This window comes from Manacus candei, unplaced genomic scaffold (genome assembly GCF_025592945.1).
Source record: "Manacus candei isolate 608988 ecotype Guabito, Panama unplaced genomic scaffold, ASM2559294v1 h1tg000019l, whole genome shotgun sequence".
In the NCBI taxonomy this organism is placed as follows: domain Eukaryota; kingdom Metazoa; phylum Chordata; class Aves; order Passeriformes; family Pipridae; genus Manacus; species Manacus candei.
In genome coordinates, this window is record NW_026138067.1 from 8,338,516 (window position 1) to 8,410,604 (window position 72,089).

Below are 72,089 nucleotides of genomic sequence, written 5' to 3' on the forward strand. Positions count from 1 at the left end.
TTGAGGATAAATCAAAATTTTCCTCTTGGTTTTTAAATTCACATTTATTATGTTGCAACACTTAAGCAAATAAAAACCAAAGAAAGGTCATAGGAGCTCAGGCTAAGCATAGGACTGTCCCCCTGCCACTGAGCAGCACTGTATGCATGCAAAAGGATAGAAGGACAGGGTTATGCATACAGTGCTATGCTTGCAAAATATTTTCTCAGTCTGTGGCAATTTATAGGTCAAGGGCTTTCTACAGCAGGGATAAAATTTCTGTATTTTATAGGTCTAGCTGGATTTTAATCCATTAATTCACCCAGTTGTTTCCTCTAGCAATCTCTACAGTTTTAAAGTCCACCACCTTCTGCAGAGCAGCATTCTGTAGCTTAGTTAGATGTGGGGTCACATTACCATTTTTTGTCTGTATTTCCTCTCTGGTCACTGCTTTTCCCTATGACCAGTTGCTCATTCCTCAATTGAACAAGTTGGTCTAGGATGGAAGAGAATTTTCTCCCACCCTTAATCCCTCCCTTCCCTTACCTACTGCTTCTCCCAATATCTCCAGCACAGAAAAGATGGGACATGCATTGGTTGTTGCTGACACATTCCCTGAATGCTCCCTGGAAACAAGTTGCAGTACTGCCAGCCAAGACACTCTGGGGGATGGATTGCATGTCCTATAGACTCAGGCCTACCGGTGGAAAAGTTACCTTGGGAAGTTGTAGCTATTATTCCATTCCCAGAGCCATACACCAAAAAGGTGACTTTGCTGCCTCTTGTTCTGTCCTCAGATGATTCGAGTGATGATTTATATGCGTTGCCTGCAGTTAGAAGTTTGCTCTGCCAATGTGACACAGACCAGGTGAGCTGAGATCCTCTGTTTGAAAACTCACACACATTTAAAAATAATTAATGATAATTTCAAAAGCAAAACAAGACAAAACAAAAAAAAAATCAGGTGAACTTAGGAAAAAAGTTTTCCATATGTGATAAATTATTTGTTTCACAAAAAGTCATTATGAAGTTAATTTTAACAATATGTCAAAGAGCTCTCTTGTTTGCTTTGATGGATCACATAAAGGTGTTTCTGCTATTAAGACAGGAGACATTTACAGGTGACTGTAAATGTGGAAGCTTCTGCAAATAATTACAGCATGGGAGAAGGGAGCTCATAAACACTCTGTGTTTGTCATAAATAGTTATTAGCCTGGATCTTTCATCTGCCTGAATGCAAAGCCATCTTTCTTGGGTTTGTTCTTTAATTGTTACTGATGTTTATCACTTTAGGAGGTTAAGGGATCAGAGTAACATTTATAAAAGTAGGAACACTGTACTAGTTTACATGTATCTAAAAATATCAGAACATTTCTAATTTAAAAGGTGAGATAGTGTACTTTATCTAAATACTTCCCATTTCAGAAGACTTCTGTTTCCTAATTCTAGGCTACAGGCTAAGAAAATGAATAAATTAATAAAATTAATAAATTTGCTTTTTGGAACTTGGACAGACTATTTGATGGATAGGGAATTTGCTGGATGACCTCAGTTTTGAACTACAAGAGAGTAGGTTTAGATTGGGAGAAATTGTTTACTGTGAGGGTGGTGAGGCCCTGGAACAGGTTGCACAGAGAAGCTGTGGATGACTCATTCCTGGAAGTGTTCAAGGCCAGGCTGGATGCAGCTTTGAGCAACCTGGTCTAGGGAACAGTGTCCCTGCCAATGGAAGGAGTGCTAGATTATTCTATGATTTTATACATGACCTTTAAACAGGTACATGGGTGAGACATGAATTTGTATTTAACACTAGAAGATGTTAAATCTTTTTGAAAAAGCAGGCGAATCTATCTCAACAAAAATTCCAGATCCTAAGTCATCTGGGTATATTATTTCTCTGCACTTGTAATTCACTGTTTGAAAAGGATGCAGTAGGTAGCAAGAAGCTTGAATTAGCAAGGCAAAAAATTAAAGAGATAAGATAACAGAAAAGCATAATAACTGGAATGGACTTTTGTTTGTGTTTTTAGGAGTGAAATTACCCAGGGAACTCTTTGGTAGACTGTGTTCTCCTGCACCCTCTCCTGGCTGGCTCGAGTGGCACTACAGCTTGGAAAGTGTCAGGTCTTTCAGACGATGGCAGACGGCACCTACATTTTTAATGGAAATTCAAAGTGGAAATGAAGTGGATGAGAGAAACAAAATTATTTTCCTCTTTCCTGTAAGTACCATGAGCCTATCTACAGGATTGAAGAGGGGTTACATTTATCATAAATTATTATTCATAGTCACTTGATAAGGTTGTGAAGGAAACGAAATCATACAATTACATCTTCACATGCTCAGAAACAGACCCAGAAAAGGCACAGAGCTGGCACTGCAGAGAATTCAATCCAACGATGTTCACTTCCCTTCTGCCTTCCTCAGCAGTGCAGCCGTGGCTTTTAGTCATTAACCACAGTGTACTCCAGGGAACACAGCAGAGGGCTTTTAGCTGTAGTTCTGTAAGGAGGGGAGCAATAAAACAAAATCCATGTACCACAAAATTTGTTTTCCTGCCTAACATGAATAATTTCAACAAAGTAAGCACAACAGAAAGAACACTTTCTAATCAGGCAACAACTTACTTGCAGATATAGTCATAAAATGCAGTAATTGCATTAGTCTTTAATTTCATTTGGTGCATATGAATGCATTCATGTCATGAAATGAAAAGCAGGACTCTTAAGATCAGGCTGCTTTATGAAAATGTTGACAAATTCTATATTGTAAAAATGTATCAGATAAATGAAAATTATATGTTTTTCGTGACTTTGAGAGATTTTGTAAGGATGTTTATACTTAAGGTGTATGAAACACGAGTCAATGAATCATATATATGTAAATACATACACATAGAAAACTTTGCATCTAAAAGAAAGAAAATATGTGTTTAAATTACTTTGAAGATGTGAGTGATTTTCAAGGCTTTTGGCAGCCATTTTCTCATACCAGCATGAATAAGCTAAATGCAAGGCTGTAGTTCACCAGAGATTTGCTATCTTTGATCCACGGGTATGTCACAAAGGTACACAAAAACAACTTTACTCTGATAACTAACTTAGCCGCATTTTAATTCACAATCAAAGCCAAAGGCCAAAAGTAGCACACGAGGGTAACCACAATGACACTGCAGTGAGAATTTGCAGGCTATAGGATTGGTGTGCCAGTTACCAGTCAGGATGTTAGAATCATAGATTCATGGAATCCCTAAGCTTGGCAAAAGACCTCTAAGATCACCAAGTCCGTTCATCAGCCTTGCACTACCATAATTTTCAACATTAAACCATGTCCTCAAGTGAAACATGTCCACATTTTGTGAATGTTCCAGGTATGGTGACTCCATCACTTCCCCAGGCAGCCTGTTTCAATGCCTGGCAACCCTTTTCACAAAGAAATTTTTCCTGATATCTAATCTAAACCTCTCCTGGTGCAATTTGAGGCCATTTCCTTTCATCTTGTTACTGGGGAAAAGAGACTGACACTCACCTCATTCCAACAACTTTTTTTATAATCATTAAATCAGTCTTTCTCTCAGAGTAATGATAGTCACACACCAATGTCTCCATAGATATGAATTTGACCCAAAATCACACCCCTTGTGCAGTATGAACAATGGGAAAGAAGACATTTTTTTTTCTAATGCATATCTATTTCTACTGTTAGAGAGCTATTACTATATTGAATAAGAACAAAAATTAGTTGGAACTCATTTATCAATATTCTTTTCCTTTGCCAGCTATTTTTACAGTTTTAGAGAAATCACTTTTGTTAATTGTGCAGGGGAAGAGAAAGTCCCTTGAAGATTTACTTAGATGTTGGGGGGACAAATGCAACTGTCAAACCTTTTAACCACAGAGCAGACTCACAGGACTAAACTGGTAGCAACAAACTTCTGCATAAGTGTGACAGAGGCTTTTAAACTGGAAAGCTCAGAGAACAGAAAGAATCTTGCTCTGACCAGAGCTGCCCAACATATCTGCCTTCATGGGCTTCATCACAGATCCTGACCTATCTGAACTAATGATTTTTATTGGGCAAAAGCACTTTTCATTCTCTTAATAGACTCTGAAATTTCCTATGAATTGTGCTAGAAATTTCTACTGATCAAAATAAATGTAATAATTACATCTATATGAAGAATAAAGTATAGATAATTCCAATTAACTTGATAATCTAGGGTGCTGCAAAAATTCCTGTGGTAGTTAACACTCATTTGCCAAAGCCTTCAGCACTGAGAGGGAGGATAACTACTTTCCTCCCATCTGACATTTAAATAAAAATTGAAGTAATATAATTGAATTAATACAAATATAGATATCAGATTCTAAGCTTTTTAAAAAATAGTAATCAGATCTGTTACACTTCCCTATTAAATCCCTCATCTGCATTCAAACCACTTGCACTATCACCTTTCAGAAATACTGCAGAAAAGTAGGTCAGGAAAATATTCAGTGCTACTTTCAGTTTTACAGAATTTAATGGTAGTACAGAAGTTTTCAGACTATCAATTTTTATATCAATTCACTGAATTAGCACTATTTGAGTGACCCAGTCACCACAGCACCACTGTAGCTCATGCAACTTGAATTAACTTATTATTTAGGCTCATAGAAATCTAATGAATAATATTTTCAATTCTATTCTTATTGAGATTTAATGATAGATTATCTTCCAAATCTTAGTACTTAACAAATCTGTAGTAAAACTCAATTGATTTTTATGCCTTATCAGCATGCTAAATTCTTTTAACTTTATAAATAATTTTAAAGAATTTAGAACTAGTTTACTATTCAGCAGCTCTTCCTTTAGGCAAAGAAGAAGGCGACACAAGCCATGCAACCTTTGAAATGCATATAAAGGAATTTACTGTTTTCTGAGGAAAGAATAGCATGCAGTTTTTGGTGAATATGTACTAGGAGTGGTGCTCTGCTAACAATTAGATAGTGGGTTAGATATGGGCATCATTTGCAATTACTAATCAAGCAGTGTTTATTTAAAAATCCAAGGGAGATCCTGATCCAAAATGCTTTAAACTTTTGACTTAGGAAGAAAGAATCTCATAAAAGAAGTAGCATTTCATATCCATGTATCTGAATGAATGCTTCTTCAGTATCTAATGTAAGACACCAGCTGGCCTTAAGACTTGTCTGCATGAATGGGAGAAGGGACAGTGGAAGTATGGAAAATGACTTCTCTTGACTGGCAGATGCACAACCACCTGAGATTTCACAGCGCACAGGTAATCAACGTCTAGGACAGTTTTGCAGCCCGCAGTCTGGGTCACTGGCTCTGAGGACAAACTTACTGAAATACATCCTCCACATGTCCCCACACATATAGCTGATGGCCCAAATGATTGAGTACATTGTCTTGGATCTTGTAGTACTTCCTTTACCTTAGCTTAGGAGTTGTCTCACTGCCAAGGAAAGGACAACACCTGAGGGCTTTGATAATCTCCCAGCCCATTTGCTATAGCCATTCAATCAGTTGCAAAATACTCATGGGAACCAGAAAAAAAGATGCCTGTCTAAACAACCCAACATTAATTTCCAAAATTATTTTCCATGTTATTTTCTTGAAGAACATTAAAAACCAAGTGTCAAATTCTTTCCATGAGGAGAGAACTGAAGAAATTTGCCACACTACCTAACAATTTTTCACAGAGGCACTTAGGGTCTCCTGATGGGCAGTTAGTGCAATCTGAGTCAATTTACCTCTTCTATGCTAATATTTATTGATGTAATTTTGCTGCCTTCATTGTGAATACTCAAAATCTTCAAACGCAGAAAGGAAAGGAAAAAATTTCTTTTGCCATTTTCAAAATCCATGGCATACAAATGACACATGGTATTTATTAATTGCTCAGCTTTACATGTATTCAGCACATACTGGAGAAAGGAAATTATAATTAATTCTTTCACAAAACTGATAACTTTAGTATGGTAATTCTACGAGAAATAGCAGCTCCGAAGCAAATAACCAATATTTATAATCTCAAAGCTCATTATTGTCAGGTGAATTATCTCTTTAACCACCTTTGGTCTAAGAGGATATATTATGTTGCCAGTGATCTTCCTTGTCATTGTACAAAGTAATTTAATTGAGTTCATAATAAATTCCTCTTCTGTTCCCTTACACATTTGATGTGACAAATGCAATTAATTTATTTTTGCAATATATAAATTTTAATAAAGTAAATAATATATGTCTCTCACAGTTCTGCAACTCCTATAATTTGTTTTTATTACAGTTAATGTCTTTGGTATGGGCAGATCAGAAATTAGTGAATTTCTGTAAAACTCCATAAACCTCAAACCCAATGCTATCTTTACTTGTAAAAGCACAAAAAACTAACTCCAGTGAAGTCACCATGGTTGTGTTCTAGGCACATTTCTAAGGCTGTGCCAGGTGCAATGGAAAGTTACAATTTCACAGCCTGACATCTTGTTCTTTTCCATAGTCAGCACGGGCTGCGAAGCAGGGAATGGAATCTTCTTACTGTCAAACCTGTGTGTGCACAGCTGAGAGCTGTACAAAATTACTGTCATATTCCTTCCTCACAGGTGATGAAGCAAATTATCCATATACTAAAATTGGTCCTTAAATGATCCTAATAAAAGAAAGAAGTCAGGCACAAAGCTTCTATAATGTAGCAAGTTATGTTGCATTAATTGAGCTATAGTGGTGAGCTTCATGCTTATTTTTATTATAGATGCAAAGTCACTTGAGTTAATTCAGCTATTTTTCAATGCAGCCTAAAATGTCTTGAATTACATCACCCTTCTGCCAGATCAGGAAAGTTCAACCTCTAATTCAGCTGAAAAATTTGAACACTTGTTTCAGTTGCCCTTTTGTATAGAATATTTTGTTTGTATTTTACTTGAATAAATTAAGATACTTTAGAATCTCTGTATTAAATTTAACCTTTCTGAAGACTAATTTATGCTTATACACTTATGCACACTGCTTTATTTATTTCCTACCTGTAGAGATTTAAAATCTAATCATGATCTTGAGTATATAAAAATAGTACAAAATTCTGAGATATATAAAATTTGATAAGTATGACCAGTGATTCAGAATATCCCATATTATACCACTAATCATAAGTCTCCCCATGCACAAGATGGTTCTAAGCTGAACCAATACATCAACATGCTACTGTACATCAATAGCTTTCCAGCAACTGGCTTTGGAATTGTTTGCTTCTCTAAAATGAATGAGGAGTAGCCTTTCAATCTATAAAGGGTAAGATTTCTTAAATTACCTCATAATTTTTAGGGGATAAGAGGGCACATAGACAATTACTGTGGAAAAAATGTTGTGTAGTTCCTTATTCTGTGCACTCAAACTCCAGTTCCCAGTAGAGCTAAGCAGTACCACAGCCTTCCCTGTGGAGTACTGATGGGGAAAGAGAAAATTACTGTAAATTATTAGGGGACTTTAAAGTAAACAAGCATGGTAGAACAGATGGAGCATCTTTTCCTTCTTAAAACCCTACCTGGTTATTGCTAGAAGCATTTTTTTCTGAACTCATTCTGAGAATCATAAATTTCATCAAATAAGGATTCAATGAACTCATTTTATATAATTTCAGTGTAAGTAAAAAGAATCTAAGGAGAACCTTTTCTTAGGTCTTTTGAACAGCAAAGATTACATGTGCTTTTGTGACAAAACTGGAAACAATAAAGAACTGAGAGGATATTTGATTTCCCAGATGCTAGATATATTAAGATATCCATCCTTTATAGCACCTAGAACCAAAAAATTATTCATAGAGAAAGTCCATATGAACTCCTTATATGATTCAGATAATTCCATTAAATGTCAAATGAGACTACGTGTATCTATATTGGAGTAAAAGCTGGCATTCAAGGTCATGTACTTTATTTATGCTGACTTCAGCAGTGTTAACTGTGGAATGCAGCAGAATTTGAGTGTGGCTCAGTGGAGCACATGGCCGTGGGCATCCTTGGCATGGGGAACTTAAAATATAAATGAGAATTTCAGCTTTCATTTTCCTATGAAGATAGCACAGAAAAGGAAACCCAGCTATTTCTGTGTGCAAGCTTATGGCAGCAAAACTAGGGCACCTGTGTGTAATGGTGTTGCTTACATTTTGTTCAAAGTCATAGGCTCTTCCCATAAAAAGTCACTGCTATTCCTTTCCTCTCTGTAATGTATTTACTACTTAACATCAAGGAAGAAAATAGTATTAAGCTTCAATATATACTCTCAACAGATCAAGTCAGAAAGAACAGCACATACCACATGCTGCTCTTCTGAACTGCACACTAAGCACCATGAAGACCTCATAATTTAATGCAAAATGATATGCCACTGCTTGTGAGCCCACATTTCTAAAGAAGGACATGCTGCCTTGTCAGTTAGGCAATGTTGATCCTAATGAGTTGAGCACAGTTAATGTTCACACTTACACATTTTGACCTTCTAAGGTACTCTGACTTCAACACTTTGATGTTAAATGTCAAGATTTTATAAAAAGAAAAGGATAAAAATTATTTACATCAAATCAAATATCTATGCAGACTAGACCAGATTAGACCAGACTAAACTTTTTTTGAGTTCAAGGGGACCTACAATAATCATCTATCCAACTGCCTGACCACTTCAGAGCTGACCAAAACTTAAAGCATGCTATTAAAGGCATTGTCCAAATGCCTCTTGAACACTGAAAGGTATCACAACCTCTCTAAAAAACCTGTTCCACTGTCTGAATACCCTCTTAGTAAAGAACTGTTTTCTTTATACACTTCCAAACTCAGCAAAATTTAAAAATAATTTTTTCATATATAGGACCTTTCCAATACAGTTTTCACTTCCTGAAAAATTACAAGGCTAAATAATATAAGGCTAAGTAATAAGCCTTAATATATATATATATATATATATAAAATGTATATATATATATATATATATATATAAGGGATTTGCAATCAGATTGATAACTACTGTTTGTCTGTCAGACACTGTAGTTATGCTGGATTGTACAGCAGATCTGGGCTGGTTTTCACACATGTCAAAATGCTGCCTACATTGATAAAGACGATTAAAATCAGCTATTTTAATATATACGAATATGTGTGTATATATATATATATAAAATGCTCTCTAAAAGGCCAAAAAGTATCTAAAATAATATTTTAAGGATTATTATAACAGTCAGAGATTAAGATTTCTTTGTTACTGTCTGAGATGAAACATGCTGATTTCTTGATTGCTGTATTATTTTGAGCTATAAATGTGAAGAATTTCCAAAATTATTTGCCTCCCACAGCATTATTGTCTTAATCTTTTTAGTACTGCTTCCTGGAACAAGTCCTGTTGATTTGATTCAGGGAAGCAAGCAGAGCTTGACCAGCAGTGTCAGTACAATAGGAACGATAAATTTCCTTCACACTTTAAACAAGAAAAGACTTGCCTTTTGAGAAGAAGAGATGAGATAACAGAAACAGCTGTGTTCTTCTTAGAGAACCCTGTCTTGGACACACTGGTAAAAGATATCTTCCTTTTTGATCTGTATCCAAAGAATAAAGCTGTTTAAATACACTTAGCATGCGGCTGCTGTGCTCCTTCCAAAACACAAAATAGAGAGACATGCACTGAGTCCTTATTTGCAGAACTGCACCTTTGTTCTAGGCAGAATGCTAACGGAAAACCTGCTACTTCACACTGCTCCTGCTACTTTGTAGAGCAATGATTTGATCTGACAAAGAGCTTTCAGCCAAATATCCAGTTAATAAAATCAGACCCACTGTGCTGCACCCTTTCAGAGTGAATGTGAGCAGAAACCAGCAACAGTTAAAGGCGTGAATAAATGAAGCTGAATAGTGTTTGTCGCCCTTTCAAGAAATTCTTGTACGAGCATATTCAAGCAATGAAAATAAGATTTGGTTGTTGACTGATTCTTCCCCTTTCTTAACAAGCTCCTATCAACTACAGTAAGCCTATCTCAAAGACACTGTGAATCAGACATGTCAGTACTTTTCTGGAAAGGTGAAGTGAAGGACATGTATTGTTTAAAATGAAAAAAGTTGTATAAACAGCAGTAAAGAGTCGAACTGAAGAAAGGAAAATACAGTGTAAAATTAGGAACAATTTTTTTTTTTTTTTTTAATGAAGTCCATGACAGTGTATGAGTAATTTAGTTCTGTGGCATGAAGCAGTGGATTCTGGTCTGGGCAGTGCCATCTGTCCCATATCAAGTGTCACAGCTGGGACTGGAAAAAAAAAAAAATCTATATTTTTAATGAATGTACTCACATGCTCTGAATACTGTAAGTTGAAAGAAGGCTGGTTACATGAACATTCATCTTTTTTTACTCTTTAGTAAATATTCACAAACTCTTAAGTAAGGAGAAAAAAAGGTATAAAAAGTAACAGTTGATCAAATCATAGGATAGCAATGGCATTAATTGTACTCACTAGAGACATTCTTATCCCAGTTCCCTGGGGATTTTCCATGCCCGCAGCCCCCTTTTTTGAGGATTTCCGTTATGTTTTCTTTGTCTCAGGAGTGCTTTTCTACACTGCTTATGTGCATGACTGCTTTACTACCTTTGTTTATGTGCTTCTCATTCATGTCCTTCTTTTCTGGCCACTTACCAGCCAGGGAACAGCTTCCCATGTCCCATTTATCTTCTTAATGAGTCTCTTTGAGGACTTCTAGGGTCTCCATAGGAATGACTCACAATCCCCCTGTGGAAGTAGCTGTTGTCTTAAGTGCTTCCTTGACACAGGTGTTTGATCTTGTCTTTCTCTGATCTCTTTGAAGTTCTTTATTAATTCCAGAAGGGAAAGAATATCACCTGAAATCCAGGTTTCTTCGTCAGTTCAGCCTAGATGTTCCCTTGTTTTCAAGAAAGAGCGTGGAATCTCTTAATGTGCACTGTCAAAACCAGCTAACTGCTAACAAACACTTGTTCACAAGAACCCTTCCATAACTTAAATATGATTATTTGCTTTAAACCTACAGCAGATTCTGAAAAAATCACTGTGTAAAATCATTGCAGAAGCTAACTGCACTGGAGAAAGCTGGTTTAGTCTAGGGATATCGACATCAAAATGTGTGTCTTTTGGAAAGGGATTAGCGCGCTTTTAATCTCCTTTAATATTCATAGAATCATAGAATGGTTTGATTTGGAAAGGACTTTGAAAGATCTTCTAGTACACCCCACTGCCATATAAGGTGACATCACGTTAGGATGTTTCTATAAGAAGTAAAGTTCTCCAACAGTAATTAATTTGGTTGGTTTTTTTTGTTTGTTTGGTTTTTTGTTTGTTTGTTTTGTTTGTTTGTTTGTTTGTTTTTTGTTGTTTTTTTTTTTTTTTTAAATCAGTGCAGGTATGACCTAAGACTGCCAGAAACTCTTCCCTTCTGCCAAGGCGCCTGCGGGGAAGCCCGGCGGCGGCAGTGACGATGCTCCCACCTCCAGCACCGCGGACAGCGCCGGGCGGAGGGGACCCGACCCCCGCCCGCGGAGGGGACCCGCATCCGACGAGCCTGCGGGGCGGGCAGGGGGGCCTGGCAGCTTGCCCTGCAGCCGGGCAATGCCGGCCTTACGGCCGTAGCTAAATTATCTCTAAAGTGCGTATGATGTGTGCATGCGACGGCCATTAGTTTAATGGGATGCTAACCAGACTCCAGCCTTACCGGAACCGTGCTTATGCAAGGAGCGTGATTGATGATGATGGGAAATGGACTCACACTTGGACATACTGAACAGAAGAGCTGAATTATTTGCCCCTCTCTGAATGTAGTGTCAAAAGGGCTTTGAAACAGCAGAAGACTAGCATAACATAGCAAAGTACATTATATATATGCTGAGGTCCACTCAGTGTTACATTGGATAAATTTTATCTATGTCATAACCTGAGTATTTCACTTAGATGAGTCAGAGAGTGTGCGTGCTTCATAAAACTTATGCTCTAGGGTAGATGGTATGAATTACAGGAATGAAAAAGTATAAACAAAGCATTATTTGCATCTTATGTTGTTTGAAGGGTTGAGTCTACATACCAAATGACAACAGTTGTGATGACAAGTAGCACAATTCAACAGAGTCAACAAAATGATGTGCAAGCAAATCAGATAGTCTTTCTGAAGCTTCCAGTGCTGCCTTGTTGCTTAGTAGGTGGGAAGAAGACTGATATTTACTCAAAAAGCTTTACTTTTATTACTTATGTCCTTCTGGCTGTGGAGCACATCAATGAGAAAATCTCATGATTTTCCTGCTTGCTAGATTTTGGCTCTTGATGAAAGATCTGAACTCATTGCTGTCACATAGCACATACAGAGTAGTTTGAGCCCTTTCATCTGAAAAAAAATATTATTCAGACAAAACTTCAAACAAAAAGGCAATTCTTCAAAATTCATGCAGGCAAGGTAGCTCAGTGGCAAACAAAAAAGTGCTTTCTTTCAGTGGAAAAAACTGAATATGTGGTAGTTCTGATTAAGAATAAATGGTCTTGAGTATGTGGGTTTAAAGTAGCATTTGAGATTATTGTTGAAGAGTTCACACGTACTTTAAATGGGCTTTTTATACATTCAGTTGTAGATGCTTCTCCCATCTTGAAGTAAGAAATGCCATTCAAAAAGCAGACATACTTTTAAACAAGTGCAGCCTGTCAAGTGCTGTTCATAAAAAGGAATCATCATATGACCTGCTTTTCTGTTCAATGTGTTAGCTAAAATGTTTGTGGCACAACAATAAAAGAGATGGCTCCTTGCCATATGCCTCTCTCTCATACCTGGAGCCATCAGCTGCTTAACTCCCCTCCCTTTCTCCCTCACTGCAGCCCTCAAATACAAAATACTTGATAAATGTACATTAATTATAATGTATATTAATTATAATGGTTTTCACATTCTCATATTAAATTGAATGTACATATGAAGTTCTCAAAAATGGGTGGGTAAGATATCCTGTTTGTAGGCTCTTAGATAGAAGAGAGATAATTCACAGTAGTATTTTTAGAGCTGCATGTGTTTAAAGAATAAGGTTCTTTTCCCTTGAGCTTCATATAGTCTTAGGATGAACTGACACAGATATTCGTAAACACAGAACTAACATAGTACTTCAACAAGCTGTGATTTAAGCACAAACTGAAAAATAATCAGTTTCCTCTGTTTCTGAGGGACAGAGAAGGTATGAGGAGCAGTGACATCACATGCACCCTATCCAAACTCCTGTTGCAGCTGTGGAGATAGAGTAAGCTGTGAAGCAGTCATGCCATCTCCATAGTAACAGAAAGGCAAGGATGACGATTCAGTATTGAACATGCACTATATTCCCATTGCTATGCAACCTCTTGCCTCAGGAATTTTATATGCAGTCTCCAAATAGAACCTTGCTTTTGCCCTAAACCATCTGAAAATACAGAGATTGCAGAGCAATCCTGTACTACTGGACAAGTTTGAATAAACAAAGGAAAATTTTATGTCAGAATGGTAAGCCATCACAAATGTAAAAGCCATAAATATATTTGCTGAAGAGACTGTGGAATAAATTTTACACTTACTGAATAAAGAGTTTAGTGACATTACATGCTTTTAGACTCCCTCTGTTTCCTCCCCACTCAGGAAGCTCAGCTGCAAATCTTTCAGTTGCTCAATGAAAGGAGATGGATTAGATGGTATGTTACCCACAACCACTCTGTGAATCACCTGGGCAGATCTGTTGTTTTTCTTCATCAAAGAGGAAAGCAAAAATGAGTTCAAATTAAATTACTTAAACATATCAGAGGGGAAAAGGTATTTTCTATACAATATCTAAAAAGCCTCCAGTGTTTTGGAACCTGGTTATTGGTGGGTACATCTGTGTGGTTCTTTCCCAGCAGACTAGAGCCTGCTATATCCACATACCAGATTTCTCCACTTTCCATCAAGCCAACTGGTACCCAGGTAACTATATTAGTGTGATGTACTATGGTGCACCTCTTATCAATGCTTAATAGCACAGACTTACTGTCCTACTGACCACAACTTCTGGGATTCAGGCAACGTGAGCTCAGTGTCACCACTGACTGTGCTGATATACCACAAAAACTTTCACATATTGTGCTCCTTGGTTAGTGCAGTAAATTTGTATACAGACAGCACATGGCACAAAACGCATTCCTGAGATTTAAATTTGCTCACACAAAGGGCAGAACATAACGCAAAAACCTGCAGCTGGAACCATGACCTTTCTCTTTGCTTATACTTCTGAATATAATGCTTATATTTAGAAAATATGGAAGTGTGGGTAGTTCTTCTCCACATTTCTTTCCAAATTTTGTCCTTCTATTGGTACCTTTCTCATTTCTTTCCCCAGCAAATGGATCTCTTGTCTATCCCTGGTACTGTAAGATTTTCATTATTTTATTACTTTTATTGCTTCTTTCTCTGGGATTTTCTAGTGTATCTATATTAAGAAGGTTGATGTGGTCAACAGGCAGAAGGATTGGAATCCCAAGGCAGGAAAATGTAATCTGATTTGCATAGTATTTTTCTGTAATGGTGAATCTTCCACTGAAGCATCAAAAAGAGGATTTGTACATGGTCAAGGATTTAACTCACGGTTCCTGGATGGGATGGTGCCAAATATATCAGAAATCCACCCTAAAAGACTTTATTGCTAGTGTGCACAGGAAATTAAGTATATATAGCTGCCTATACTCTTTCCTGCTAATGACAAGATTCTGAATATTTTCCTGGCTTTAAAGGGAATGTTTTAATTATATTTCTTTTCAAATCTCTGTATATTTTTTTACTGAATATAGCATTAAGGCAAGAAACCACATGTCTTAAGCAAGTGAAAGAATAAAGAAAATGTTTCTGAGATGCTGTTTTTGATATTAACATTTACTGACAAGTTTGTTACACTCCCCAGCAGTGCTGACCTTATTATGCCAGACTCATCTTCAAGCAGCCTCCATGAAGCACTGGGAAAAGAGATTAGGCTCTTTTTATAAAATACAAAATGTACACCGATCACAGTGCTCACTGAAGCAAACACATCTTATGATGACTTTAAAGCAATAGTAAACAATAATAATAATGGGGTTGCTTTTTCTTTTAAGGGAAAAACTACTACTATTCAAAGCATTGTGATGGACTCTAACCAGGACAGATAGGCAGTAATTTTGCCTGAGAATTCCACAAGTAAGGCATTTGAAAATCAATCTCTAAACCAGATGTTATTAACATTGTTATGTATGTTTATGTGCCAAGGTATTGGGAGCAGGGAAGCTGCAGGGGTGGCTTCTGTGAGAACACATTAGAAGCGTCCCCCATGTCAGGCAGAACCAGTTCCAGCTGGCTCCAAAACAGAGCCACTGGCCAAAGCTGAGTCCTTTAAGCTTTGTTGGTAGTCTCTCTGTGATAACATGTTTGAGAAAGGTTGAATAGTGCTGCACAGCAGCTGTGAGAGACGAGTGAGAAAATGTGAGAGAAGCAGTCCTGGAGACACCAAGGTCAGTGAAAAAGGAGGGGGAGGAGGTGCCCTAGGCACCAGAACACAGATTCTCTTGCAGTCCATGGAAAAGACCATGGTGATGCATGTTGTCTTCCTGCAGCCCATGGAGGACCCTACACCAGAGAAGGGGGATATGCCCATGGAGACCCCTCAGTGGAGCACGCTCCTGACAGGAGCTGTGGCCTATGGAGAGGACCCATGCAGGAGAAGGCTTTCTGGCAGGACCTGTGGAGGACCCACACTGGAGAAGTTTGTTCCCAAAGGACTGTACTCTCTGAGAAGGACCCTTATTGGAGAAGTTTGTGAAGGACTGTATCCTGTGGGAAGCACCACATGCTGGAGCACTGGAGAAGCATGAGGAGAAAGGAGCAGCAGAGACAAAGTTATCAGTTGTAAACTGACTCCAACATGCATGCCCCATCCCTCTGCTCTAGTCAGGGCAGAGAAGGTAGAAGAATCAGGAGTGAAGCAAAGCCTGGGAAGAAGGGATGGTGTAGGAAAAGGTATTTTTAATTTTGTTTCAATTTCTCACTTTCCTACTGTTATTAATTGACAGTAAATAAAAATAATTTCCCTGAAGTCATGTCTGTTTCACCTATGACGGTAGTTGGGAAATGATGTCCCTGTCCATATCTCAACCTATGAGCTTTTTTCTTGTTTCTTCTACCCCTGTCCTGATGAGGAAAGGGAGTGATGGAGTGACTGGTTGAGCATCTGATGACAATCCAAGGTCAACGCATCACAGTGGGCTTCAATTTAAACAAACACCTTTCACACTTGTCTCCATAAAAAGTTCCTTTTACATCTGTTTATCGGGAAACATTTTTAATGAGCTTTAGAAAGGTGCCAGGTATTCATAGGTTACAAAGTCTTTCTATTCTTTAGGATACCTTTGGTCTAGTTCTTACCATTTGAAGGTCTTTTCATGCCCCATTGGAAAGGGGTCCATATTCTTGGGCTGTGTACCACAAATTTTAGTCCTGTCTGAGAAACTCATAAGAGATGGCAGGGGAGTTGGAAATAGATAATCTTTAAGGTACCTTCAAACCCAGGCTATTCTATGATTCTATGATATATTCAGCTGTTGCCCTCTGTCCCTACTTCTGGAACAGGTTCACAGAAAAGCTAACCAAAGGCAAATACAAACCTGTTCACTGGAAGGTAAAGCGCTGGCTTCAGACTCAAACGTGTCATTCAAACTGCATCAGTGGTGCAAAGAGAGGATGGTTTTATCTTAAAAGGCAGAGGAAAGACACCCATTCTCTTCCTCCTTAATCTGTCTGTATTATGTAATAATACAGTCTTGCTTAAGGGAGTTACTAGAAATTCAGGATAATTTGGTAAATTCGTGTGTGCTCCCAGGAGGCAACAATAAAAGGGGCAGTGATTGAAAGTTTTACTTACAGAACAGTAAAAGTATTAGCTGTTTCTTTATAAACCAAGTAAACACCTACTTGCAGATAGATTAGGATGATATGAAATAGTAGGTGATACAGAACTATCTGAGTTTTACCACATGTAGGAACAGGACTGTCAGAAAAACTCACAGTCTTATCCTATGACCTGCCAGTGTATGAAGAACAGGTAGAAACTGAGCAGTTCTGGACAGTCTTGGTACAGTCTTTTTTGTTAGAAGCAGTATACCTGTGACTGTCTAATTCGGTCCCTTAGTGAAGATCTCTGTGGGATTCCTCATTGGCATTGTCTCAGCCATTTCAAACTGACTTCTGTTTTTCACATTTTTCTGCTGGATCTACATCTCTAATGTAGTTCCATGATACATTGCATGGATCTGAATCCCTCAGAACTTGGGAAGATCCAGCTGATACATACCACCACAGAATTAGTGGCAACAGCTGTTACTAACTCATCAAACCAGTTTCAACTCAGTGCTGACTTCCCACACAATATCAGATCAAGTTTAAAACCTTTGTCTCTTGTTTTCAAAGTATAAAAGACTTGGGTTCAAAGAGTCTAAAAATTAATTTAACTTTCTAGGTTGAACACAATGACTGAAGATAAAGAAACAAGCAAATGACACAAGTTAATCACCTATGCTTAGTGCAGCACCAGAAGAACTTGTATTATGACAGAGGGAAAAAGGATAGAACATAGGTGCCCTTGCTGATAATGTCAGTGAAGGGGATACAAACAATTACCTTCTGTCTCCAAAGTGGATCATTTATTTTTGAGAAGTGAACCATGCTTGTAAGAAGTTTCATCAGTCATGTCTTACCCTATATTTCAATTGTAGAGGATTTCATTTTCCAAAGCTGACAGCCTGATACATATTTCAGTGCCTCATATCCACTGAACTGCTGCTTGATGGCAGTAGCCCCACAAAGCTCCCATATTCCAGTTTGATTCAGATCCCAGTGTATGTTACTGACATGGAATGAGATCTTTAGAATATTAACTTCTGCTCTGTGAACTAATTTCATTTGCAATGAGTCATAGAATGAATCACAGAACCATTTAGGTTGGAAAAGACCCTTAAGATCATCGAGTCCAACTATTAACCCACCACTGCCAAGTCCACCATTAAACCACCTCCACTCATTAAACCACAGTGCCCCATCTCTGTGTCTTTTAATTATCACCAGGAATGGTGAATCAACCACTTCCTCAGGCAGCCTGTTTCGATGCTTGACAACCCTTTCAGTGAAGAAATGCTTCCTAATATCCGACCTAAACTTCCCCAGACACAATTTGAGGTCATTTCCTATTGCTTATTACTTCACGGAAAAGACCAACCCCCACTTCACTGCAGCCTCCTTTCAGGTAGATGTAGAGAACGATAAGGTCCCCCCCGAACCTCCTTTTTTCCAGACTAAGCAACCTCAGTTCCCTCAGCTACTCCTGCCACTTTCCAGCTGTCAGTCTCAGCATTGGAGTGTATTCATACTGTTTACACACTAAAGAAAAAGAAAAGAAAACCTGATTTTCCAGAGACTTCGATCACTTGCTGTTAAGAAATGTTGTTGTTATCAAATCTAGAAATTGTGCATTTCTGCGAATCAGTCAAAGTGCACTTTGGTGCTACTGTAACTAGAAATTTTAAATAAGATAAATGAGAGATAAAATGTTCTAAGTGACCATAAAACACAACTGTAAAACAAACATGTGACAACAGTATGAATTTAATAAAGGTGTGTGTATACAAAGAAGGCAAGTATTTACTGTAAAGTTAAGAAGCAAAGTGATGGGGTAAAAAAAAATCCTCCTTTCTTCAAGGAAATATTAAGTTTACTTAAGCTTCTATTTTCCCAGTCCCTTTACTATCAAAGGAATTGTGCTGTATGTTTTCCTCTGATGCCAAATACTTCTGTGAAGTCCTAGTGAGTATTGTCAGGAAATAAATTTCCTCTCCTATTACATTAGAAAAATACAAAAGCTGAAGAAATGTACCTTTTCACAAGGCAAGTAGAAGGGTACACCTCAGACTGAAGTCTGTTTGAAAGAAACTATTCCTCAGTTTATATATAATTTGTCATGACTAATCTGGATTCCCGGGATTTTTAAATGAAATGATGGTGATGGCATGCTAGGAATATTTTACTGAACTTCAAAGAAATCAGACAAAGAGAGAAAAGAGAGTGAGGAAAGTTGAACACTGATCAGACTTTCTCCCTGACAGCAATAGCATTTTAGATCAAAGATGTTATTTATGTGCAGAAACTGTAGTCCATCTCAGTAATCAAAACCATTTCTAACACCACAGTGAAAACAAAGCCCACAGAATTGCCTACTGGCTTTTCAAAGGTTTCCATAAGATTTCATCATCCTTCTTCATTGACAGAAAACAGGAGCCCTTCAAATGTTTTCTTTTAATCTTTTCATTATCCTACAAAATGTCTGTGTTCTGATCTGGAGACATGTTGACCCAAAGAATCTGCTTACTTATACTTCTGAGCTGGTTTTGTCTACAGCCAGTTTGTTTCAGCAGCACTTTTATTTCTAATGTTAAGCATATCAGTTCTGGTTATTATCTTCAGTTTTATTTATTGCAGAATTATATGTCCCAGATATTTTGAATTTAGACTAAATTGTATTTTAAAAAATGTGCTGAGCATTTCTTTTAAATTCTAATGTGGTGGCCATCCTTGATATAACGTTGCTCTGAATTGAATGCTGAGTACTTCTCTTACATTCATAGTTAATAGGGTACAAGTAGAGTAGCGCTTGTAAGACTACAGATATATCTATAAAGTTCCATCTGCTTGTAATCTAAAAAGTCTTAATGGAAGACAGAAGCAGTAGCTGACAGTGAAGTAAGCAAAGATCACAAGCACTAAATCATCTTCCATTTTACAGGCTGCCTGGCTTTCCTTGAGCTTGTCATGGGGGCCGTTTTTCAGCAGACTGTATTTTCATGCACTACACTGCACCAAGGAGCATCAGAACTGATCAAGTAATAATAATAATTCACTTTGATTTGTTCACTGGAAACAAGCACTTTTGCTCCTTTGCTACTGAAGAAAAAGAATAAATTCATGAATACAGGCAGATTGTGAGAGCTGTTCAAAGCAACCTTGACCTTCTAGTCTATCTCTTTGGTTTGGCTCTGAGGTTATTATGGGCTACTTATGCCTTGCTAAAGACATTTCTACAAGTCTCCAACTGTTCTATGATCCATTCAGCCCATCAAACAAAGCCATCAGGCTTGTTGGGTGTGATGACTTGATATATCTGTGCTGGCTGCTCTCAGTAAAATTCTTGTGCTTGCAAATGTCCTTCAGGAAAGTCTGTCTCCTAATTTTCTTGTGGACAGATATTAAGTGAACAAGCCACCCTTTTTCTTTCCTTGCCCTTTGAAGATGGGTGCTACATTTACCTTTTTTTCAGTCAGTGGGGATTTCACCTAATTTCCATGACCTTACAATGATGACTTAGAGTGGCCTTACAATAGCAAATGGCAGGTCTTGTACTGCCCATGAACACATCTCATCTAGTTCTATGGGTTTGTTTTGCACCCACTTTTCTTAATTGATCTCTAATTTGGTTCAAAAAGTCAGAGATGGCTGCATAGCATGAAAGTATCTTCATACTTGATCTTAGCATGGAAGAATTTACACCATTTTCACTGCACTTGGGAGTTGTAAAAGCATCTGTGGATCCAAACCAGCTTAATGAGTGATTGAAAGGGGGGCAAATTGGGCTATAATAGTATTGCTCCACCATTTTTAGATTAAATCAGAGTACATTTAGCATGGCAGGAATTTCCTCTTATATAAATTTCAGTTTGGGGTTTTTTTTGAATTTGAATCTTACTTCTGACAGATGTATTTAGACAAAACAACTATGCCTGAGTTATTTGGTGTCATGCGTTAAATCTGAAAACAAGTGTCTTTCAATACACAAGATAACAGGGGCTTTTGAATGTTCATTCTTTCTAAGGCATTTATTGTCTTAGCTCACATCCCAATGCAATGAATAAAAATAGAGAATTTCATTAATTCCAGCATAAACCTGTATGTCATGCTTCAGGGGGCAACATTCTAGCAATACATTGTGTTTGTCAGATTGAACTTGTTGATGTAGGATGGTATGAATATAAATCCACACGGGACAGGACATTCTGGTTTGCATGCATGAGTTATCACTTATTTCTATTTTGTCAGGAAATTCAATCTTAACTAAATAATTTCCATAGAGAGATTTTGTGGAGTTTTTTTTTTGTTTTACATTGGAGATTATTGGATAATACATTATATTATTGGATTCAAGCACAGCATTGCCACCTGGTCAAGGGACGTGATTGTCCCACTCTGCACCATACTGGTGCGGCCCCAACTCAAGTGCTGTGTGCAGTTTGGGGCACCACAGTATGAGAAGGATATAAAGCTGTTAGAGTGTGCCCAGAGACGGGCGACCAAGATGGTGAAAGTCCTCAAGGGCAAGATGTATGAGCAATGGCTGAAGTTACTTAGTTCAACTTGAAGAAGGGAAGGCTGAGGGTTGACCTCATCACAGTCTGCAACTTCCTAAAGGAGGGTAGCGAAGCGGGAGGTGCTGATCTCTCTCTGGTGACCAGCAGTAGGATACAAGGAAATGGAACAAAGCTGTTTCCAAGGAAGTTCAGATTGCATACTAGGAAAAGGTTCTACACTAAGAGAGTGGTCGATTACTGGAACAGGGTACCCAGGGAAGTGGTTATGGCACCAAGCCTGCCAGAGTTCAAGGGCTGTCTGGATGATGTTCTTAGTCATATGATTTAATTTGACGTAGTCCTTCAAGGAGCGGGGAATTGGACTTGATGATCCTCATAGGCCCATTCCAACCTGAAATATTCTATGGTTCTGTGTCTAACCATGTCAAAATAAGAAGTAAAATCTTCTAGGAAGACAAATTTCCGTAGGATATGCTTGTATCCAGTTACTGAGATCTAGAGAAATTTTACTAGCAGTGCCTCTGAGTGCACACAGTAGGAGCTACGGAAAAGCTGAGAGTTGGTCCCATAAGGTGCTGAGTTCCTTCAAATCTTTTGAGTGTTTCTGAGAGTTGGGTGTTACGGAGACCCTGCTGTGACTGAGCCTGCAGAAGTCACATTGTGACCCCACTGGGTTTGAGAGCTTACTGGTGTGCACCAGGAGAGAGACCAAAGGTATGCTACATTGGATAGGCATTATGGTCTTTCTGTTTAAATAATCACTGTTCTCTTCCCTCTTTACTCTCTTGCTCTTCCTTCACGTGACAGCCATGACTCTGACTACATTTGTGAAGAGCAAATTGGCCCTTCCAGAGCCTCTGTCCCCACCATCTGACCAACAAAAGCAAGAATAGTGCAGCCTCATACAGATCTTGTCTCAGAGGCAAACTTTAGCTTGAAATAAAAAGCTGTGTATAACTTTTGCTCATCTGAAAGTGCATCATCAGCAAGTGGGTAGCACAGCAGGTGTTTGAACCTGTTCTATTTCTTCTTACTTCCTGTTTCTTGCTCATGGCTTGCAGTCTGAATGGTGGGGAAAAGGGTGAATTCAGGATTGAATCTCCCTTTCCCCTACATCTTAGAAGTGAAATCCTGAAAAAAAATCTCTTCTCAATTACACAGATAATATAATTTTCTGACTCAGGATAATTATTCCAGCCAGACCAAACTGTTCAGATGATTTCAGAATGAGAACTGGAATCTCTCTGGCTTTATGGTTCCTTAGAGAAAAGCAATTTGAAGGACAATTTATAAACGCCTCCAAATGAGGGCAAGTGCTGACATCCAGAGGCAGGATAATGTAACACTTTCATGACAACATGAACACTGAATGCACATCAAAAGGAGCTTTAGAAATAGCTTCTAAAGAATCTGTTTACATATTTACAGCTTTAATATAGGTAAATATAAAACAGCTTTGAACAGGAGGTTAGACTACAGACTACACGAGGTCCCTTCCAGCCTGAATTGTTCTGTGATTCTGCGACTGAATTCACACAAAAATATGACGTGTTAAGAAGAGCATGGGACTAGGGACTACTTGGAGAAAGTTTCATTTAATTGATTAGCTCAGCACCACTCTGGGTCAGAGGTAAAGGAAGACACAGTTACTTGCATCATCATATCATTTTGTCTCATTCTGTAACACGAGGGAAGAATAATCTACAAAATTATCCATTAGCCTGAAATTCAATCAGTCTAGAAGGTTGTAAAATATGAGAAAATATTGGACCAAATATTAGTCCATTAATATATTTAATTAAAATGAATACATCTGTCCACAAAAAAAGGCTAAAAATATAGTATCTAATGATCATTTGTTGCTTTTATAAATTAAAGCTACTGTGGGCTATTGTTCTGCAGAAATATTTCTAAAATATTGAGCAGTCCTTGCTTTATAGAAAAAGCAAGGGAATACTGATCTAAGAAACAGATTTTCCTTCCTGTTATCATAAAGGTCCTGAATGATGATTGCCATGGACATCCCCAGAAGTAAATCTGTCATTATGCTACAGTGCTGGCATTTTCTAACTTCCAAGTGCCTTATTTTATAATATTAGTAATATTTTGTTCTGACAGAAATGTTATCTTGCTAGGATGAGTGTAAATATTGGAGCTATTAAATTCACTTCAAAGACTTTAAGGGATTTCCTCTTCCATGCTTTGTTTCACCAGAATGTTCATCTTAAGAGCACTTGACTTGTATGTTTCTGATCTCAGTGCATTGTCTGCATAAATCCAGCCCCTATAGATGCTCAGTCTTTACCTGCTCTGCCAAGGAAAGGCATTTCTTCAATAACCTCTGCTGACACTGGCCTGTGTGGATGGTGTCAGCTCTCACGGCTGACAAGCTAGCAAGACCTGTGGATCTGATGGCAGAGGTTCTCCAGGGATCTCATATGTCTCTAGGTGGGATAAAGCAGATTGATGTCTACAATGGCATGCTGCTGGAGGAAATAAGCTGTTTGTAGAGCCATATCTTCTGCTCATGGTACTTCCTGTGGCTGATACTTCTTGTGGCTGAGCGGGAGCTAGCCATGACATCATAGCTGTGATGTGTTTGGAGAAGAGGCAGCCTCTCTGCGTGGCTGAGCACGTTATTGTACAGTCCCAGCCACTACAGTAATGTCTGGTGTGACTTCAAGGACTCTCCTCTGAAACTGGGACAGAGTTCTGTGTTGCTGCTCCAGCCCTTTCCATCTGCCTTTTTGTTCTCCATCACAGCTGTGGCCTGTCCTCATATGTGAAATAACAAATTCAATTTTGTCTTACTTGCTGTGAAGCCTTGGTAAGCTATCACTGCTGACCCTTATTCAATATTCCCAAGTCTGCCTGTGGCTTCTCCTGGTTCCCTTGTCACCTCATCATTCTCTTCAGAAATAATTACAGAAGGGAAAAACATATCAGTTGTTCTGGACAAGATTTAATTTCTGTTTTGATGCATTGTACGTGTAATGCATTTCTAATCCAACCTTATCTCTCCTTCTCACTCTGAACATCTTCCAAATTGTTGATGTGAACATTTTATTTCAGGTTTGTCACCAAATTCTGGAAAAGGTTGGAATGCCTGTTACCGTGGTGTGTGCCTAACACAGAATCATAGAATCATTTAGGTTAGAGAAGACCTTTAGGATTATTGTGTTCAACCATTAGCTTAACACTGCCAGGTCCACCACTAAACCGTGTCCCTGAGTGCCACACCTACATGTCTTTTAAATACCTTCAGAGATGGTATTTAATGATTCCATCATTCCCTGGGCAGCAACACAGGGTGCCTCTCAACATCGTGAGGGAATAAGCTTATAGAGGTGGGACAGGCAACAACTCGGTGCTTTGCTGCCCCTCAGTCTGGAATGACAGTTCTGGCTACAGCCGAATTAAATTTTTACTGCCACAAGATGGCAGACGGGAACAAGACAAGACTACAGGGAGGGATTTACAGGTTAATAGGTTTTCCTCACCTTTGAGGTAAATAATAGTTATGAGCAGTGATTCATTTACTTTGTGGGCCACAATGGGATCTCCATAGCAAACAAGGAAATTTCTGCATTGAAGGGGAGCAGGTGACAATAGGAAGACAGTTGACACTAAAAGAACAGCATAATAACACCTCAGAGACTAATGATGTCAAAGGTCAAAGTAGCATTCTGTTTAGCAAGGAGCTAAACAGCATCAGCCTGGCAGCTCTCCAGGGCACAGGCCCATGGAATTACAAGTGAAAATCAAATAGAGCAGCTTTTAAGCCACTGCCCACCATTTGAAGTGGCCTCGTTAGAGGACCCATGACTTTGTGTTTCCCCCTGCCCTAGTCATCAGCAGTGCACAGAAGTGGGGCGTGTGGGTGCAAGGGGTCATGTTTGCTTGCAGACTCTCAGCTCCCTGCAGACCATCACTGCTTTCCTGGAAGGACAGCTAGCAGAAACAAGGAGCCACAACCTGAGGAGCAAGAGCAGGATGACACTATAATCCAGCAAGGAGGTAACACCATAACAAGCTACTGCTGAAGCCAAAGAAGAATTTTGCTTGAACTTTGTGCTGACCTTTAATCACTGACGCAGTGAAATATCCACCCAGAGGCTGTAATTCCCCCTTACTCACATAAGCCCCTTCCTCATAGAGCATACATGGTAAAATGGAGCTGAAGGAATGTATAGCCCATTGCTCTATCTTTACATTGTTTCCTAAATGGGAAATACCAAACTTTCACCATTCCAAATGTCCCAACCATATTTGGGACAGCAGGGATGGGTTGAGGCCAGGCCATGGGCTCACAGGTGGGTCCTGTGGGGTGGCAGGACAGGGCTGTGGTGCCTTGGGCTCTGTAGCTCAGCCCCAGTTGAATAGCAAGTGCCACGGGCCAGGTTGGGCCATTGCCTGGCATCCCAGTGGGATGAGAGCCGCCTCAGCTGCTCGACTCCAAGCTGGCCCTGAGTCCTGAAGCCAGTCCTCCTGCCCTTGCCAGGGTAACAAAACCTGATGGTCCTGTTGCTAATTTAGTCCTATTATTTCCTGACTGGGATGGGTGCCTGGCTTTCAGGTAGCATTTCAAGCTTTTGATTTTACCTAGTAAGCCCTAAATAGTTAAGTGATGACTGTTTGAGAGATGACCAGTGTTGCCACGTGTTGTCTAGCTGGGTAAATGGATCCCACCTTCACATGTGAAGCCTGGCACTTGTTTTGCAGGCTGTGAACAAAACCCAACACTTTTAAGATTCCAGATAGCTAACAAATGGACTCTTAAATAACTACCAATGTAAAAGACCCCATTTTCCAAACAGACAGAGTGGAAGATAGGGCAGTCTTTTATGTCCCAGCAGAGTGATCAAAGGTCCAGGATGTCTAATTTGGCTGATCTGCTTTCTTAAAATTATTTCTTAAATAATTAAATATTCATTAGACCTCTGGGCTCTGTAGTGCTTCCCTATTCCTGTTCTACCTCTTCACTGCACTGGTTCTCTTGGCTTGGTCTCTCAGCTGAAATGTGAACATGTATAAGGAGTCCACGCAGAGATGATCTTCAGGAAGCTGGATACTTTCCAAAGGAACATTTAATTTTTATGGAAATAATGAAAGACTGACCACCTTTCTGTAAACGAGTTAAAAACATCTTATCTGGCATTCAGTGGTAGAATTCTCACCTGCCATGCTGGAGGCCTGGGTTCGATTCCCAGCCAATGCAACAGCTGCATCTTTTTCCCAAGGAGGTGGTGGATTCACCATCCCTGAAGGTTTTTCAGATGAGACTGGATGTAGCACTTAGTGCCATGGTCTAATAACCACAGCAGTGTTGGATGAAGGGTTGGACTTGATGATTTTGAAGGTCTTTTCCAACCCAGTTGATTCTATGATTCAATTTTATGATTCTACTATTCTATGATTCTCAATATCTGTAAATTAAGGAGGTTTTGACAAAATGGCCTTCAGATCAATAGTTGGAGAGTACTGGCAGGATCACCTGTTCTGTCTGTTAGGTTGCCTTGCAACCCTCTTAATATTCGGATTGAAACAGCTGTAATTTCTGGGTTCTCAAAACAAGCTTTACTGTCTCATCTTCCCATTCTGTAGTGAAAGAGCAAGAGTAAGGAGAGATAGATGCTTTTGTGGAAAAGGAGAATGAAATTGCTACTGGACAGCTAGGAAATAAAAGAGTTTGTTAAAGATAGATATTACCTTGCTCAGTAACAGGGAGTGTTGCTTGCCTGCATCTATAGATGTACATGATGAGCTCACTTTTCTGACTGTTCTCTTTCATGTTTCCTATTTCCCTGAATATTTAATGTGGGATTTCTCCACAGGAGAAATGACTCAGTCCATGCAAACCACCAACTCTCCCACTTACCCTCCTGTGAAGGAAAATTTATTTTAGTTGAATTGGGTGATTACAGTCAAGGAGGAGAAACATTTGCCTTTTTGAGCAGAGAAGTCAAAGAACCCTCAGAGATGGTGAGTTCTTAAATGAGATTAATGGCATCTCCTGGATGATCCCCTTGCATCCCCAAAGAAAGAACAAACTCTAGGCCACATTGCATGTGCTCTGACTTCAAGCCCACATATCACCTCACAAAGTATGTCTCAAAACACACTCTCTGGTAGTTTAGAGGTAATATGAATTGATACAGACATTGCAGGAAACCAAAACAGATTAGACATCAGCCTGCAGTGGCTTGGCCAAAACCCATGACTATATGGCCTTTCTTCTTTGAGGTCTGAATGCAAGTACTTCAAGCATGATGGAATTAATAGTCATCTATACATATATTTTCATGCAAATATAGGTACATGCATATGTATCTCACATGTATCACACACCTCTCTACATATGCACACATATGATGAGAACCACATGAAATAACATCTGGTCCAGTATACATGTGTTCTGCATACTATATATATATATTGTACCTATATGTTATAGATGCATCTTTATATGAGAATCACATTAACATATGTACCTTTAGGTACAAATATATGTATATATACACACACTTTATACATATTGCATACTCTTATGTATACATACATATATGTGTAGTAAGTATGGATTAGATACTTTGAAGTATACAGGTGCATATAGTATTTATGTGATTCCTGAAATTTAAGCCTTTTATGATCATGTGCTACTCAGTAGCCATAATTCAGCTCTTTGTTGCCTAGAGACTGATGTCAAGAATGCAAGCACACTTCTCAGTCTCTTTCGGGCTGTCTATGAGAGAGACACACACTGAGGCAGAGATCCTGATTTCTGATTTCTGAGTCCCCACATAACTTTCATACCATTTACTGAATATTAAAGTGTGAGTAGTAGTAATCATCCCAAGCACTGTGCTGTAAACAGGATTTTTGATATAATTGGTATAGACTCCTGCTGATAGTAGTTACACTTTGCTGAAATTTAAACAAACATGATATGCAATGAGCAATTTTTCTGTGAAAAGTTGTGCAATTTCATCAATTGTAAAAAGGCCAGGCAATGCCCTTTCAGGTCATCACGTCCACCTTACTTAGTGCTAAAACCTATCCTCCTGATGACTTTTTAAATACCAGAACTATAGCTAAAATGATCCAACAGAAGAGATGATTGAGAATCAATTTCATGGCTTTTCAACAGCAATCTGTTCTGGCTCTTTGGATTTCCTGCCAAGAAAAGAAAATGGAATGTATTCCTCCTGGGCATGCAGGAAAAAGAATATTCTATGTCGTTTTCCAAGAGAAAAATTATTATTGGACTTCTATGTATTTTACTTCTCTCATTGTAGTAGGTTTTGAATCTAAAGTTTAATTTCAATCATATTTAATGAGTTATTCCAGTCCCAAAACTTGTATGAAAAATGATGGCAGGGAAATGAGAGAGATAAAATTAGTGTCTGATGAGAAAAAGGTTTAAGTCTGAACTCAACTGATATTTCTTTTGTGGTTTGTAGGTTAGTTATTCAGCATGTTCATGTGGCAAGTCAGTCACCATGGACATCGCTGGAATCATCTGGGATTTAGGAGGAAGAGGGGAATTATGAGAGTATAGATGTGGGGAAAACACATAAATTTCAGTTTTTAGATAAAAAAACCCCTGATATCCAGGAAGACAGGCTTTAGTAACTACAAATATTCAAGGAACACTTTTCCCATCTGTGACTAACTCAAAGATTTGTTTCATCACTTACCAGACCCTTCACTGCCCTTTGCAGTGTAAGCTGGACAAAGATCCAGCTTTAGCCTCAGGAAGCACTCAGGGATGTTGTTTAGCCAAACATGAGACAGGTTGTCATACTACTTACTATACTTGGCCAGTGTAAATGACAGTAACTTTTGTGCTATTTTCACATTCTTTTGCAGGTTCAATTTGCTAGTCTGAAGTCATACAGCCATGCTTTTAGAAACACACATGACTTTGGTGCCTTTTCACAGTATTTAGTGTAAACTACCTTAACTGATGTTCCATAATCAATTACACTTAGATACTGAAGTTAATGATTTACAGTGGAAGTATCCTTGCAGGTTTTTTTTTTCTCACACTATCTATCATAATCCAGTTTTTGCTAATAAAAAAGGCCAGGTCCCATATAGGTAAAATTTTGGGGGGTTAAAAAGTTTCTGGCTGACAAGCACTAGATTGTGTAGTAAGGATTGTCAGCAGAAACTCTATATAATATTAGTAAAGGACTATGATGTTAGAAACTGTTCACAGTCAGTGGAGGTCTTGCTAGTTGTCTGCAAAGAGGTTGTTGCAGTGGTGCTACAACTGTCCCAGTTCTTGTTTAGAGTAAGATAAAGACCTCTAAGTATTTATCAGGACAATCACTTCCATTAAAAACTACAGTATGTACTTAGGAACATAAGAAAGACAATTCTTCATAATTAATCTGATTTATGTGACATCAGCTTATTCCCATTCAAGTGTTTAGCATCACAGTCTTCTTCTATACTAGTAGATGCTGCAGGCCAAATTTTATCCTTTGGTTGTGAGGGCAGGCAGCATTGTATATTCCATATTTCTTCATCTAAATGTTCTCCCCTGATAAGAGGATCACCTGGTCTATATAACTTACTGGGGAAAGTTTATACTTCAAACTATTCTCTGAAACATGCTCAAACATTCTATTTTGGTAATGTTGCTAGGTGGGATGCAACAAAAGCATGGGAAGTGGGAAGCCAAAAGCATGGTGGGTACATGTTAATGGTTAATGAATACAAACAGTCGCATTTGGATGTTTCAGTGAGGCTTTGACATTACTAAGTTTAGTAGTAAACACGTAGAAGCTGTTTTTCAACTACTTTCAGCCTGAAACGTAGAGCAATAAAGTCTGTAGTCCATTACCTACCATCTTTCTAGAGCACACTTAAACATCTTTGTTGCATGACAGGTCACATGATGAGCACGTGTGTAGCTGCCAGATCACAGGATAAAGAGGACATTTCTGACATACCAAGTGCTTGAACTTCTGTTTATGTGCTTGTAGGCTTAGGCCAGCTATGTGCAACAGGATTGCAAAATAGAATTATGTCTTAATAATGGCACAAGGTTGAAATACAGTCGATCATCTCATAGACTGGCATTAGTTGGATATATTAAATTGTGTGACAAGTACCACAGTGCCCTTAAATGTGGGCCTTAAGTGCTTCCATAAATGTCTGTAAAGTTTACAGACTGAAGAGAAGGATTTCTGCCACCATTTTGTTTTTGCAGTTTGGACGTCGTACATAAGGGAGAGTGCCTACTGCTGCAAGATCCTGACATAAAAAACAAAAACCTTTTATGTATTTCAGTAATTACAAATAAGCAGGTAATGAAACAAGATAGGCAGACTTTTACATTTTATTTCTTTAGGAGAAAAATAATAAGTCATGAACACCATTTGCTAAGTTTCATGCAAATAAGGAAAGATAAGTTTATTTAAAGACTGTAAAATGTTTGATGTGACCCTGGAGTCAAAGCAAAATCCCATCTACAAGAAATGAGGTAGCTTTGCTCTGAGGGGAAACAACTGTTATAAAAAAGGTAGTTCAAGGAGTCTGCTCAGTTCACAGTATTAATTGAAGAAGTTAGGAGCACAGGGAGATAAAAATAAAACATTTTCTCAGCTGCTGTCGCAGATGTGAACCTTCATGCAGCAAGAACACTTTAATTGGTAACAAACAAATACAAAGGTGACAGCAAGTGCTTGGAGCCTTGTTTAATTGAGCAAAAGGAGGAAGGCACCTCTGGTACATTTGCAGGGTACTGCAAGGTCAAATCTAGTTTCTCTAAGTGTAGCATATTTGCTGCTAGCAGGTATTTTTAAAGCATGAGGGATTCAGAAGGATAAAGTTCAAAATATTAATGTCATTCCTAGTACTTGTTTCAGTTTAGCCCAATATGAAACTCATTAATAAGATGTGCAGTATTTTTTTAGTAACCAGCCTTGCAGGAACTGAGAGATGAAACCACATCCTGTATAAAAGTACTTAACATCTTACCACTCAAAGGCTATCTGTAATTACATACTTCAGAACATTTCTATTGTAAATGTGTAATTAATTTGCATACTAAAAATATTCCAAGTCCTAAAAATATCTTAAAAATTAATTACTGATAGACTGTTTCAAAAATATGGGATTCAGGAAGCAGACAAAACTGGATCAGAAAGGTATTGTCATGAGATATTTTAGTGAGATATATGTTGAATAATGAAACAGCTGGGGAAAAAAAACAGGTGCCTGTTATAGTGAGATGGTGCATTCAACAAGTGTGGGTAGTGCCTTCCAACACGCTTGCAACAAGCATGGGTAGTGCCTTCCCAAATCTTCATTTGCGAAGCTTAGCCATGATGATGATGATGATTGCACTTTATATTTCTGTAGGGAAGAGGCAAACAACAGATATCATGAGGAAAGAGTTTATCAGGACTTTTCTACTGAAAACTGACTGATAAGAATATACAAATATTTCTAGCTCTAAATATTTCTAACTCTAAGTATTTTCTTTGAATGGTAGTTGGAGTCTCTGGTTTTTTTTGCAGGACATTCTTTCCGTACCTAAGAGTCCCACCAATGGCAGCTTCGTATTAAACCAGAGACAGATTATTCTCTCTGATGAATAATATTATTGCCCCCCTGCCCAAGAATTACCTCTCATTTTGTAGTTTTCTCCAGCTGAGACACAGAGGTAGTATGTTATTTCTCTTGTTTCCAAAAGAGTATTCTGCTGGCTTTACTTGGCTGATGTCTGTATGGATGAACACATGAGAAGGAAAGACCAGGAAGCTAAGCTCAGAGGACTTCTGGACCTAAAACCACTGGAACAGAGGGTTTCTTGTACTGTTCTGTGTTTCTACACATTAACTCCAGACAGTGCTTCTGGTCGCACCTACAAAATATTTCAGCTCTCTGCTGGGTAGAGTGAAATGAAGGTGTGCTGAAATATGAAAGGAGTGAAAGTCACTAAAAAGATTTGTGGGACAAAACTCATGTACTGCTGACCCCATTTTAGCTGTAATCTTTTCACTCTTTCTCAGGAATGGTGCAATTATGGTTTGCAAAATTTTAGGCTAAGTATTTAAGGTATTTTAGTATTTTTCTTCAAATGATTCCCATTATTAGCTAATGACATTATTGCCTGTATTGCTTCGATGTTGAGACCTTTATACAAATAGAATTTATGAATAAAGTAATTTCTGCTGAGGTCAGGGGCAAGAAATATATTTACCTTAGAATTTAAGAGTAAAGTTTTGTCTGATTGACTTGAACTTCTGAAGAAAGCAAGTAGAGTTTAACATGTACTTAGGAGATAACAAACCTTAATGTTCTGCAGAGTGCCATGCTGTTATGCCTCAGTGCAGCCTCATCAGCACTGTCTGGGACTCCTTCCATAAACCTTAGCTTGGAGCTCAGTGGTTAATTTTTATCCAGATCTGCTGGGTAATGTTACTGAGGTCTGTTCAGTAGGAAGCAGAATGCCAGCTCATCTTCTTCTGGGATAGCCAGATGCTGAACATCCCCTCTGAATTGAAAACTGCAGCATGAAGCATCTGCTCCCTGAAGGAGCAGATACAGAGTATCCTGTCAGAATTGAGAATCTAAAATTGAGGAGAATCTTAAAGTTTAGCAAAACCCCCATTGTATACTCCTTTTTCAGATCGGGGCAGTAACCCATTACATGGACAAACTTGTTGCAGAGTAACCTTAAAAACCCTAAGTTGGTAATTAAAAACAAAAGAAGCATAGGCATGTAATATCATTGATCAGATCATAATGATTACTATGTGTTACTTGACTGACTTCAGGAAGAGACTACTGAAGACAGTCTGTTTCTAAGGAGCTAGAAGACTGTTTCTAAGGAGCATGCAAAAAATCTCAGTGGAAGTAGATAAACTACCTTTGTAATAGCCCTCAGTGTTGTTAACCTTCAAGGGGGCACATGGCATCTCCTCGTCTCTTCAAATCAAATCAACTAGTGCCATTTAATTCATCTACAAAGTGGATCAGAGCAGCAAAAAACAGAAAAATCAAGTTGTTGCATTGAGAAGTTGCTTGTTTTCTTCTCAGTGAGCAAAATCTAGTTTCATGTCTTTCCCTTAAACATGTGTGAAGAATTATTGCAAATGACTAGATTTTTTTCTGTTGAAATGGCTATAGTACTACTGCCAAAGACATAATCAGACACTTGCAACAGGAAATACTCTTATGGTCAAAAAGTCACATATGTGACTTTTTGTCACAGCTCTGAAAATCCTAGCATTTAATTCCCTTAAAAAGGAAAGGGTAAAATCAAAAGAAAATCATGCAGCATAAAACTGTTTTTGGTTATAATGATGAAGGTGTTAAAATCACATATGCTCAGTTTGTTTCTGATGTCTTGTCAGATGATGTCCTTTTCAATGTTTCCAGGGCTGGAGTATTTATCCTATGCTTGTATTTCATGGTTGTCAGTTTGAGGAATATTGTTCATGTAAGTGCTACATCTGCTTCATGTAAAAATTTGGGATATTCCCTGTTGATAAAGAATTTTGTCTAATTAGCTACTTAATTGAAAGCTGAAATTGAAAGCCTCATTTCATATTCTGATTTGCTGAAACCAATATGGGGAAAATAGCTCTTGTCCTTCCTTTAGGATCAAAGACCCAGCCAGGCAACTGTAAACTACACTGGAAGTTTGGAACAACAAAAAAAACCCTTTGTCAGAGGGAAACTATTTTCATGGCCATCTCGCATAGTGAAATGCACTTGATGACTTCTAATGCATCAAACACATATAACTAGCTGGGCAAAAGAGGGGGTTACCCCAATGTATTCAGCACTGGTGTGGCCTCACGTTGAGCACTGTGCACAGTTCTAGGCCCTTTCATTTAAGAAGGATGTGAAGGTCCTTGATGTGTCCAGAGGAAGACAACACAGACGGTGAAAGGGCTTGAAGGCATGTCCTGTGAGGAGTGGCTGAGGACTTTGAGCTTGTCTGATTTGGAATAAGAAAGCTGAGGAATGACCTCATTGCTCTCTACAGCTTCCTGAGGAAGAAAAGTGTAGAGGGAGGTGACAAGACATACGAGAATGGTTCAAATCTGCATCAGGAGATGTTCAGACTAGACGTTAGGAAGCATTTCTTTATCGAGACGGTGGTTGAACGCTGGAACAGGCTTCCTAGAGAGGTGGTCGATGCCCCAAGACTGTCAGAGTTTACGAGACATGCGGACATGCTTCAAACTTTGGTCATCTTTGAAGTGGTCAGACAGGTGAACTAGATTGTTGTACATGCCTTCCAGCTCCACTCCCCTCCCCTCCCCTCTCCTCTTCAGGTTCAGCTGGACATTTCTGCTGAAGGCAGATTTCTGCAGCTTTAAAAGCAGGAAACAGATGTCTATCTTGTACACTATAATCTGGGATGGTGATTAAAGCTCAGATTTAGGAAATGGGAAGATGATTTTCTACTGATTTCCTAATCCGAATCTTATTATGAATTGAGCCCCTTTTTCCCTTCTTCTCCAGAGGGAGCCAGGATAGAAGCAGAAAAAACAGATCCATCAGGCCCAGAATTATGTGGAAAGGATGACAATTTTGAAGACTAGTTTTAGGCCCTTTATGTGCATTATGCAGATTTAGACCTATATATCTCATTAGGAATGGAAACAGTATTGAGAACTCCCCCATCACAAATGCGTTCTCCAGCGAGGGAGTAGCAGCCAGTCTTTTGCATTTCTGTTGATCCAGTGACTCATTCACATTTCTGCACAGTGGCATACATTTGGAAAATGTGGCATCTAGGATTTTAAGAAGATAGCTTCATTTGAATTAGAATTTTGGTCACCCAAGGCCAACTTTCAGTGTGCAAGTCCCCTGCTTCACCAGGTATCTGTACCGCTGCATGGACTGCACAGACCTCAGAGCATAAATTAAAAATCCCACGCTTGTCAATATCTCCATACAGGGACTTGGAACTTTCCACTCCTAAATCCTGTTCCAGATGACCTAAAAGAAAAAAAAAGGAAAGAGCAATGTGCTTATGTTTAGTCTAACTTATAAAAATAATTATAAAGGCTGTCTATACACAGTGGTGCAAAGTACCGTCGCTGAAATAAAAATGAGACAAGTGAAAACTGAGGTTTTTCTGATTATGAGTCCTTTCTTATGAGAAACTCTTAAAAGGAAATACATTTAAATCACAATGGAGAGTCATTGAAGGCCACTAGATTTTAGAAATTCCCACTTGTATTTTGTTAATACTATTTTATTATCTTTCCTCTAGAGGGAAAATAAATGCTGTGATGAAAGCTAGGAGCATTGTCCCATTCTGCTTTCCTATAACAAGAGTGATTTGATATGGGTCTTCAATTTTCTTCAGTTTCTGAATCTGATTTCTGAATAGTTATGTGAAACAGGAATGTTTATTTTTAGTGTGTCTGAGTTGTTCTGGTGTCTTTTTGTTCAGAGTCTTGTAAGGTGTTTTTAATGCAGTCTCTGAAGTCTTCAGTTACTGTAAAATGGAGAGATGGATTTCTTTCCAGTTGACTCCATGGTGAAATGGACTCCATTGCAGATGGACAATAAATTTAACTACTGATGAATGGTTAAGAGGACGGGTTGTAGGCAGGGTATAAAATGAATAATTTTCTCTTATTTTCTAGTAAAGAACTCTGAGGTGTAGTTGAAGTGTAGATAACAGTTTCCCTACTGTCAACCCATTATTTGCACCCAAAATGTTCATCCCCTATTCTAGAGGGAAATGTGGGCTGTGAGTCATAGTCTATTATAGACGTGTTCAAAATTTGAAGAGGTATTGGGAATAAGATTATTCTCAGCTATCCTACTGACTATTTTGCTGGCTACTTGTGCTCACTGCTGAAAATTGTACACTGTATTTGTTTTCCAAACACGATGTGAGATCATACCTAACCTGAGACCTTACCTAATTCAAGATGCTGACCTAGGCATGTGCTGGGGCCTTTCACAGACCTTTCCTGATTTTTTTAATTTATGTTCTCATCAGCTTAGAAGTAAATTAGATGATCACTACATGATAGAAGAAATAATAAGAAGAAACAAAACAATGAGCAAAACCATTTTTGTTCAGAGTACAGACAGAGTCCAGGTCCCCACAAAAAACCTTCACTTGATATAACTGTGCTAGGTTAGAGACTGAAAGAGTTTATACAGTTCATTGTCAGGGGAAGTGTAAAAGAAGAAAAGCTGTCATGCAGAAAAAGAAAAGGCTCAGAGAGAGTACTTCAGTTTCTTGCTTTGTAATTGGTAGAGTACAGAAATAACCAAGCAAATGAGTTCTTACTTTAAAGAGCAGATGGATGATGGTCAGATTGTGAAGATGATAAACTAGAAAAGCAAAGAAAGCCTGATTAAGCAGTACACTTACACTTCTAAGCACACATGTAGGTGTGGAGTTGGACACTTAAAATTGCCATGATAAAATGTACAGTGCTAACAGTACAGCACTGTCCAGTAAGAAAAGATTGTCTTATAATTCACTAGTGTGATGTTTGTGCATTATGTGTATCTGTGCTGGCTTTACTGAACTGCTCAGATTAATCCAGGACAAGGCTATAAGCAAGCTATCAGATTAGAATTCTCCATGCAGGAACCGTACCAGAATTTGGAATGTAACAATTTGTAATAGTGGCAAACCCATTAGATAGTGACATATTCCGGGTAATGTTATCAGTAGTACTGTCCTTTCACTAACTCAGATAGAGCTTAACAAACCTGAAAGTAGAGCAGAATTGGAGTACTACTCCTATTCATTAGAAGTAAGACTGCAAGCATCCTAAGATACATCTATACAAATTCTGAAGTGAAAATAAATTGACTTTGTTATAGCAACCAACAGCATTTATCTTTTCTTGCAGAACTTCATTTGTTAATTCAATAATGAATGACAAATTCATTATTGTATAAACAGTATAAACAGTGTTTATACTGTTTAGCATACTTCAGGGCCTGTTCATGTGTCTCGTTTATGTGTATACATCTAATTGGAGATTTTAACAAAATTTCTTCTGACATAAGAGACAGTAGCAAAATGGAAAAGAAGCACTCATTAACTAATTAGCAAGAGTTAACTAACAGGCTTCAGAGATAAAAATCAAGTGTAGAGGAACTGGTACAAGCTCAAATCCAGTCAGACAATGAGGAAGGACACTGACACTTAGGCAATGTGTATACTAATGAAACCAGAGGGGACAGTCTATTCTCTGCTTCTCATGACAATTAGGACTACAGAGTTTATACAGACAAATCCTTTCTTTCACTAGAACAGGATGGTTGGTCCTTGATGCCTCCTGTGGATTTTTTCCGACTTTTGTAAACTCCTAAGCTACCCCAGAGGCTGCCTATGAGAGTGCTAAGAGCACAGACCAAACACATGACATGATGTTAGCGTGGATGAGCTCTGTGCTTATGTGAGAACTTGGGCCTGGGTTCTTTTGGTAGACTAGTAAAAATATATATTTAATGTCCAAAAAGTCCAAATATCCATGCAGATCTTATGCAAAGAAAAGAGATAACTTCTAAGAAAAGCCTAGACAACCAAGCAAGCAGGCAGAGGTATAATCCAGCAACAGCAATAGTGCGGGTTTTCTTCTCTACATATCTGAAAAAGAGACCTCAGCTATAGAGGAAATTAGTCTAAAAGTATAAAATAGTTTATAAAATAATGAATTAAAATAAACAACAATGACATAAAAAAATAAAGAAAACCCAAATATGTGAGTATGTATTTGCAGTGTAAAGTTCATCTAAATTTCCAGCTTGGATACCATCCTTGGATTTAATAACTGTCATAGAAAGTGTGAGCTCCAAGGCATGCTATTAAGAAAATGAAAAATTTTTAAATGGACATTATTCCTTTTTCTTTTTTTCTTTTTTTTGAGAGCTATAGATGCACAGAACTATGTAACTGCAAAATATTGCTCTATTTTTCACACACAAAAACTACTTTACATTTGCAGATTGTGCCCTGCCGGAACCGCGCTGGCCGAGGAGGGGGTCCCTCCAGCCCCATCGGAACCGCGCGGCCCAGGGCCACCCCCGGGCCTGCCGGAACCACACGGCCCCGGGCGGGGCTGCCACCGGGGTGGGAAAGGAGAGGGGGAGCCTTTCCAGCGTGGCTTTGAGCCCTCGTGGGAGAGAAGAAGGGAGGCCTTGGAGCACACAGAGGTTTGCCAGCCGGTTTGGGGGAAGGGTGCCAGGCGGGCTGTGGGCAGGCTGCGGGGTTCCTTTGGACTGGCGGGTGGGCAGGAGGGCGGGTGGGGCAGCCCTGCATGAAGTGTCACAGGTAAGTGGTGCATAGGAAGATATGAGGTAACACAGTGGAGGGAGAACAAGGTCAGGGTGGATAACGGTTTCTTCTGGAAGGTTGGGGGTATCAGCTGGGCTAGGGCCTTGAGAAGTACTTGAGCCCTGGGTGGGTACCGGGGCCGGAACGGTTTTGTTCGTTTGTTTGGTTTTGGCTCACCTGTAGCTACTGCCCAGACTCAGTATGTTCTGGATATATTTGTTACATCCTGCAAGGGCAGTCAGGACAAAGGGTTGTTCCTGGGTATTTCCTTAGGATTGAATATAGATAGTTGGCAGAAAAATAGGAAGTGAAAGACTTGCCCTAATCGTTTTAATAGTAATGTAGCCTGTATATCCCTATGTGGTTGAGAGCTATGCTGGCGATGGTACATGCCTTTGGTAGGGTCACCCATACCAGACAGGTCAAAAACGTAGGGTCAGATACAATAGACACTTGGGCAGGATGAGCTCGTTAGCCTTCTGGCAGTCGTCCTAGGAGAAGGACAACTCTAATCCCAAACTGGGGTGGATGGAGCTCGCTTAGCCCTGTAAGGCCATCCATTTAAGAGAAGGGCACTCTAATCAAATCTGCATCCTGAGAACCTCGCTGCCACTGTCCAAGCTCGCTTGGCCCTGGCAGATGAACCTTAGGATTAAAGGGTGGGTCCAGTTCCATGCATACTGCGTCTCACCAGAAAAATCCACTGCGCAGGCTCAAAGGCTTTACCCACATCACAAAGACCTGTAGCAATGGGTGAGGGTCGATACGGCAGGTGAAAGGTGCATTGGAAGCTGCAGACCCAACCCTGCATGCAGGCGGTTCAGGATATTGGTCATTTGGGACTGGCCGGAGATGACAGTCTCTTGGGGCAGCACCCTGAATGACCAAGCAGCCTTTTCAAGGACATCACTGCTTGCTCCACTTGCAGAGGGGCCTAGAAAAGGTGGCCTAAACAAACCTCATCTCCACCTTCACCTGGTTGGTTAACCACAGGCCAATGGGCATCTTCTTCCAATGCGGTCACACAAAGATCAAGAGACAAAGGCATACATCTGCCTCCAAAGGTGTAACTAAACTGACTGAAGCATGCTGGAACATCAGAACCATGCTTGATTCCACGAATAGTGGACACCCTAATCGCTCACGAACTAGCATGTCTCAACATCGACATAGTTGCTCTCAGTGAAGTCAGTTTCACGAGGAAGGCAGCCTTAGAGAACATGATGCCAGTTACACACTCTTTTGGTCAGGTAAACCTAGAACCTAAAGGCATCTCTCAGGAATTGGCTTCATGATCAAAAACTCTATTGTTCCTAAACTTGAAAATCTGCTGACAGGTCACTCTGACCGCATTATCTCCCTACACCTTCCACTACACAACAAGCAGCATGTTGTCCTCTTTATATATGCCCCAACTCTCCAAGTTGACCCTGCTGAAAAAGATAAATTTTACACTGACCTGCACCGCCTTACCCAAAAGATTCCTGCAGATGATAAGATCGTTATCCTTGGTGATTTCAACGCCAGAGTAGGTAAGAACTTTGAAGCCTGGCAAGCATGGTGTTGGAAACTGCAACAATAATGGTCACCTTCTGCTAGAATTCTGTGTGAAGCAATAACTCACCATCACTAATACTATCTTTCAACAGAAAAATAGTCTGAAGACAACCTGAATGCATCCTAGATCTAAGCATTGGCACTTCATTGATTATGTCTTGGTGCGACAGAGGGATGTCCGCGATGTCCACCATACTCGCGTGATGCCTAGTGCAGAATGCCAAACAGACCATCGACTTGTGCGCTGCAAGCTTAACTTCAACCTTAAGTTCAAACCCAAAAGGGGTAGTATCCCAAGGAGGAGACTCCAAGTTAACAATCTCCAATCAGCCACAGTGAGAGACAGATTCCAGGCAAATCTTCAAACTAGGCTTGAAAATCATTTTATAGATTCTTTAGATCCTTCTCCTGAAACACTCTGGCTCCATATTAAAAACAGCATCCAGCACTTCTCTGAAGAATTTTTAGGGTTCTCCTGCAAGAAAAACAAGGACTGGTTTGATGAAAACAATCGAGATCCAGGAATTGTTGAGGAAGAAGAGAACCGCTCACCAAGCACACCTTGCACTGCCATCCTGTCATACAAGAAAAACAGCCTTTTGTCTTGCATGCAGCCATCTCCAACAGAAACTCTGTGACATCCAGAACAAGTGGTGGATTGATCTAACTGAAAAAACTCAATTATGCGCAGATACGGGTGATCACAGAGGATTCTATGAGGCCCTGAAAACAGCTTACGGGCCTACATACTAGGTCCAAAGCCCTCTACTCAGCGCTGATGGTCAAACGCTTCTGACAGATAAAACCTCCATTCTGAATTGATGGTCTGAACACTTTCAGACTCTCTTCAGTACTAGCCGTGCAGTGAAAGGCTCAGCAATTCAGTCCATCTCACAACAAACGGTGAAGAATGAAGTGGATACTGCCCCCACTTTGGGAGAAACCCTTAAGGCCATAGAGCAGGTGAAAATTGGCAAGGCAGCTGGGGTTGATGGAATTCTACCTGAAATCTGGAAACATGGGGGCCTTGCACTCCATGCTAAATTTCACAAGTTTGTAGTGCGCTGTTGGGAACTAGGTGAACTACCATCAGACCTTTGTATAAGAAGAAATGAGTTAAATCAGATTGTTCAAGTTACCATGGTATTACTCTGCTCTCCATTGCTGGCAAAATCCTGGCAAGAATACTTTTGAACAGATTAATACCCGCTATAGCAGAAGGAATTCTACCTGAAAGCCAATGTGGTTTCAGGGCCAACAAGAGTACCACAGACATGGTATTTGTTCTCAGACAGCTGCAAGAGAAGTGTAGGGAACAGAATAAGGGTCTCTATGTAACCTTTGTTGATCTCACCAAGGCTTTCGATACTGTGAGCAGAAAAGGTCTATGGCAGATTTTGGAATGTTTAGGATGTCCCCCCAAGTTCCTTAAAATGATCATCTCACTCCCTGAGGATCAGTATGGCCAAGTCAGATATGGTGATGCACTTTCTGAACCCCTTCTAATTACCAGTGGAGTGAAACAAGGCTGCGTTCTTGCACCAACTCTATTCACAGTCTTTTTCAGCATGATGCTCCAAAGGGCCACGGCAGACCTCGATGATCAGGACGGTATCTACATTCGATACCGTACTGATGGAAGCCTTTTCAACCTAAGGCAACTGAAGGCCCACACCAAGACCTTAAACCATCTGGTCCGGGAGCTGCTTAATGTTGATGACGCCGCCCTTGTTGCCCACACAGAAGCAGCTCTGCAGCGTTTAACATCCTACTTTACAGATGCTGCTGAGCTCTTTGGGCTGGAAGTCAGCTTAAAGAAGACAGAAGTTCTCTATCAACCTGCACCTCAGGAAGTCTTCCACCATCCCCATATCACCATTGGCCAATCAGAGCTCAAATCAGTCCAACAGTGTAATTACCCAGGCAGCCTCATCTCCTCAGATGGTAAGATTGACGGAGAGATAGACAACAGGTTATATGCAAAGGCATATAGTGCCTTCGGAAAACTTCATAAAAGAGTATGGCGTAACAAACACTTGAAGAAAAGTACAAAGATCAGTGTTTACAGAGCCATAGTGCTGTCTGCTCTCTTATATGGATCTGAATCATGGGTCATCTACCGCCACTACCTGCGACTCCCAGAACGCTTCCATCAACGCTGTCTCCATACAATCCTAAACATCCACTGGTCAGATTATGTGACCAATACATCTGTTCTAGAACAAGCAGCAGTCACGAGTATTGAGGCCATGTTGCTGAGAACACAACTGCGATGGGCAGAACACATCTCAAGGATGAAGGACCATCGCCTCCCTGAGATCCTGCTTTATGGTGAACTTGCCACCGGCTGCCGCAAGAGAGGAGCCCCAAAGAAGAGATACAAGGACTCCCTGAAACAACATCTCAGCCTTGGCCATATTGATCAACATAACTGGTCTACTCTGGCCTCAAATCGGGAGGTCTGGAGACACACCACCTATAGCGCTGTTGTTTCCTTTGAGAACGCACACAGGATCACTCTTGAGGAGAAAAGAATCGTGTCTTGCAGAATATACCTCCAAAGGAGCTTTTCTGTTGTGCCTTTTGCAATTGGATATATCTATCTCGTATTGGCCTTATTAGCCACCAGCGTGCTTGTAACAAATGTGGATAGAGCCTTTCCCAAATCTTCATTCGTGAAGCCTAGCCATGATGATGAGCAGATTGTGCCTATTACAATTATAGAAAAGAACACAGAATGTGATTTGTAGAGATGAATGAGTTATTGTAGTCACTCAAAATTATGCATAAAAAACTCTGAAAGTGAAAAATACCAACTGTAAACTGAATTCTTTCTGAAACTTAATTTTTCATCCACCATGAAAAAAAGACTACCTTTTTTAGGCTTTTTTATTCAACTTTGCATCTATTCAGAGTAATACATGGATACTTATTACTTATGAAGTTTGTATTCTCTAGTATTGACTGCAAGACTTTATTTTCTTTTTTATTTTTTTTTCTGGCAATATTTCTGCCAAGTATTTGCTGTGACAGAAACAAGGGAAAAATTGCAAAAGACAAAGTTCATCTGACGATCAGCTGGGAATACATATTGTTCTCTTTAGTGATGCTTTATTAGAGGTCTTCTAGTGTGACATCACTTGACTACCATTAGCCCCAGATCTGTGCACTGCCAAATCATTTTACAGGAAAAATATGAGCCAATCTACACATGGTTATATCATCCCAGGTTAAGTGTGCACTACAGGACTAGCAAGATACTGCTGTAAGGCCTTAATCACACTGCCATGCGTAGCAGACCACATACGTCCACCAGTCCTTTTCTGGACTGTGGAAAACCAACTCGTTTGTTCCCTCTGTTTTGGGCAGCTCTCTCAAGGCAGAAGTCATACATAGGCTCAGACAATCTGTTTCCCAAACCATCCACCACACACGAACTAGACACATTAAATATTTGACATGAGACAAAGGCAGGCTGCCTTCTGCACTTCAGCACAGAGAGAGTGATGTGTCCTTTCCATCTCCCGTCTGAGCAAGTAAAGCATTAGTGGCCTGGATCCACATCTGCTTCATTTTGTTATTGTCTCTTGTGTCAGCTGTTAGGGCACAGCTGCACCCAGACTCATGGCACAGTTCACTCTCTTGCTCCTCATGGACCACAGACTATGGCAGATGGCAGAGGTGGAGGTGAACTTAGCACAGTCTGAGCTCTTCACATTGCTAGGAAATCCTGTGTTGCCTCTAGTGAACAGTTACCTGCTTCAGCTATTTGGGTTCATGAAGAAACTGCTGATTATGCTAGCAGTTTGGGATTGGGATGCCTGATGGGAAGGGACATTCAGGCTGGGAAGAAGCTAATGGTTATTGGTATTTTTTACTTTCTAGTTGCTGAAAGTACTTGGGATCAAGGAAAGAGAGTAACTTTACTTAAATTGCTCCCCAAAACTGAAATTTGAAGATACAAAAAACTCATCTACAGGTTTCCTAGCACTCAATTCAAAATAAAAAATTCATGTGAAAGCATAGCCACATAAAGTTCTAAATTGCTTTTTGTTTTTGCTAAAATGTTTTAGTAAGTAGCCCTGTTTCATGAAACAAAATTACCTTACTTAGGCACTGTCAGGTAGTACACTGGTGCTTTTTTAAAAAAAAATCAAGACAAGTTAATAATAAAGAATGTTATTTAGTATTTCATTTCTTCTCAATATGCAGATATGCACCACGAGTCTGAGGCTTTCAATCAGTAGCAAAACTGTTGTTTATTTCAGAGTTTATTGCTTCAGTCTTTATCTTGTGATCCAGTATTAAGAGCACACACTTGTACAGAAAATATTAAATCCATTTGTTTATAGTTCTACTATCTAATGACAACTGTAATTATGTTCTGAGGTTTTAGGTATTTATTCTGAACTCAGGAATTTAAACTATGAGAAGGGTTTTGCTAGGCTCATTTTTAACAAATGTATATTTTAAAAATGCCTACTGGAGTTAATAGAGCTAGCTATCAATTTTCTTCACCTTGGTACCTTGGGAGGTACTTCTCAGAGTACAGAGGCCTGTTTATCCTGACATAAGTTTTACTCTCTTTTCTTTGGTTATTGTAAGAATTTAAGCAATTAACTCAGACTGTTTTTAACCCTCAAACAGCTGAAAACAGATGAATTCCATCCATTGCATCTGAAGATTCTCAGAGCTCACACACACACTTTGGGTTTGAATCAGGTACTTAACATTTACAGGACAGGTAAGTGTGCATTTGCTGACAAGCAAGTAGCATCACACTTTGCACTATTTTCTGTTAAATACTTTCTTTTTGCATTTTAAGTTCATCGGTGGTAATGAAAATAATTGAGCAGAGAGATAGATCAATAGCAATTAAGTTTTAAGTAACACTTCATGGAAAACACCATCAACACAGCTCAGAAAGCAAGTGTTATGGGGACAACTTTGAATACTTGGTTAACTGGCTTTAATAATTTTTCTATATTCTTCATACTGGGACTAAGCTTTTAAGTCCAAAGCCAAGGAGGCTAGGCTGCTGGCCATACCATTTAAAAACTTTATCATTAGCATTCCTGAGGAGTTCATTTTGATTCATTGTAATAAGTATGATGATTTATGAGCAATACAGAATGGAGTCTCTGAAAATTTAAACCTCTTTCCATTTACTTTTGGCATAGGTAAAGCAGTTTCCATTTACACAACTGAATTTCCCAGCTAAAAAGAATTCTGCTCATGGGAGCACTGCAACTTGAGCACAGTGGAAATGTGCACTGCATTGCCAACCTGCTTTCTTAGGGCAGTGTAAAGCAATTGCTCCTGACCAGCAAAAACTACTGGTTAAATAGTACCTGACTACAGTGAAGTTTTCAAAAAGGGCAGAAATGTAGGTTCAGGGGAAGTAGTGTGTTCAATTTCTTTTTTTCTATAAGGATGGAGAGAGAAAAATTAGGATTTAAGAAAACTTTCCCTAAGGAAGATTCTACCATTTCGCCACCACATATCCCTCTCTGCTCTTCCCCTCCTTATACTTTTCCCCATCCTTTCCCCATTCACTTTGTCTTTACCCATACATGGGTGCCCTGTGCATCTTACTGGTGACAGGATAGAATGTAAAGATCTGATTTTTTCATTTGGTCCCAAGTACTAAAAGTACATTTTACATGTTTCAGGCCTTTTAGGTCTAGATGTATATTTTATGACTGCTGTTGAGAGTCTGCATCTCCAAGGGTAACATCCAGGCTTCTAATCCAACATTCATGCCACCAAATGTTCTCTTTGATATAGCACTTTACTATAACAATTTTCATGTTCTGAAAATAAAATTGATAGGAGCCTTTAAGAGATTTGGTTTTAAATGTTTCTTAGCTACATAAACTAAGCTTTATCAAACTTGATTTGAAAATCAGAAATACAACCTGAATATTTTTCACTTTTTTTTACCCCAGCCTTCTCAAAATGCCAAATAAAATGCAACACTTGCTTATCAAAAAAAGCAGAATATCTTGTTCCTTACTTTCAGTCCAATATGTTTTCAAAATACAGATTAAAGGATTTTAGGTTTTCAGTACGTGTCCTACTCATTTTATTGACTTAAATCACTTCATGTTATTCCTGGGAAACAGGTAAGGCAAGATGTAATATCTAGAAATAAAAAGTGGTTGATGACTTGTTCTTTGCAATTAAAATTGTTTCAAATTTGTAGTGTTACACCAATAATTGCAGGTGAACAGACAATATTAATATGTAAAACTTCAGATTATTCCAGCCATATGGGGTGCAAAGAATTATTGCCTTATTAAATAGAGTAGAAAAAGCAGCAGATGTGACACATGGAATGAGTATGAGCTTCACTTGATTGTATCGAAGCCTGTTTCTATGTATCTAGGGTACTACAATAACAACCTTTGGAACGATGCAAAAGGTATACATTTTACCATTACATTTCTCTAACTGTATTATGCCTTTTCTAGAGATCAGTATTGGCATTTCAAATGACTTGATCATAAATCCACAGTGGTGGTTTTTTTTTCCCTTTTACACACCTGCTTTAGAAGACACGTGAGTATCTGAAAAACTCCACTTTCATTAAATCTATTATCTATCTATTTCTATTCCAGGAAAAAAGTCTAAAAATATGAATGGATAAATTCTAAAGATCTTATTAGGCCATCAGAACTACTAAATTTACATTTTTAAACCCATCATATTTCTGTATTATTCAGTGATTGCTTTGCATGTGACCATTCACTGGAGCCCACAATAGTTCTGCCCAGGCATCCAAACCTGTGACTGTTCTCTCTTGCACACCCTCAGTCTGTCAGAATATTTTCATACACATTGTGGGGAGTTTGGTACCTAGGCAGGAATTAAATCATAAGTCTGTAGGTCCAGCTTCCAGCATTTCACTTTAAATATCTGAATAACTCCTTTGATTATTTTAAACTTCTCCAGGTTTAAGTTTAGTCATTTTCATGCACATTTTGATGATTTAACCTTTATGATGAAATCTAAAGAAGTATTTCTGTGTCCAAAGCTGCTTTGTCTGTGCCAAAGTAGCTAGGTGAATCAGCTTTGTAGCTTAACATTTGCCCTCTTTAATATACAGATGAAGCATGACTTCAAGTACCAACGAAAAAGTAAACTAAAAGTCTCACTTCAAGATAAAATAATTATCTTACTTAAATATTTTCATTTATCACTTATTACACAGTTTGTTTCCTGTATATCTCAACTGAACTACTGTGTGGTAGAAACTCCTTATCCAGAAACACTACCAGTCATAGGCTCAGTTCGTATGGCTTTTGCCATCTGTGAAAGATGTGTGTCTGGAAAGAAAAAATAAATCTGACTCCTGGAGAAAATTAAATTATAGATTTCCCTCTCTAACAGAATTATTTAAGCTTAGGAAGGCAAGAGGTCTACTGGTGATATGAAAACCATCACGTAACAGGTAAATAGCAAAGGGTAAAAATCGGTAAAACTAGAAATAAGACCAGTAGAAAAGACAATGGGAGGCAGTGGTAGAGTAAAATGAGTGCCGGTGCCAAAGACATCATCTATTGTACTCCCACATGCAAGTCTGTTTGCTCTGCTGCTCGAACTCACTTTATTTTTTCTTCCTAGAGTAACTTTCAAGAGAGTTTTTATACAATCCTATTTTATTGAGTCAGCTGAATCAAATGTATTTTAGAAAGCCACATGAATCTGCCCTATTTCAATTATTTAAGCCACAATACATTATTTAGTGTTCTCTGTGTTCACTGGTTTTAGGACAATCAATCTACGTATATCAAAGAAATGCCATTCTGATTTGAGTGCTTTTTTAAAAAAAGCATTAAGTGTTACTCTCAAAAAGAACTTTTAGAGCTCATAATACTTTGTGTATTTCAAGAAATATAAATGGTTCTTTCCTGTTTTATATGATAGTTTAATTTCACTTTTCAGCTCTCAGGCAAATATATATTGTGCAATGTAACAGTATCATCAAACCTCTCGGTGGCATAAATTTAACCTGTGTTGTTTATCTGTCTTTTTAAAATGGTGGCATACATCCTCCTGAATACATCCCTGAGGTTTCTGTCCTTTCTGCTGGGCTTTACGTGCTCTCTGGGCAGCTGTCTGAGTCCAGAAGCCTAAATAAGAAGGGACATTGCCACAGAGGAGGTCTTTGCATGCTCAGGAGTGGATTTCTGCCCAGTCTGATGGGCACTCTCTTTTCCCGTGTTTTGATGCCTGTTTTTATTTCACAAGCCGCAAGTGGCAGTAATGGAGATCAAGTGAACCAAAAGGAACAATAAGGCTGGATTTCCAGGCTTAAAGCCTTTAAGGAAATTTCTGTTCGAGTGTGGCTCTGGAAAATGGGGGACATTTGGTTCCTGGGAGAGGAAAAGGGACTTTCTGGGCAAGGCAAACACACCAAAAGACACTGAAACAAGGAGCTAAAATATCATGATGGGAGGAGAGAGGTGACAAAAGTTCATTGGATAACTGATGGGTTATAGGGATACCTGTGGTCACCTTGGCCAAGGACAGGATAACAAAGGAGCATTCATGTGGAGCAACATCAAACACTGCCCACTGTCCTTTCATACGAGGGAGGACCTAGATCTGAGGTAAAGTCTTCTACTGTTAACATCTTCTTACAGGTGTTGTTAGTCCTGCCCTGAATAGTGATACCACATTTTAGAGGTGGCTATCCTGGCAATTTCCATTCTGTAATGTCTGCTGACAGATTTTGTTGTCATTTGGAGAAAGTGATTGCAATTCGGAAAATTCCTGTAGCATGGTAGTATTTTTCCCCTCTTTTTAGGAAAAAAAAAAAAACAACCAAAAAATCAATTTGACTTCTAAGGCAGACAACAGTGGGACTGCAATTCAACTTCCTTCAGTTCTTCAGTTTTCCTGGAGTAGGGACAGACTATTAAGTACTCTGAAGAAGCAAGGAGATAAGCTTTGGAGGCCTGGTTCCAAGTGTGTCTTGCCTTCCACTAGGCATTCTTTCTAACAGAAACCCAGGATCCATGTCATGATACACTAGATATTGCAGAGTCTCCTTGGTATCATGTATTCTGCAAACTGTGTAACCCTCCAGGTGAGCTGGCAGATAAAAGTCTGTAGAAAATATTTCTGAGAAGTGTTTTGAAGACCTGCTGTCTTTTTTATGCTGAAGTGGCTTTACTGGAAAATTACCAACCAAATCCACTACTTTTCACACATACAGTCCATTAAGCTTAAAATTATAATTAACTACACCGAAGAGGAAATTAAAAGAACAAAACTGTTTTCATCTCTTACATATCACTTCCTGTCACTAAGACCTTATTGATTATACTGAATCAAAAATTAGGGAAAGAAACATATATTCTGTGAATGAAATGGAGGACTTAGGTGGTCTTTTGCATCTCTGTTTTCTAGGCTTGTTTAATTTCCTAAATCTCACTCATGAGACTTTAGTCAGTTTGAATTGTGATGTATCTTCAGTTTTAAAAATTACAAATCTGGATGATTTTCCTGGTTACAAATATTTGTGAATAATAGTGATGCCTGGTATTTTATATTGAAGAATTGCTTTCAGAAGCCGGCAGATACACATTTACTGCAAGAAAGTTGAGGACTAGATGAAGTAGGAAAGCTAAAGCCCTGATAGAATGAAATCTGGCCAGGAACAACAAGGGCAGCAAGAAAAGATTCTGTAGGTACATCAGTGATAAAAGGAAGGCTAGGAAAATGGTCCACTCTGGAAGGAAGCTGGAAATCTGGTTACCTGGAATATGGAGAAGGCTGAGGTAATCAATGATTTTTTGTCTCAGTTTTCACCAAGAAGTGCTCCAGCCACACTGTCCAATTTGCAGAAGGCAAAGGCAGGAACTGGGAGAATGAGGAGCCACCTGCTGTAGGAGACCGAATTTGTAAACACCCAAGGAACTTGAAGGTTCTCAAGTCCACGGGACCTGCAGGTCCTGAGTGAGCTGGCAGATGAAATTGCTAAGCCACTATCCATCATACTTCAGAAGCTGTAACAGTCAAGCGGAGTTACCCTTATGGCAGAGGGGCTGGAACTGGATAATCTTTAAAGTCCCTTCCAACCGAAACCATTCTATGTCTTTATGATTCTACAATAAGAACAACTCAACAAGGAAAAAAAATTCACAGCAAAGCTAACCTGTTTTGTTTCCAAAACTTCAATGTCATATTGCAGTTTTAACTGTACTTTTTTTTTCTATACAAGAACATGCATGTTTTTCTTTATTGATAATATGAAATTCTACAAAGCTGGTGCTGCATGGTCTTAAAATAATGCATGATTTGGATTGGCACACAAAGTGAAATTCCATTCCCTCCCACCTTTATAAGCAGTCTGTGGGAGTAGCTTTGCTACTGGAATATGTGCACATTCATGGGACATATAGGAATTCTCTGTTTTTCTAGTTACTGTGTTAAATATTGTAACTGTGACTGGTTCAGACCTTAGGCCAGTAGCTGACATAGCCAGCAGTATTAATTTTTGCTATTTAAGACAATAGAGCAGCACTCATGTAACATTAAAACAAACCAACCTCCTGTTTTCATTAGCCTGCTGTGTTGGCTTTGTGTAGTGCTGTCACCAGCATTATAATTATTGCTTTGACCAAATCTTTCGACATGTTTAAAAACCTAAGGTACTCAAAGGAGATATAGTATTTCCTTAGCTGAGCATGCTTTGTAAGATGAAATACCAGGGGATGAGAATCTTCAAGACTAAAGTAATGGCAGCCAAAGGAGTATTCTCTGTTCACCTTTTTTTTTTTTTTGTAATGGATCAACAACATTCCTTGGAGAAAAGAATTATCAGAGGAGAAAACTGAGAGAATACAAAATTATTACCTCAGAAAATCCTATTGAAAACTCACACTTTATGCATTTCTTGTTCAGTTCTGGGCCAATGGTAACTGGGTAACTATGTTTTATTAAAGAAAAACTAACAGCAATATTTTTTTAGTAGATCCTGCTGTCCTTGCCAGATGGTAACAAAATAACAAGCAACACTGCTGATGGAAGCAAGAAAAGAGAGACACATGCACCTGCTCTTCCTACTGCTTCAGAGATAAAATATTACTCGTTTTGCCAACCATGATTGCATTAAATGACAGTTTTGCCATGAGAAATCATCACTTGCTTTTTATGGTTTAAATGAAAATGTAATGCTGCTCTGATAGCCCGAGACACTGCACAGACACAGAGTACAGAGACAGGGACATCTTCCTTTTTCCTTGGAAAACAAAAAACTTCTCTCTTAATTCTGTAGCTAGAATATTTACTGGGGAGTCTCACTGAAAAGTTTTGAGAGTTAAAAAAGCTGTAAGCTGAAGAGATTCATATTGTTAGAGCAGTGGCATCATCCCTACCTTTGACTGTAACTTTGAAAACAAAAACATGGAAAAGAGCTCTGTGTTTTAACCTCTCCACAGTACAGAGCAGCAAAGTAACTCACTTCATCCTGCCCACTTCCCTTGCCATAGTACTGGCTGGCATTTGACCCTGACACGGTTCCACAGTGGTTCCCTGAGCACAGACCACCTTGCCTACAGAAGCTGGCAGAGATGCATGTTGTTCTGGACCCTTCTCCTTCCCACGTCCACCTCAGCCATGGTTCTGGTCTGGGGCTGAAAGGACTGGCCCAGCTCACTCTCTTTGTCTGAGTCTTGCAGGTGCCTCTGCAGTGTATTCCACCATGCTCTCTGCTCTGGAGGCATGGTGCAGATGTGTGGGAGCCATCATGTACCTCTCAGAGCTTTTGCATCTGTTTCTGCAACTTGTGCCTTGAAGGTGTTTTCACCACATGCTGTAAGCTTGAGCTCTTGTGTACGGCAATTGTGTGGTATTTCACCATGGTGAGAGTGCATGGCTATGCAAACTCCCAAGGACTGAGTTCAAACTGGAAAAATGCCAGTATGTCAAAAATGTCAGCGTATCAAAATGAATCAGTCATGTTTCATGATGCTAAGTTGCTCTTGAAAAAAAAGGAATCAGACAATTCTGCTTTCAGGAAACTAAGCAATGTCCATAAATGGATTTCAAAGCAAAAAGTTCCACTGCAGGTGCTGTTGTTGTAATAATAAATGCACATTTCAACTTGGGACTGAAAAACAGTTTGAGAATTGCTTTTACAGGCCATTTTGAATGAAAAACCCTAACAAATAAGTAATTGTGGGCATTTATTACATAAGACTGAGGTGGGGGTTGTTGATAACACATCTAAACGCAAATACTGTGTGTAGAGACTGAGAGAAGCTGACTTTAATCACGGGATAGACTGTGGTGGTGCATCCCCCCACCCTAGGCTACACTGATCTGAGAATGCTCATTAGTCCTTGGCCTTGACAAACAGCATTTGAATTAAGCCCCTCTTGAGCTTATTGGAAGAACTGTTTGTTCCCAGGAACTAACAGGTGTCTAATGAGCACCTGTTTTCTTAAGCCTTGGAAATTTATTTTTCTTGCCTGAATAAAAAACAAAGTGGGATAATATTTTTGTTGTTGAAACTTCAAAGAAAGTTACCAACTTGAATTGCAACCAGAATGGAAAATTACTATGACTAAAGCCCACTCTCTAACAACCCTATAAACAGTAGTCCAAAGTGAGACTACACAGAAACAATTAAAGAGAGAATTGTTTCTCTTGCCTTGAATGGCCATACATGATTCTGAAATGTAACTAGGAGAAGTGTATATCCTAATGTTTTTTAGTTTGCTATGAAATCACCTCAGGGATTAAATAATATCAGAAACAAGCAATCAATAATATTCAACTGGAATTCACTAATCTATTTCAATACCTGAATGAGTGGGAAAATGAATTTATTTTTTGAGAATAAAACTCCAGAACCAGGTAATTGGAGAGACATTCCTTGTCTGTCAAAAATTCCTTAGTCATTCTGTTGTACAGGTTGTAGGCATGACCAGCCTGTGGTACACATCCTGCATTTTGTGCAGTTTGGCGAAGGCGGCACAATACACGATTAGTTAAACAAATTGCACTAATTTTGAAATGAAAATAAAATCCAACTGTCTGTAGATGAGATTGAGTTTGAATAGTTCTTAAAAGATTCATATGAAAATATGGCAGAGTTTGATGACACTTTCTTACACAGTCACACACGTGCCATGTGGAGCACAACCTAAGCACCAAACATCTGCCCCAGCCTGGGACACCAACACTCTGGTCACTCACCTCTGTGTGACCAAACCAGACTTCTTGCCTTTTCTCTTGAACTTCTTGATTTCTCTTGAGTTTTCTGATTGATACTTTGATTTTCTCAATCCTCAGCTCCTATTTTCTCTCAGGTCTTCTAGAATCCCTCTGCACAATTAACAATGTATGTACCTGAGGTCAATTTATCTTAATTGCTGGTTCCCCTCATGCAGTATAATGAAGGCTCAGCACTTGACCCTTTAGCCAGTGACTCCAAAGGCAGCTCTAAAAGCTCATATCAGTAATGGAAAGGCACCTCACAAGGCCTATGAGGAATAAGTAGGTAATTTTATCTGTACTTTAGGATGCTGTAGTTTATATTTCATCAAGGAAATGTATAATGATGTCTCAGTAAAAAAATATGACATTGTCTTGGCTGAAGTCAGTGATGACGACTTATTGCAAACTAAGAACCTTATTCCAGGTAATTAAAGCCAGTAAAAGCTTTCCCAGAGCCACTGGAATAGAATGGCTGCAGAACTCATTTTTTAGTAACTCAACTTCAAAGACCAGTCCAAGATTTTAAGATATTTGTTTCAGTTTGTGGTAAAGCCCTTATATTTTAAAAAGCCCAAATTAAAAGCAACCTGCTAAAACAGGAAATGAGCAAAATCACTTGTGAAAGTTCTCTCATATGGATCTGTGGACCTGGAAGCCATTCATCCCTGGCTGAACTAGAGTTGTCCTGTTTCTGAGCCAGGTGGCTATTCAAGCTATCTGAGTATCAAGTGACAGGGGAGGAAGGAATGTTTCCAACATACATTCTTTAAAATAAACATATTTCCACAGGACATTATGCTTTATACAAACCAAAAATTGCCTATCAGAGAACCTTTCCCTTGTAAAATATCCAGCCAGCCTTTTTTGAGGTGGCAGTCATCACCTGGAAAAAACACAGAATGGTATCTCTAACTTATGCTTGAGATCTTCATCCAGGTAATGGTATTGTAGAGTTCTGCCTGCTCAAGTCTTCAGAAAAAAACTCAAATGCAAGAATATTCCCAAATGAGTATTACTGGCTCAGCACACAACATAAAATTCAATCTCTCTGGCTAAATGATGAACTATGTAGACATAATTTTAGAATAGTGCAAAGGATGTTAAATCTATCCATCTTCAGAAATGTGACTGCAGATGTGCCTGTGACTGGATGCCAGCGAGGTTAATCAGCTGAACTGCTGACATCTGCTTATAGGAAAACTACAAGTAGGGCATGGAAAACCAGTTGGAGTATAAAATCTGAAGTGCTTGCAAAGGTCAAAATTCATCATCAAATCAGAAGAAAACAAAGAGGTTAAGACAGATGTGCACATGCAAAGAAAGAATAAAAAGAAGTAAACATGGCTTGATAAATGCTAGAGGCATGAGCAGCTCCTTGCAAATGTGCACATTCCCTGTTTGTAGTTTTTCATCTTGTTTCCTTTTCCCCCTAATGGTGACATTGAAAACTAGAGGGATACATCCTGCTATTGGCAGAATCACCCATTTCTTTTCTTTGATTTTTTTTTTTTGTTAATAGATCAGTTCCAATTTCAGCCTCTTCTATGATGAGTGTCCTAATAAGAAGCGATGAAGCCACTGCCTGCAGTCTGTCCAGGGATGTATTAGAAAGCATTCACAAAACTGAAAAACAACCTTTTACTGGTGAATAGAGGATCACTGCAAAATCAGTGCATTTCATATGTTCCAGTCAAGCCCTCAAACATGGTACAAGTGGTGATAGGTTGGTGTCTCTGTACACAGCCGAATGATTTTTATGCTGAGCTGACATGTCAAATTCAAGAAATATTATACTTTATAGATGGTACCCAAATCAAAATGCATCCTGTTAAATCCTCTGTGTTTTTTGTAGATACTTTCCTATGCATGTGAAAACAATTCTTCACCTCTACTGCCAGTGCAAACGCCCAGACCCTTGAGGCCTCTGTGCTTTGGATCTAGTGAAAGCTGCAGCCTTTGCAAGCAGCCACACAGAAGTGGAACTCTAGTCATATCTTTCTTTCCAATTGCCCACACAATTGAAACAAGGTTCTTAAAGAGAGGATGTGAGTCTGAAAGTTTACAGCCTAAAACTATACTTGGCAATAATTGGATGATAAGAGTTCTGGTTTCAAAGATAGGCCCATCAAACCACTGACACAGAATGACATGTCCTCAGCATATCTGACATCAGACCTCTTGCAAAGTGCTAGTGCCTCTACTTCTAACCCTCTCAAGCTGGTTTGGGACCAGAGCCTGACACCACACATGAGAGCAGTTCTGCTTGAGTCCAGGAATGCATCATTCAAAACCCGGCACATAGGCCATACTAGTACCTAAAACTAGTCCCTATGTTAAATATCCTTATTTACTTAACCTAGAAGGAAGCTGTGACAGTTAGTGTACTAAAGTTCATGAGGTTGTCTTAAACCTTTTCAGGGGCTATAAAGAAATCGAGGGAAATATTTTTAAAAGTCATGGTTTCACTCTTAGGGATTTGGAATAATAACCAGACAGTTATGGATAAAGAGTTGAATCCTATAAGGCAGTTTCTGCTTCATTTGTAATCACTCTGTGGGTATAAATCAGATTTTTTTGTTCCCTGATTAGCAAGACAGATGGATATGAAGTGTGCTTCACATAGTTATACTCTTGTAAATATCTTCAGATATAAATATCCAATAGCATAACAGAAATGGTAGAATTATTTCATTGATGGAGAATTTAGTCTACAAAAGTGTGTATACAAACACATACACATACACATATGTATACACATAACAGGGTAGATAATATGTATGAATACAAGAAGATATTTCAGATTAGATTTTTTTTCAGTTAGTTTGTTTTTAACCAGAAATCATTTGGCAAAGAATTACTTGACTAGAGAGGTTGTAGGTGCCCTGTCCCTGGAATTGTTCAAGACCAGACCAGATGGGGCTTTGAGCAACCTGGTCTAGTGGAAAGTGTTCCTGTCCATGGCAGGAAGGTTGGAACTTGATGATCTTTAAAGTCCCATCCAAACCAAACCATTTTATGGTTCTGTGTTTCTATGATTCTATGAACCATATGTTAATAAATGCTTGATGAACAAATTCTCAGCAGCAGGTCACATACATTCATTAAATGCTGAGCTTCTTCAGAAAATAATTTGATGTGCAAGTTACCAAAAGCTAATTTTGTTGCATTAGCTAACAATTCTCATAATTTAATGGGTAACTAAAATGCACTCAGTTGCATTTTGAAGAGACAGAAATATTTTTGTTCCTTCTGAATAAGGATTGAGAACATGATTTTTAAAATAAATTTGCTAAATGAAGCAACCAAATTACTATTCAAAGGAGTATATACTATGAAATATTACTGCAACAAGTAATTCGAATGTTGTAATTGTGGAAGAACTTATGCTCATGGCTGAAGTTAACTTTTAATTTTAAGCCTATTATAAAACCAAGAATTACAAGGTAAAGATGTGGAAGTCAGTGAAATGTACACATTTGAATTGCAGTTGAACTTTCATGCTGGTGAAATAATAAGAAGTAGGAGCTTTGATTCACATTGAAAGAGACGTGAGAGAGATGAAACTTTGAGATTACTTGATTCTTGTCAATGACTTAACTCAGCTGCAAAATGGCATGGCTCAGAGATAACAGGCTATTTAATATGTTCTAGAATGATCCCCCAGGAAATGGTGTGAAGGGCGCTGGTATGCTGCCCAAAGCAGGTGTCCAGGGACCATCTCAGCACAACAATTCCTTCAGCGTGCACCCTTTCACTGGTGCTGCTTCCTTCCAGAGGCTATTGGGGGTGGGACTGGCAACTTCTTAAAAAGAAAATAATCAGATGGCAGAGCCTGACTGCTGCATATCTCAGGACACAGAACTGAAGGTGACTTGGGGCAGTCACCTGAACATGCCTTCTGCTTAACTGTAACCTCTAGGAGGGCTTCTAGAGTGAACTCTAGAGTTTCTAGAGTCTTGCTGCTTTCCCTGTTAGTGCATTCCAGTGGTCACCCACACATTCATGCTTCACCTGAATTACCATAGTTAATCACTGATCAACAGGTTCATTCATTAACTTTCCATATTTAGAGACCCCACTGGTATTCTGTCTCTGTGAAAGCATGGTTCCAGTTCAATTAAAGTACAACTCAGTTACTTAAAAAGTTTGGGAACATGAACCTCTCCTGTGTAAAGACTTGAAGATGAGAAAAAGTCTGTCTGTGATGAAGCAGCTAGTGTCCCTAGTCTTCATTGCAACTTGTAAACTCCAGCATAACTTTTAGAGACTTTCACCATGCACTGATTTAGCCAAACAAATCTAGTGATTTAAAAATTGACTCTCCCCTTGCTGTCCTGCAAATAAATAAATGTATGTAGTCCTATTACAGGACTACTTCTATATGGTTTCAGCGTGATTCTCTGGACCCCTGAATCACAAAATTAGGCCTGGTTCTTTAACAGCAAATTAAATGTTATTGCATACAAGTTCTTTCCTTTGTCTCTGAAGTAATAGAAAACAGAAACGATGTTTTCTCCTTATTTTTGTCTTTACCAATAATTTTTATCATTCAAATATAATTTAGGGACATCCATTGTTTTATGTCTATATCTGGTACAAAGCAAAACACTTTAGAGATGTCATCAGCTAAAGAATTCTTTAGTCAGAATTCCAAACCCCTCTGTGATATGAAGAATCTGGCCATATTGCAGAAAATTTGTCTGCTATTACCATTTCTGTTATTCTTTTAGCAAAACACCGAAGGTCTAAAGCAGTATAAAATAGAAAGCATTTTTTAAAAGAGCATGGATGTATTAATAATAAAATTGCTAGATGTGACCTGCTATGGCATGAGTCTGCAAAGCCCTGAAATACCTTCCCAACACTCTTCTTTTGGAGTCTAAACTACAATCTCATAAATCAACACTTTTCTGACCTGAATTTCCACTTTCAGCAGTGTGAAGCAGGAGGTTTCAGAACATTGCTGTTTGAGATAACATACACATCACAGCCTGAAAAGAATTTGATTGCTTTTAATAATATTTAATTATTTTTCAGTTATAATATATGACATGGCACACCATTACACAATATACTTTTAACATCAAAGAGACAAAATATGGGAGAATAAGGGCATTATTATGTCCTCTGAACCTGAAAAGCTGGCTTTAAGATTCAGCAGAGTAATCTAATGGGAAAGAGTTGGTTTTCCTTTAAGGTAGCTATGCAAAGCAACAGATGGGATACAGCATGTACAGAATAACATAAAAAAATCTTTACAGTTCTTAAAATTCTACTGCAAAAAGGTAAGATAAGGTAAAGTAAGAGAAGGTAAAGGGAAGAGAAGAGAAGAGAAGAGAAGAGAAGAGAAGAGAAGAGAAGAGAAGAGAAGAGAAGAGAAGAGAAGAGAAGAGAAGAGAAGAGAAGAGAAGAGAAGAGAAGAGAAGAGAAGAGAAGAGAAGAGAAGAGAAGAGAAGAGAAGAGAAGAGAAGAGAAGAGAAGAGAAGAGAAGAGAAGAGAAGAGAAGAGAAGAGAAGAGAAGAGAAGAGAAGAGAAGAGAAGAGAAGAGAAGAGAAGAGAAGAGGAGAAAAGCCTTGATACCCAACTTGTTTTCAGTCAAAATTTCAGGCAAAGTTGAAGGAAGCCAAATAGAACACAGAAAAAAATCTGCAACCTTTTCTTGCTCTCCTTGTATATCTTTTATGTGTTTTACTATCACCATGAATAGTCAAAATTACTGGATTAAAACTCCTGTGTCTTACATTTATCTCTACTCCAATGATGCATTATTTTTGGGAAAAAATACAAAGAAAGAAGTAGAAATGCACAACTGCAATAAACAGATGTGGAATCTATATTTTATTTTACATGCTCATCAGGATGAGAGATGCAAATTTGAGTCTGATTGGAAGGGTGTTCTTTCTGCATGGGTGCTTATAAAATACAGGGTATTTTTTTCATTTAAAATCAGTACAACTTTTCCTAGGATTTTCAAGGAATGGAAAAACTGGACTTCTGACCATCTTTGGAAGAATCAATCACTCCTCAAACTTCAGTCTTCTCTCAGACTTTGGAAGACTATGCTTGCCTACTTTGGTAAGGCAGCATGGGAACAGTGATTCAGAAACCCAGTTTAGGCACTTTCATGTAATTAATACAGAGGATTGGGCAACTAAAATGAAGTGCATAACCCCCAGAATCTGTGATGGAGAGGATATGGGCATCTTCTGCAATTCTTATTGCTGTGGATGAAGACAGAGGGACTCATGGCTCAAGGCTGCTCTCTAGACTGAGGGGTGGGGGGTGAAGGGAAAGCAAAGTCACTATTTGGGAATAGGCATTTGACTGTCTAAAATTTCACTTCTGCTATGGTTTTGGTGTTTTGTATTGTTTTTTGTTCGTTTGTTTGGTTTTGTGTTTTGGTGGTGGTTTTTTTTTTGTTTTTTTGTTTTTTTTTTTTTCCCTTGTCTGTTCCATGCAATTGCATTAGCAATCTCTGGGGCAAGGACTTGAAAAAAGGTTTCTTTTTTGACACTGATTTTTAAGGAGAAGTTTTTTTTTGTTCATCTTTATTCCTTCTAAGTGTCACTACAGGGCAGAGTCAAGGTTGTTTGGTAGCTCCAATAAAATATTCTTCTACTTGGATAAAAAACATCTTTCTGTTCTTTTAAAATGTATAAGGAAATCCTAAATCTAATACAATAAGCAAACCAATATCTACATGGATAGTCAATACATGCATTTCTACTTTTTATAATATCCCTGTTCCTATACTGGCTGATGATTTATTAAATATATCAGAGTTATTAAAAATGGAAAGGTTTTAATGTTGCTTTTAGCTGGCAGAAATTATACACCAGCTATTCCAGCTCCTCAGCCATGTTACAAAATTGGTTCACCATAAGGTCAAGAATTAAATTAAAGTGAGGTGTAAAGAGTAGCCTAGTGAATGTTGCCAGGTGACCTTCTGAAATATTCATACAGCTCGATCTAAACTTTATTGCTTTAAACCTGCAACTCATTCACCCAGGTAGCATAGACTTGAGATAAAATACCTTATGACTTAGAAAATGTGGTTTGATTTTCCACACAGATTTTGAGTGTGTCACTTGCTTCTCCTGCAAGGGACTGTATGAGGCTTGTTGCTTCCTCACATTGGGCATTTTGAGGTTTACTTTTGATTTGAGTGTTTCTAATAACTCTAGTGTAAGGTCTACCTGGAAACAACACATTTCTCCTTTACGTATATCAGATTATCCTATATATTATTTAGGACAGAATTCTGTGATTTCCCTTTCTACCCCTTTGCTAAGTTTTTCTTACTGATTTATTGTTCCCTGCCTTTCGGTGAACCCAAAACTCTCTTGCTGCTTCAAGATGCCTTATAGCTCTAGGTATTCTTATGGAAGGGAGAGCTGTAGTGAAACCTTCTCCAGCAACCCTTGGCATATTTTTTATTGAAGTAATGTGAATGAAGTTCTTTCATAAACAAAGTCCTTATATTGCAAAAAAAAAATGAAAATTATTTGGACCTGCCTTGTAGCATTTTTATGTAGCCAGAGTGGTGTAAAGATCCTATCAGGCGACTAAAGTGTAGGTATCTATAAAATATGGATCACTATATAAAAGGATAGAAACACATACACAAAATTTTCTGGGTTTCAAAAGATTTTTGTCAGCCTCTAACATCTCCCTCCGTTTTCCCATGCTGCTGCCTGCTTTCGGTCAGCACAGCTGCCAGGGCTGGCAGAGTGAAAAATGGCCATTTTGCTTCTCTGGTGGGGACCTGACTGCCCGGGGACAGAAGAGCCCTACAACAATGGGTGTGCTGAGCAGGGAGCAGCTGCTTGGAAATGCTGACTATGGGGGAACATCTGAAACTGGAAGCTGAGCACTAATCACTGTTTCAGGATGGTGTTTCTCTCTGTGTGATTTATAGCCTGGAAAGAATTTCATGTAGATGTACTGATTTTAAACACCTTCACAGTCTGTTATATATTTAATGTCTCAATTTTTTTGATCACAGTTTTGCTATTGGAATCTATTTTATTTATTTTTTTATGTGGCTTTGCTTAGCTTTAAGGAAGGGTTTAAAAACTGTCAGTACAAAACAGACGAAATAATAAAGAAAGAATGGTTAAAGGCTTTTAGCTGCTAAATATTTTAATAAGAAATACTGTTTCACTTAAAAAGAAAAAAAGGAATGTTTCCATTTTGCTAATAAATACCTCAAATAAAAGCCTGGTGCTGTACTGATAAAGATATTCCTAATGAGATTTACTCTTTTATTATGATCAGAAACCAAATATATCTATAGGTAAGGCAGGTATGAAAACTTCTGTTTTAATGAGGTAGGGAGGCAATTTATTTGGGAAGACACATGAAAAGGTTATTTCTCAAAGATTGGATCCATAAGACTGACCCATTTTCATTCCCTCAGAGTATGACAAAGATGTTAAAGATACATGCCCTACTGAATTAATGTGAATAACCAGTTTGACTCCAATACACAGATAAAATATATTAGTCTTCTATTAGATTTGCTAAGAAGATCAGAAACAGGTTTTGCCTATTGGACTGAAGCATCTTTCATATGCAACTATAATTTGAAATACAAACAAATATTACTACAGTTCAAGTTCTCACCAGTTTTGAAAGTGGGAACTTTATTTTCATAAAGACACCTCATCCCCACTCTCATATTCACTGAGCGTTCGTGTGCGCACTCATTCCACTGTAAAAAGGACTAGTTGCTTATAATGATTAATATAAGGATCCACAAAGTCCTCTGTCCCTTTGGGATTGATTTTAACACTCTCCTCTCTTTTACATGAATATTTGCACATGTTGGAAAGCAATTTTCAGCCAGACTGGAAAACTGCTGAAGCCAATGGACTTTCTTCCATAAATATTGCCAGAATTTCCCCCCTCTGTTATTAATAATAACAGTAGCTGCATATGTTTACATGAATGTAAAGGACTCTCTTTCAAAGCCATTTTCCGAGAATGCAGCTGCAGCTGCAACGAGCCCTTGCTTGGGCCAGGTCATCCCTGTACATGCACAGGAAAGAACTGCTGCCAACACAAGTCCATAATTGCAAAGGTCCCCCAGAAGCTCTGTTTCCTACTGCTGGAACAGTCCTGAGCCATGTACTTCACTACTGTGTCTCCTCCTTCCTCAACTTATCAATGCCTGGCATGTCTGGCTCCACTGCCTCATCCACGATGTTCCCTGCACAGGGCTCCAAACCTTCTGCCTGGCCATCTCCCCACTGCCCACACAGACCCCACCAGGCTGCTGTGTGCTCCCTGTTTTGGGTGGCCCTAACCTCATGTCCAGCTCATGCTCCTGGGGTACAGGACAAAGGATGGTTATTGGTGTCCTAATCATAACATGAGCAGGTTTCCTATATTCAGTAAAATACATTTTATCCAACACCTGTCCAGTGTCTAAGTGAAGCCACTGAAGCTATGTGCAAGCTAAAGCTTAGAAGAATGGAAAAGGTCACCTAGCAATCAGAGTTTGTTGCCAGTTTGTTACTGGCTCCTTACGAGCTCAGACCACTCTGAGACACACATGCTACAGTTACAGCAGGGAGTTCCCACATGCAGGCGCTGGGTGTTCTTTGCCATGCTTTAAGGATCTTAATTTAAATCTTCACATCTGCTCTCCCTTGGGTCTGTTTTGCAGAGCAAACACTACTGACTACTTTACATCTGTGAGGGATCACCTCAAACAGACCTTTTATCAGTTACTAACTACCTCACTGTGGAATGTTTTGACATGAATACTGCAGTGTGAATTATCATTGCCTCTGTAACTGTGCACTAAGGAGGAACTACTGTTTGTCTGTCCTTACCTGGTGCCAGCTGAAGAATAATGCTCATTTCAGTGGAATTATGTCTTCTGATCCTGCTGAAAACCTGGTGTTGGGGCTATTATATGTGGCCAGAATAAGCTGAATGTGTAACTGTGGTTTTAGAAAGATGTGAAGATGCATGCTAATAGTTTAAAGGTTGGACCAGATGATCCTTGAGGATCCTTCCAACTCAGTATTGTATGGTATTTTATAATAATAATACATTTATCACTGTTCATATCCCCATATTAACTATTAGAAAATTAATAACTGTTGTGTTTGCATGTGAAGGGCCTTCTGAGTTAGGGATGATTTATTTTTTTCCCTTTAACACTCCTGGGACTCCTGAACAGCTGTCAGCTGTACCTGAGCAGAAAAACATGGCTATTGACCTATTGCCAAGCAAACACTGTATTATACACTGCTGCATCTTTTCATTGCATTAGCCAGTATTTACCATTCAAATAACATAAGCATTCCGAAATTTTGTTGTTAATATGTGGTAAAGTTTCATTTGTTAATTTTTCATTTCAAAATATGTGTTTGGGCTTGATTTTTTTTTCAATGAATGTAACATTACCTAAGTGGAAAGCTCTTACAAATCCAACATAATTGTATGATTTACTTAAGAAAATAATACCAACCAAATACAGTACTAAGATTATTGTTAAGAAAGTCTTACAGAACATATGGAGTACGGTTGTGGATTAGAGTACTGCTTGAATAAACAACTGCTTATAGTGCAGGCTTACCCTTGTGATCTGTCATTTTTGTTTCAGTTAGGTTGGCTACCACAAATGGACTGAAAAGTTAGCAAAGCCGTAACATATAATATATAAAGACATCATTTATGTTTTTATTTAATCAGTACAGATGCCTGTATATCCATGATAGATACGATACCACATGACTACTTAATAATTTTTCTTCTCAAACAACATGAATAGAGAAATAATTCTTGAGACTTTGTCCCTAATCTTCATCACTGCTGAAGGAAGAGAAACAACACTGTCTCTCAGTGGATGAGTTGGTCCTCGAGGCTTCAAACTTGGGCTAAGTGCTTCTCAGAATGCAATCTTGAAAGAGGTCATACTTTTAAAAGGCCGTGGACAATACATAGAGACGTTGTGCTTGTGTCCTGAAATTCCATGTGTTTCCTCTAGTGTGTGAATTTTCTGTATGATTAGAAATTAAAAGTCTGTCTCAGATATGACCAGATTCTCCTTGGCTAGTTTTTGTGCTATGAAACTTAGGGTTTTTTTTAATCAAACAAGTTATACTATATGAGGAGAAAAGAATCTCTGCAATTAAATATTTTGAATTAATCTCTTGTGTTCAAAAATTCTGTGTTATTCTTAGGTTAAGTTGAAGCTTCGTAGAATCATAGAATAGTTCAGTTTAGAAGGGAAGTTCAAGGACAATCTGATCTAAGATTTTGTGAGAAAGGGAGCCTCGGCAAGATTATCAGAGAATCATAGAATCAGCTGGGTTGGAAGGGACCTCTGAGGTCATCAAGTCCAACCCTTTATTATCTAGCACCCTGTCCAACTGCAATTTGAAATTGCATCCAAAAAACATGTCCATCCAGTTCAGTTTTCAAACCCACGGAAGAAACTTAGTTTTCGCTTTTATTTTTGAATAGGAAATGGCTCTCACTTCACAAACAGCCAGTCACGGGTTGCCTGGGCTCTAAGTCCAACCTGATCACATCACCTCTTCCATGTGATAGTTACCTGGGAGAAGACTGGAGGATGCCCTGCCTACACATACATGCCTACATCCACAGTCAGGGATTACCATGTTGCACTCTGCAGGGCTGTGGGTCATCATGCTAAACCTGGTTCTGCTGAAGGACAGGCTTGGGGGCAGCAGGACTAGCTGAGGCTTCACACTCACAAGGACCTGTAGGAGATGGGATCTGTTGTTTGTCCCATTTCCTGTGACCTGATACAGTCCAGTCCTGCTTGTTTCCATCAGGCTGTACTTGGAGAAGGGAGGAGAGGAGTGGGAACAGCAGATAGAGTATAACTGTTCTTCCTCCCTCCAAGTCTGTAACTGAACTTGGAGATGCAGAGGACAAGGAGATTTAAAATCACTTATTCCTTTTACTTGAGAAAGGTTGTAGCTCTGTCCTCACTCATCCCTGACACAACCTTCTATTGATTTGAATGTAGTTGAGACTAACTCCTGACAACCAGACCTCCATCATGGGATGTTTAGTAAACAGTTACAACTTAGAGAGTGGCGGAATCAATGTCTCTGGAAGTGTTCAACAGATGTCTGGATTCAGCACTTGGGATTGGTTTGGGTGTGATTATGGTGGTGCTAGGTTGATGGTGAGACTAGGTGGTCTTGAAGGTTTCTTGCAACCGTGATGAGTCTGTGATTCTGTGATTCTATAATAAAACTTTACCACTAATGATCCTAATTAGTCATGTTTTCATTGAGGAATGTGTGTCCCGGCTGACAGTCTTATGAATGTCATTGCACATTAATGTCATCCTGATTTCAGAACAGCTCGAACTATAGAAATGACTCAGGCTTAGCCTTAAAATTTCCCTGTGGACAGCAAACTAACATTCTATCACTTCGGTAGTTATCTTTCTGTGCACTTGAATAAGAAATTTGTGTTACCAATTAGTCAGTTTAATAAAGTTTGTCAAGATCTACTTATGAGCAGCTGTGTAATAAAACCTCTTAATTATATTTTATAAAGTTTCAGTGTGAGAATTGGATGAAAATCCTTTTCTTGTAGTTCAGACTTGGGGGAGAGAGGAACAGGATCACTGCCTGACCTGTGTACACTGCAGATAAAGCAGTGTACAACCAAACACCCAGAAGGACTGTGGGTAACAAAAGTGAGAACAGGCTTAGCCCAGGGAGTGGGTAGGAGACAGGAAGCTCCCTCCTAAAAACAGAGGAAAAATGTTGGGAAGCCAGACCTCTCTGACTTTGAGCCTTACTTGTGGTTGTAGGCGTCAAAGATGCTCCACACCTAACAAAGTCTGCACAGGTGATGGGAGTTTCAATCAGTGCATCAGTGGGAATTAGACCATGTACAGTGTGGTGTTTAATTATACTTAATATTTTATTTTGCTTAATGTGTGAAATGCTATGTCAGATTTCTTCAGTTGCTTTTTTTTCATAAGTAACACTGAAAATGTTAAAAAAATGCAAAAATATTTTTAGTAGTGTATCTGGATATGCTGCAGACTAAAGGCTTTTCCCTCACCTATTGTTAAACAGGAGAAATACCCAGAATTCATCCGGTGGCTGATGAGAGTCACCATAATGCATCAGAAATTGGTGAGGCAGAGGTGGAAAAATCTTACTGTTTCTTAAATCTTTATCCACTGTGTATGAGCTGGAATGCAGATGACTTAAAATTATTTTAGAAACTGTTGATTGTTTTCCTAGAATAGTTTTGCTACTCAGCTCTTCAAATGATTGAAGTCACTACAGATGAATTAAGGGAATGTAATTTACTACAGGACTACATAAAGTTTTCTAGGGGTTGGAGATTTATTTGGTTTTATAAGGTGCATTATCTTTGGATTATGCTATCACTTTACATAGCCCTTGAGAGTAATTCAGAAGGTTTTGGAAAGAGGAGAAATATAATAAAAAAAATCTTTGAAAAACTACTGTTTAAGTTACTATATTGCATCACCTGTGTGTGTACTGTTGCTTTGGTTCCCCAAATTTAGACTTGACATTTCTTTCTCTCCCAATAAATTTCATGGGAAGACTCATATTTTTGCAGCCTAAATTCTATCTAAGTGCTTCCAGAAAAGGCTTAACCAATGAGAAACAGTGGGCTCTGGACATAAATGGAATTGAATCAATTTTAACATGTCTTTCCAGTTATACAACGGACAAAATATTTCCAACAATCCAAAATTTCTATTATAAAATTCCAGTAACTGTGGAAGAAATGTAACGACCACAAAAATTCTCAGCAGTAAGGAGAAGAGGTAGTGGACAGTCACTTCCAGGTGGTCCTGAACTGAATCACAGAAACACAGAATATGCTGAGTTGGAAGGATCCCACAAGGATCATCGAGTCCAACCCTTAGCCCTGCACAAGACCATCCCCAAGAGTCACACCATGTGCCTGAGAGTGTCATCCAGACACTTCTTGAACTCTTTCAAGCTTGGTGCTCAGACCACTTCCCTGGGGAGCCTGCTCCAGTGCCCAACCACTCTCTGGTTGAAGAACCTTTTTCTAATATCCAGCCTAAACTTCCCATGACACAAATTCAGGCCATTCCCTCTGGTCCTATCACTGGTCACTACAGAGAAGAGATCAGTACCTTCCCCTCCTCTTCCCCTCACAAGGAAGCTCTAACCGCAATGAGGTCTGCCCTCAGTCTCCTCTTCTCCAGGCTCAACAGGCCAAGTAACCTCAGCCACTCCTCATATGGCTTCCCCTTCAGGCCCTTCACCATCTTTGTTGCCCTTCTTCGGACACTCTCTAACAGCTTAATATCTTTCTTACATTGTGGTGCCCCAAACTGTACACCATATTCAAGGTGAGGCCACACCAGTGCAGAGTAGAATGGGACAATCCCCTCCCTCGACCAGCTGGCGATGCTTTGTCTGATTTGAATCCTTTTTCACTCCTAAAAACAACTGGAAGAAATGAAACCTTAACCTTACAGTTTGGAAAGTTAAATTCTGTCTGGAAACTTCAGGTGAGGCAAAAGGATCACTGCACTCAGAAAAGTCTGATGTAAATTATTTACAGACAGTATATTTATTGTCTGTAAATGATTTACAGGCCTCATATTTCTCTGAAAGCTACTTCACAATTAGTACTTAGACAATTTTTTTTAAATAAAAGTTTCTAAATGGAAGTTTGAGAGTGTAAGGCCAACATTACTAAAGATGCTCCAGTTTCAGGAAGGAAAATCTGCTCTGTGAGTTGCAGAGCTAATGTTAAGATCTGCCCCATGTATGGTTTACTCTCCACAGTACTTAGTCTGGAAGTCTCCTGTAGCCAGTAGGGTGACCAGTACATTTTCTAGATGCTTGGGTTGGACCCCATTCTTTCTCTAAAAAAACTGGAACCTGCAAAGGAGATGTAGCCTAATCTGTAAGTCACAGGATATAAAAGAATAGTTCTTTCTCATCACCACCATCAATCTACTTCAAAGCTATAAACAGACTCTGCTGTTCATTGGGGTGTCAGGTAAGAAATAGATTCCATCTTGCTAAAGTGACTGCCCTGGAAGTGGGGGCTCCCACCTGTGAGGAGAGGAGAGGACAGAGCCCAGACTTGTGCAGGCTGTAGCCTGGTGCTTAGTGTATCCCCCCAAGATGAGAGAGCCCTCCAGCAAACCATCTTGTGTGACCATAGATCACCAGGAAAATGCAGTTTGTCATTGTTTGCTTTTTATGGAAGGGTTCTTTGTGAGTTTTGATAAAAAAGTGTAAGTCTGTTTTTGTTACTCCTCACATATATTTTAAATTGAGCTAATCTATTTTTTGTGATAGCTGGAAACAACTCATTTTGAGAACTATAGGATATAAAATATGTGAGTCATATATCTAAGGGAAATTGTACAGGCCCATGTGTTTGAATAACTATTATCAAGTCTATTATAATGTGCATGCTAAACTATTACAAAATCTAGATGGAATAACTGTGTCCTGAGAATGAAATTTAATTAAGTACTTGAAGATAATTTGAACTGGCAGAGCTTAAAATGAAATTAAAACTAATTATGAAATACTCACAGTTTTGGATAAATTGAAAAGAGAAAATTTAATTGATAAAAAGTAAATCAAAATTATGTCCTGGGATCATATATTGTTAAATAAAAAGCAAAGATAATGAGAGTCTTCTGAGGAAAAAGAGAATTAACATAGCATCCACAATATCATAATTATTGTAAAAACTGTAAGTGCCTGTGAAGTGTTTCAGTTGTTGAAATATCCAAGTATTGTTGAAACTGAAGATATGCTGGGATGGCTTTAGCCAGGTTTTTTAAGGAATATTGACCTAATGCTACTTTTGCACAGCATTTTTTGGGGTTCTGGCTTGCAATGCCTTAAAGAAGGGGATTTTCAGAAGGGCTTAGTGAGCTTTGAACACTGCACTGTTCCAAGGTGCTGCACCTTGAACTCTAAAGCAAACCAAACCAGTTTTCACTCCTCCAAGCATTGAACTTCTATAAGAATTTTGTGTTTATTTGTCTCCTCAATGTGGACATATTTAAAAATTAATTCTGGGAAAGATAATGCTTCTCTCTCTTCAGCTGTGCCAAGGCAAAGTCAGTCTGGGCTGTAATCCCAGAGAGCTAAGAGATTGTACTGTAGAACATAATTGCAGAGCACTGTGTCTCTGAGGCCTAACTCAAGAGGAAGAGTAGATTTCTTAGGATTTAGTTGAAATTTCACACCTATAGTATAAGAAAGGGAAGTCTAGTCAGTAAAATTAAAACCATTCAGACCATCTTGACATAAACACCCAATTCTTGGCTGTCCAGAAGTTCTTCAGGCTACATTGGCAGTAATGTGATTTGATTGTCTAAACATGGTGTCCCATCATTAGGGTGCTCCAAAGTATTACGTCTGACCTGCAGTAATTATTGCAAAAGGTCTTAAATCCCACATAACTCTTCCTGTCATGTCTGTCAGTCCTGTAGTGATATCTTAGAGATGCCTTGGATACCGAGGAGCATCTCAAACGGCACTAGATCTTTATCAGGAAAATTATTCAACTTCTAGGAACCCACTAACACAACAGCTTAAAATGTAGCACATGTGATATATGTGGGTTTTCACATCTTAATTTGCAGATGAATCCCATCCATTGACTGGTTTAAGTCAGCTGGCAACATGTAGGCGGCCACTAACATCTGAGGATCCACCAGGTACCCCAGATGTGCCATGTGAAGCTGCAAATATGACACAAACTCTCTGAAAGGCCACCACCTTTCCCAAGTGACAGCTGGAAGCCAAGGGTATCAGGAGCCCAGGTGCATCAATGAGTCTTGGTGGCCTTGACTAGCCTCACCTGAGACCTCACCCACACCCATGGGCCCAGCAGCATTATTAAGCCCAGATTTGGAACTTTACTCTCTGCCTCAGCTAAACTGGAGGAGTGCTGGTTTCCAGCTCAGCCCTGCCTTATGTTGCAGCTGAATCCTATCCTAGAGAGGTACATGGAATGCTATGACTGCTTTCTGGAGTTACATTAGCTCCTTTTAGCAGGAGATCACAAATGCTCTAAAAGGCTTTTTCAGAGGAAGGAAAAATATGAATCCAAGGACAATGTTTCTGTGATGGTTGCTGTAAGAGTGCCTCCTCTCCACTTCTAGGAGTTTTGGCTATCTGTGTTCAAAGGCACCCTGGAGTCAGTGCAGCTCCATTATCTAGATGCAGACTTTCAGATACAATTCTGTGAGGAAGAAGAAGTCTGTGTTGTGAGTTGTTCAAAATTGTAGGCTGTATCATGCTGTCTCTGGAGTACTAGGGAACTTAAATGATAGTATCTTATCAGACCTTAAAGTCAAAACCATCCTGTTTTCTATCTTCTCAGAAGGGAATACTGAGATGTGGAAGATTCAATTAAAAAGCTTCTAAAGGCAGTCCATCCCATGATACCTGAAATCATTGTCCAGTATAACTCAAGAGGATATTGACATCTCACTGCTGCACCACAGAAACATACCATCAGTAATTACACAGGAGGCAGAAAGAAGTCCTGTTTATTACAAGGGAGGGAGAACTACATATTATCTTACACTTTTTTTTTTTTAGTACTTTGAGAAGTTCTGCAGAAGGGAAAATGATGGAGGATTATCTACAAGACAGGCTGTTGCAGCCCATTGAGTCAGACCCTGTGCTATTGGCAGCTGAGAAAAGATGTGCAGCCAGCACTGAATCATCTGATTGCTGTTGTCTCCACTCATACCCCATCCAACATGTGTTTGAAGCATCTTTTCAGTACAGCTGCCATCATTACTTCCACTGGGTGCCCTTTCACAATCAGGAAGGTTGTAGAGGAGCAAGCCTTAAGGCTCAGAAACTCAGAAGTCTGTAGCCAAATCTTCACTAAATAGTATTGCTTCTGTTCTTCAGAGCAGGCCTGACCTTGCTGCTGAGTCTTCTTGTCCATTTTCTGGGATTCAGTGGCCCACTGTGCTCTCTCAGTATTAGGATGCGATCCCTCAGTGCTCCCTTCTGGTATCTCCTGGAAAAGAATCGAGCACCTGCTCCTTTTTGCCTGTCTACATGGTTGTGCTTAGCTCTGTTTTTCTGTCTCAGCGAGGCACTGTTTGAGGGTATATCCTGCCACATGAAGGAGTACTGGCTGTGAAGCCAGGAACTGGTACAAGAGAATAGGGACAAGAGTTTTTCATGGACACTCTTGCAGATGTTCATAATCACTGTGTGATTCAGAGTCCTTTCTCCACAGCTGGACCAGTTGCCTGGTGCCACATGAGACCCTTTTATCCGGGGGCATTGGCACAGTGCGAGCAGTTAGCTGTGCCTGGCTGCCCTGCCAGTACTGCCAAGGGCTTCCAGTTTGTGGAAATGTACATGGACAAATAATAGGTCTTCCACTCCATCCTCCTTTTTCCACTTTGAAGCATTATTTTCTGTAGTAGAGAAAGTGCTGCCAGTCTTTTTATAAATTTATTTTCCTTTCTTTCTTCTTCTGCTCTATAAGAAGAATAAATGACCACAAGGCACCAATCTATTTTGATTCAGTAGCAGTCAGAATGCTTCCCACTGGTGGTGCTGGTGTTTGTTAGGGTATTGCTAAA

At 39.0% G+C, this 72,089-nt stretch overlaps 2 long non-coding RNA genes across 4 annotated transcripts; one reads left to right on the forward strand and one right to left on the reverse strand.

The window, feature by feature from the left end:
• Positions 1-10,150: 10,150 nt before the first annotated feature.
• Positions 10,151-23,946, reverse strand: LOC127470187 (uncharacterized). The gene is made up of 4 exons (XR_007904196.1): positions 23,696-23,946; positions 12,062-12,358; positions 10,600-10,891; positions 10,151-10,262 (listed from the first exon to the last, which is right to left on the reverse strand). It is a non-coding gene; the product is annotated as an uncharacterized LOC127470187 (long non-coding RNA).
• Positions 23,947-24,006: 60 nt separating this feature from the next.
• LOC127470188 (uncharacterized) lies at positions 24,007-32,438 on the forward strand. 3 transcript variants are annotated; one of them, XR_007904199.1, is made up of 3 exons: positions 24,007-24,217; positions 27,225-27,372; positions 32,099-32,438. It is a non-coding gene; the product is annotated as an uncharacterized LOC127470188 (long non-coding RNA). The 3 variants fall into 3 exon arrangements; XR_007904197.1 differs by lacking the exon at positions 32,099-32,438 and adding an exon at positions 31,923-32,083; XR_007904198.1 differs by lacking the exon at positions 32,099-32,438 and adding an exon at positions 28,851-29,080.
• Positions 32,439-72,089: the final 39,651 nt, after the last annotated feature.